General features: G+C 43.2%; 3 protein-coding genes and 1 long non-coding RNA gene across 4 annotated transcripts in view; 2 read left to right on the top strand and 2 right to left on the bottom strand.

Moving 5' to 3' along the window:
* LOC143130294 (inositol 1,4,5-trisphosphate receptor-interacting protein-like) overlaps positions 1–3,573 on the top strand; it is a 3,848-nt gene extending 275 nt beyond the window's left edge. Inside the window, exon 2 of the mRNA XM_076289976.1 lies at positions 733–3,573. Coding sequence (XP_076146091.1) covers positions 747–2,963 — 2,217 coding nt within the window. The 5' untranslated portion in view covers positions 733–746 and the 3' untranslated portion in view covers positions 2,964–3,573. The remainder of the gene's footprint in view (positions 1–732) is intronic.
* A 31,484-nt stretch (positions 3,574–35,057) lies between these two features.
* On the bottom strand, positions 35,058–40,356 carry LOC143104456 (uncharacterized). Its single transcript, XR_012983075.1, has 3 exons — positions 40,236–40,356; positions 36,126–36,402; positions 35,058–35,309 (listed from the first exon to the last, which is right to left on the bottom strand). It is a non-coding gene; the product is annotated as an uncharacterized LOC143104456 (long non-coding RNA).
* Positions 40,357–40,433: 77 nt separating this feature from the next.
* LOC143104374 (inositol 1,4,5-trisphosphate receptor-interacting protein-like) lies at positions 40,434–42,818 on the top strand. The gene has a single exon (XM_076268457.1). The coding sequence runs from the start codon at positions 41,037–41,039 to the stop codon at positions 42,429–42,431; it is 1,395 nt and encodes a 464-aa protein (XP_076124572.1). The 5' UTR covers positions 40,434–41,036; the 3' UTR covers positions 42,432–42,818.
* A 1,125-nt stretch (positions 42,819–43,943) lies between these two features.
* Positions 43,944–46,695, bottom strand: zp3c (zona pellucida glycoprotein 3c). Its single transcript, XM_076280339.1, has 8 exons — positions 46,399–46,695; positions 46,049–46,161; positions 45,851–45,954; positions 45,256–45,430; positions 45,021–45,147; positions 44,829–44,917; positions 44,558–44,634; positions 43,944–44,074 (listed from the first exon to the last, which is right to left on the bottom strand). Exons 1-8 carry the CDS (start codon positions 46,693–46,695, stop codon positions 43,944–43,946), a joined length of 1,113 nt encoding a protein of 370 aa, XP_076136454.1.
* Positions 46,696–70,000: the final 23,305 nt, after the last annotated feature.

Below are 70,000 nucleotides of genomic sequence, written 5' to 3'. Positions count from 1 at the left end.
ACACTGACTGTTCTAATTGTGTATAAACTGTGTATCTGTCTTTGAAGGCCATTCGAGGTGATGCAACTTTTTTTCTCCACCCTCAATTTCAACACAGTTAGATATTGCAAAGGCAAGATTATCAAATATCTCTCCTGTTTTATTGCAACACAGTCCACAGACCTTATTAAACATGGCTGCTTTTAACGAATGTTTCCATGTTGGTTGACATTTGAACAATAATTGTCTGACAGAATACAATTCATTTGGGACTGTAGCTTGCCTATTTCAGTCAAACCACTATTCCTCTTGAATGCACCACACTGCATAGACAGTAGGCTACAGCTGTCTCACTTCAGTGTCTCAGTGAAATGTTTATAATCATCCCGATCGTATAATTATCCTGATTGGGTATTCAAACAGTGGACAGTAATAGTGTCTGGTAAATGACTTGACCTGCTAGACAGCAGAGTTATTAGCTTTTAGCTTTTCATTGTTTTTCATTCTTATTTAGTATTTCAGTTTGGTTTTTGATCTAAGTTTAGTTTCAGTTAGTTTTACAAGTGCAAAAGTTTGAGTTTAGTTTAAGTTTTGCAGAATGCTCTTGTTTCAGTTTAATTTTTATTTTGTTTTATTTAGTAGGCCAGTGTTTCTCAAGAATTCAAACTGAATGGGAGAAAGTTGTATAGCAACCAACCGGTAACTATAATAACCCTGCTATCACCATTACTCTGTGTTCCTCTGTATTTGTAGAAGATCCCACAAGGATGCATTTGCGTCTGTTGGTGCTGGTGGCAGGCTTGATCTTGCAGAAGGATCACACCAACGTTCCTGAGCACGATGATGACATCATCACCAGCATGAGGTTGCGCGAGGGGCAGTTGGAACAGGAAGGCGCCAACCTGGTGGCAGAACCAGGGGCGGTCATCAAGGCCACGACATCGAAGGACCACCGGGAGAGTCGCTCCGTCCTGCAAGCAGGGGACCAGGATTTGGGGCAGATTAAGGGTTCGGAGCCACACCAGCCTGAGTTGCAGGTGGGAGAGTCGTCGCTGAAAGAGAACCGTTTCACGGAGGGCGAGACGGAGACGAAGACGCCTGAGCCACCCCCCAAGGAATATCCCGACGCAGAAGACGCAGTCCAGTCAGAGAATGAAGAGCCGTCAGGTGTCAGCGAGGAGCACTCCCCACAGCAGGAAGTTGTCACTGCACATCAACATCGTGCCCCTCAAGAACCAGAACCAGAGTCAAGAATAGAACCAGAACCAGAGTCAAAGAATAGAACACTGGCAGAGGGTGGGGTAGACGTGCCTGAAGCCATTCTGTCTGAAAATGAGGTGAGCCATGAGGCAGAGGAAGAGGCACACCTGTCTCACTCTGATCTTAGTGACCCTGACGTGAACTCGAAAGCATCTGACGACCAAGTTGCATCTCATAGTGGTGACAAATGGTCAGAAACAGAGAAGCAACCATCTCAGTTTGACCTTAGTGACCCTGGACGTACAGAGAAGCAACTAGATAGCGATGTGGGGATAGGGTCACAGACAAAACCTAGACAAAGTCAAACCTCCACTGATAGCACTGATTACATGTGGTATCTCAACGCATTCTCCGTTATCGCCTTCCTCTACAGTTGCCTGAGAGGCAAGTCACGGGACCAGGAAATGCCCCAAGCGCCAAAAAACCACGACCCCCAGGCCGCCCGCCACGTCTCGGCCGAGATCTCCGTCCCAGATCGGGAGACTCTGACGGGCTTCTACGACCACTACGTCCACGTGCCCCCCCACGAGAGCCAGCGGGTGCGCGAGTTCGTGGAGGGCTTCGTGGACGACCTCCTGGCCGCCATCCGGGAGACGTCGGGTGACCGAGCCGACATGGAGGTGGACGACTTCATCGAGGTGGGCAGCCTCTACGAGGCCTGGTGCACGGGGAGGACCTTGACCTGTGACCTCTGGGTGCCCGTCTCCCCCCGCCAGCCGTACAGCTTCGAAGCCCAGCTGTCGACTGACCAGGACGGACACACCAAGTCCGAGGTGCGCTCGGGATACGGGAGGGTGAAGGTGCGTGAAGGTGGACGAGGCACTGCCAATGGATGCCCATGCGGTCAGACCGGCGAAGACAACGATATGCTGTGCCTTCTTCATACCCATGAGAAAATGGAGGAGAAAAATGGTGAGGTCGCAGATGCCATAGACGCACCCTTGTGCTGTGAGAACAGCCCTTACCTGTCCAGAACCGACGTGGCCAAGTGGTTCCGGTCAGCCGTGCGCAAAGCCTGGGAGCAGATGTCGCACAAGTACGAGCTGGAGCTGACGTTCCAGAGCCGGGAATCGCCGGGGGCTTTGCGCGTCCGGTTCCGTTCGGGGAAGGCGGTCCACTTCAACGTCACGCCCGTGGTGAAGTGCGAGGACACGGACGTGTGTCTGGTCTCCTACGTCGTCGTCCCGAAGAGGAAGGACGGCGCACCGGTGGAGGCCCAGCAGTGGCCGCTGTCGTTCGCCCGCTACGAGAAAAGCCTACTCGGGCACCTCGGCCGGCGCCTCCCGCCCAACGCCTGCCACCTCCGCTGCCTGCGGATCCTGTCCTTCCTCAACAAGAAACAAGCCGGGCTCACCGGCGAGAGCGGCCTCTCCAGCCACCACCTCAAGACGGCCCTGCTGCACCTGCTGCTGGACAAGGCGCCGTCGGAATGGGGCCCGGAGCACCTGGCCGGCCGACTGCGGGACGCGCTGGACCTCCTCAAGAGCCGCCTGCAGAAGAGATGGCTGAGTCACGCTCTCGTCGGCAACCCACTGGTCCCACCGGAGCTCGGGCTCCCCGCAAACATGTGTCAGTCAAAGCCCATTAATGTTTTACAGCCGCTCTTGAGTCAGGGACGGCTGTACACCAGAACTGTCCAGCACTTTGAGGAAATGCTGCGGAATATGCCCGTGCTGATACAGGAGTATATGAACGTTCCAAAGAAGGTGGATTCCAGCTCATAAAAAGTGATTTAGACAAAGACTGGCCAAATTGTGAACTGTGCGTGTTAAGCCCAATGTTGGGTTGACAAGTCAGGCTCCAACTTCAGTGTTGTCAATACATCTCTACAGTGTCATATTTACATGAGTGAGAAGATTAATGTATCAGTGTATGTAAGCTTGGCATCACTCTAAAAACAGTATTTCTAGTTCCAAACAAAATACCATACCCAGTTGTAAAATCTACTTTAAAAATGGTAACCGTTTCATTCATCCTTTATTGATGTGCCTAAACCTTTAAAATGTCATGGCTAGACAAGGACAAGGAAGAATTGGATGTGGCCTTTGTGAAACCAGCAGAAAACCCTGCCCTTATTAAAACCACACTGCATAGACAGCATAGAGAACATTGAAACAAGGTACATTATAAAAACCCATATTGACATCCACTGAATTTGTGATTGTCATTTAATAAAAATAGTTTTTAAACTGACATCAAATTGAAGGCTTTATTTTATTAATAGATGCAATGATTCAAACAAAAAAACCTCAGAACCACTATTACAATGGGGATAAAGTAAACTGTTGTATTCAGCTGTAAATATTTTAAAATAAAGGTTGATGTTAAATTATACTGTTGGATGAAATGGATGATCTAACTATATTATTGCACTTATCCGAAGACCGTTTTGCATTTCTTGCAAAGCATGCACAAACTTAGTGTGTTTGCATGTGCATGCATGTGTGGTGGGGGCCACCTAGAAATGAAGAGTATGATTTGTAGTTTGACGAGCCAGACCCACATTAAAATGTAGGGTCTGGGCACTCACCGTTGGCAGTGCTCAGTCCGAGGGGCGGGATAATTGGTTGTCTTTCAAACTACCTCTGCACGCAATAGGACAGCGCTATGAGTCCCATGCGTTTTCCCACCAGCGGAGCTAGTGGGCTAGTTCAAACTTTTGCCAACTTACAAAAAAGCTTAACTCATGTCACGCTGTTTGCCAACACCAACATCCATCTTCTTTGTTTTCAAGTAGCAGGGAATTCAAGCCAAACAATTGCAACGCGATCTGCCATCAATCATTATGTTAAGCCCGCCTAACGTCGCTATACACGATGTGATTGGCCATATCGAAGTTTAATTTTTCCAGCTCGCAAGCCAACGGAGAGTTGCTAGGGTGCCTCTAGATTTCTAGGCTATATGATTTTGAGTAAGAAATTAAAAAAATTTGATTTCTAATGGAAATAATTGTGTCGTTCAAACTTTGTCCTGGTCAAAGAAACCTCCATTGGCACCATGGAGTAAACACAATGACACCAAAAAGGAGCCTGAACTTGAATGGTAGTGTACAGTGGGCTTGCAAAAGGATAACAGAACTGAGGGGGCAGAATTGGTATGGGAGGCATGGTCACTACAGCTGGGTGGGCTGGTTATTTATGCAAGACAAATGGAGATAAAATATACAGACAAAAATATGAATGTAAAAACATATTTTATTTCAACTTCCACAAGTTGGTCCTTCAGGATATTAACTGCCTCAGTACTTTTCAAATCCATCGACCGAGTAGTCTGCCTCTGTGAGGTCTGGAACAACCGCGGCCTTCTCAATCCGCTGTTCAGATGGCATACCCAACTTCCACGGGTCACTAGAGACCATTTTCCTGGAGTCTGGGGAACAAAAAAAACAACAATGCTAATATGATAATGTTAGCTCAGGCCAAAACAATTTCAACCTTAGTCTCAGCAGGCCAGATTTTGCAAACCATGACAGACTTTATAGAAGCATGTTGAAATCCACAGCTTACAAACTTCCCCTTCAACCTATTCCAACTGCATGTCCAGGTACTTCTAGCCACTATTTCTCTCTATACTTCGTCCCCCTGAAGAACCAGGTAGACTAGGCCTCAAAGAGCAGAGACCCAGACTGGTTTAAAAAATAGCCGTTAACTTCCTGCAGTTCTGAGATGGCGTACTGAACTCTACTCGAGTATGGACCCACTACACTAGTGTAAAAACACACAATTAGCAAACTAACTCCATGACCTTAACTTTCAGAATCACCGCCTGAGAAACAAATGTGAAGCGGTAATGGGTAGAGCTCCGTCCTCAGAGGACCTCCCCATAGCAACAGTATAGGCGTCCCACTCACCTGCCGGCACAGCAGAGGGGCATGTGGCCTCACAGCAGGAGCACACAGAGGCCGTATTATCATAGAGCTCCGTCCACCTGTCAGAGAACGAGATGGACAGAAAGGAGGGAAAGGGAAGAAAGGCAAAAGAAATGGGGGGGGGGGGGGAATAATAAATGTTTAGAGAACGTCCATGAACTCATTGTATACTCCGGTTTATCCCCATGTTATTGGACACCTTTGTTAGTTTGGAAATTCAGCAAGTGAATACTGGAGATGGTGATTAGCCTTACTTTTTAGTGCCCTTGTCATAGGTGCAGGACTTCAGACTAGGGCTGGGGGTCACTGGTCCTTCAATGATTTCACAATGCAGGTAGAGAGCCTGGAATCAGAAGGCACAACATTATAGCTATATATATATATATATATATGAACACAGATTAACAAACCCAAGCCCGTAGGCTACAATTTTCAGAATCTTACCCATCCTCCTGTAGGCAGCACAGCAGAGTCCCTGAAGACAAATGCCCCGATAGAAAATCTTAAAGTGGTCTTATCGGCATGTGGAATGAATTTGGAGCTTGTACTTGCTTTGCTGTCCACCATGCATCTGTACAGGGACGCAAAAGGCCAAGTAAACAGGACATGAAAGATACATTTGAAGGCAGCAAGGAGAATCTTATTGTGGGCAATAATGGATGGGCGAGTTCTGATGGTCATACCCATTGTTGTCAACCACAGTATATCTGGGGTTGGCGTTGGCATCACTGGTGGGAGTGATGAAGCACTGGTTGATGTAGGTCCGCTCGGCGCAGTTGGTTGGTGGCACTTTGACCGCAAAATACATCGGCTTGCCAATGGTAAAGCTGTGACTAGGCTTGAGCGGCTCCCATTTATCTACAAATGAGAAGGCACAGATTAACAGCAAGGAATCAAGTTTGACCACAGAGAGAATATCAATTCCAGCATGTTGCTGAATCAGCCATCCCTTTTTCCAATAATGCACCACCAGGATTCTGATTGTGGGTTAAACATGGACCCTTTCAAATGTGTAAAGTTAATTAAAATGGCCAAGTCAAGTCTTTAAATGAGACTTCTGTTGATTTCACAAAAGATCTGTGTTGTCACTGATTGTCAAAAAAACAAACAAATCGGTTCTACCTAGCTCAGGCTGCTGCAACCAGCAGCTACAGTGCTAAACTCTGGGGGCATGAACGTTGGGGCTCCTGAACATGCCCCCAGAGTGTAGCTGGAATTCTCCTTTAACCACATCTGAAAACAACATTATTATAAAACCTTGTCTGCAAGTAAACCTACCATCATATGGTCTGAGGGTGAACTGTGAATACAGGGATAGCTCAGCAAACACAGTGCCCGCTTTAAGGTCTGGATGATAACCCCGCGCATAGGCATAGAAGTGTCTGCAAGCAATTCACATACAGATGTGTTTGAAAGCCACATAAACCTTGATACACACAATATACACATATTTAAGTGCAAACAATAAATACCCACTTGTAGTATTTGCAACGCACGTTGACAGAAAACGGCAGTTCTCTGAGGATTGGCCCCGTGGAAGGAGGCTTGTAGGTGAGCGTGTTGGAAAACGTCGAGTAGTCCTCCTTCTCCTGTAGTGGCACAGAACATGGTCTGAATTAGCCGTCAGTGCCCTATTGCAGTGGTTTTCAATCTAGTCTCTCCAACCTCCACAGTCCAACCCCAGCATGCCCCACCCTTCACAGCTGTGTATACTTGACCACACTGGTCAATAGCCTCCTTGATTAGGTGAAACCAGATTGTTGCAATTGTATGTACTAGTTGTGTTACATTAATACACAAAATGGAAAGGCAAATCAAACTCGTACCTCATATTTTATGCCACAGCCCTTCAAGTAGTAGAGGAAGTAGTAGTGGTCAGCGGTGTCCTCGTTAACTGCACATGTCCCAATCTTCAGGTACTGCCAGGCGTCCCCCGGCTTGCTGAAGAGCTCCTTCTTGATCCTCACGTACATGCGGTCCAAGTGGCAAAGAGCATCCACGTCGCCATACTGGGGAGGTGGGGCAGCTGTGGCCGCCGGAGGCAGGAATATTTGCTTCACCGGTTCAGGTAGAGCTCTGGTGCCCTCCTCCGGTTTGAACACGCCGCTGCCGATGGGGGACATGACCACGTTGAACACAGGGAGGTTGAGTGGCTTTGGGACCACTGGAACCTGCTCTTCAAATTGCTCAGGGACCACTGGAACCTGCTGTTGAAATAGCTGTTGAAATTGCTGTTGAAATTGCTGTTGAAATTGCTCAGGGACCACTGGAACCTGCTGTTGAGGTTTCACAGTAACCTGCTGTTGAGGCTTCACAGTAACCTGCTGTTGAGGCTTCACAGTAACCTGCTGTTGAGGCTTCACAGTAACCTGCTGTTGAGGCTTCACAGTAACCTGCTGTTGAGGTTTCACAGTAACCTGCTGTTGAGGTTTCACAGTAACCTGCTGTTGAGGTTTCACAGTAACCTGCTGTTGAGGTTTCACAGTAACCTGCTGTTGAAAGGGGTCTGGAAAGACGTCAATCATTTTAGGTTGTTCAGACACCAATGGAACAGTTTGTTGCGTTTGTTGAGGGGGCCATACAACCTGTTGCAATTTATGTGAGAGCCACGGAATCGCTTCTTTGGTCTCAGACAGGCTAGGAACGATAGATACTTCAGAATGCCAGTCTCCCTCAGATGAAGTCTTTAGGAGCGCCTCCAGCTTTTCCCAACCCTCTTCAGGTCCATCCTCATCAAACGCACTGAAGATCACAGGCGAACTCTCCACTCTGTAATTTGTGTATAAAAGAATCAGTAATGGCAGTCCAAATAACATTTTTAGAACACAAACAGATTCTTTCCTAAGAGTGGGGTGACAATTAATCAGCCAGTAGAATTTAAATCTTAGCCAGGAATAGTTCAGGCTACTAAAAAGATTTTTTTTTGCACCATGGAGGCGTGTTTTTGTAAAGGAAATGGTCACTGGTGACACCTGCTGCCAATTACATGAGATGCAGTCCTTTGTATTTTGAGCTAATCAATCAGGGGCTTCTCAGCTGTAACAAGTTAAAATTGAACTTGACAAGGTGAGGCCTATTTTTTTGCCAGTGTGCCAGCCCTCACGGGAGCCATTCCCCAGTAGAATCTTTCCCCCTCTGAGTTGTATCAGCTGCAGGCCATGCATAGCCAAATGGAAGATCAAACCCTGTAATATTCAAAAGAACTACCTTTCTTACTGCCATATACCAACATTCAAGATTAAGAAACAAATGTTCCTGCTGTTGGTCTTGATTCCTTAAGCCTGTAACATGTTTGAGGTTTTCTCAAATCCGACACAACCTTCAATATTGTCAGATCCTGTGATTTGTCAAGACATATCGTAGCTCAAACTTGGATTTAGGTTCACACATGGGCCTATGCGTAATTCCAGCTAATCTAACCAAATGGAACTTGAAACTGGAGTGATCTTTTCATTGACAAGTACAGAGGGACTTCTGCTTTGCTACTGTGCACACCTGTGTGTTCAGTTAAATATGAGCCTATTAAACAGACTATTGCATTACATTACATTACACTTTACATTAAATTACTTTAAAGAGGCATCATTATTGTTTTGCTATTTTCCGTTTATCAGTTAGCCTGGGTTTTCCCATGCTGCCTTGCGCACAATTTTATTCACGCTGCTAGGCAGCTGAGCTCTGTTCTAGAATCTTTGGTACAGACGCATTTGATAGACATTCGTATCGCCCAATAAACGGCTCTGGGCATTCGTAAACCACGTTTCAAATACAAGAAAATGTACATGTAGTTCCCAGACCCCATCTCAATGAGATGAGGTTTGGCGTCAGCCAGGCCAGAGCCAGGCTATTTATCAGTTGCTGTATTGAATGTATCAATAGGCTGTAATAGGATGTAACATGTTTGTGATTGTTGTTGTTTGTCATGATGGTGGATATTGGGGAATTAATTATTTCATATATTAATATATCATAATACTACTAATGGTTTTTGTGCTCAAAAGGTGCCCTTTACCCCCTGCTGGGCAAGTGGAGACACAAGACCACTTGTTTTTTTTTCTGGAATCTTCTGGAAAAATCTATTTGAGGCAAGTATGTTGCCACGGTGACATGATGAAGCACATAAACTTGTGTTGTACACATTCTTTGCCTGCAGATCAACTTATCTCATATTAATCAAAAATCTAAATTTTAGTCTTTAGGCTACTATGTAACTTGGTCACATAAGTTACTATTGGGTCATATAAGAAATCATTTCCTAGAGTGAAATCACCTGCCCGATCCCTGTATGTCTCTGCTTTGTAATGTGGTTGAGATCGAGAGTGAGTTAAACGTCACACACACACACACACACACACACACACACACACACACACTTATAGTGTTGTGGTGGCTGACATTTTGTTCAACCTAGATCCCATGAAACTCCACTGGAGAAGGTTCCTTGGTAGAACCCTTCAAAGCCTTACTGCCTATAGACCCCTTCAAAGCCGTACTGCCTATAGAACCCTTCAAAGCCGTACTGCCTATAGACCCCTTCAAAGCCTTACTGCCTATTACCCTTCAAAGCCGTACTGCCTATAGACCCCTTCAAAGCCTTACTGCCTATAGAACCCTTCAAAGCCTTACTGCCTATAGACCCCTTCAAAGCCTTACTGCCTATAGACCCCTTCAAAGCCTTACTGCCTATAGAACCCTTCAAAGCCTAGACCCCTTCAATGTTTGTAATCATCCAGAGCCTAGGTTTGGTGCGCGCGCAGCATGGGATCATAAAAATGGTGCAGCTAATAGACCGGCATGTTGAGCTGTGAAGGTATGCACATATCATTGTCATCCCATGCAGGACTGCGAATCGTACCTTAATAAATTAGTCTTAAGCTAATGGCGATTGTCTGCCTGATCCTGAGCTGATAACAGAATGGGTAGAAGATGTTAGCAAGTGGCCAGAGATTCATTGGCCTGCCATATATGGCTACCTGGTTGACAAGTCCAGTGTGTATATATGCAAAAAAATAATACAAGTAGGCATTTTTCTTGATGTTTCCTTGAAGTTTCGGTCAATACACACGCACACGCACACACACACACACACACACACAATACATTGGGATGGAAAGCCATGGTAGATAGATATATAAATAGATAGATACTTTATTGATCCCCAAGGGGAAATTCAAGAACCATGGTACAAATACTGCTCATACATCATTCATCTTTAATGATCAATATGCTACTGTTACAGTTTTTCTTTGGCGCATTTCTCAGATCAGAATTGTAATTCTCAAAACAGTTTTTTTTTTCAAAATCCATATCATCTTCACATCACCACTTGTGCACATCATTAAAGCAGCTTCTCCCCATCTTGAACAAATAGCAATGCTTTAATTAGTACATCCATGCAACTGATTTTGTACAAATGACTGCTTTTTTACTATGCTATAGCTACGTATATATAGTCATAACTAGTTGTCATAGTCTGACAAGCATATATACATGTATGTGACCTGACAGACAGGAACGTCAGGATGTATAGAAAGATGTAGGCCTACAGCGGAGCACAGCTCAGACCAAGTGTTCCTACCAGAACACAGAAAGTTGCTAGGTCGATAATCGCCTATAGAGGGACGTTCAGACAATGGCAAAATGATGTTATGAGGTTATGCGCCATCAAAATGATTTTGGAAACGTTATGTTAAGGTAAGGAAACGTTAAAGGGTGCCTTTAAGTGAAAATAAGATTAAAACATATTTTCCTGACTCTTTTGAGGTAAGGAGGTATTTCAAAAGATTCCGTATTTGTAGGCTACAATATACAACCATCCACCAATTTTCTACACATGCACAATAATACTTGTGTCCCTCCTCCTCTACAGAGCGGTAAGCTTTACGGTAAACATTGGAAATGATCCTCAAATTCAGCCGTGGTGTGTGGTGTCAGATAACAAGTGTATCAGCAAGTGGACGGCCTCCTGGTTTGTCAGTATGGTCTTGTGTTCATCATACCTGGTTCTGTTACCTGGACGATTTGCGATGGTCTCCCCTGCCGCGGGGATCCTTATTAAATGTCATCATATATATATATATATATGTATTATGACCGGCGCGCAGCGAAGCAGTCATAATAATCTGTATAATTTGATCTGTAGCCCCCCCGCTGGACTGGACCCCCCGAAAGGAGGGTAGGGCAGACACAGTTTTCTGTGAATATCTCGAGAACCGTAGGGTTTAGGAGGACCATTTTGTTTTTGTATGTTGATCTCAAAGGGCCATGTCAACCCATTCCATAACCACTCATTTCATGTATAGCGCCACCTAGTTAAACACAAAAAAGTAAAAATGAGGTGTTGTAATCACAGGTATCTGTGACCTAACATAGTCAAAACTGCACGAAATTATGTAAACACTCGAAAAACGCCGAAGAGCCCCGTATAAGAGCCCTGGTGTGATAGGCTGGTTGCGGTCATGTGACACACGCAACCAACCACGTCAGCAACGCCAGTAACGTCAACGCTGGCGTCTGGAGCATGTGTACGTAGAGAGACAAAGTGACACGAACGAACGCCGAAGCGCTCAACTCAGAGAGGTTTTGTAATTATAAAAGTAGTATAAAAGTATAATTTTACGCAGGAAAACGGCTGGAAGTAAGTTGATACGTTTTTTTCCATTTGGTTGCATTTTATGTTTTTTGTTTTGGGTGTTTTTTTTATAGTTTCATCAGCCAGGGCTCTTATAATATAGGCCAGGGCTCTTATTGCGCTCGGGGCTCTTACTTTGGGGGACTTTTGCCAGTGACTGCATACACATCTTTGCAATTGCAAAATTCATTCACCTAATATATTAATGTTTTTGTGTTTTTGTTGTTCTTGTTCTTTTGTTGTTTTATAGCTCCATCAGCCAGGGCTCTTATAATATAGGCCAGGGCTCTTATTGCACTTGGGGCTCTTAAATTTAAGTGATTGCATATGTGTTTTTGTTTTTATAGATTCATCAGCCAGGGCTCTTATAATATAGGTTAGGGCTCTTATTAGTTAACACTCTTTTGTAGGTTATGAAGACCTTTGTAATCACACTTGCAGTGATGAGATTTTATTTGTGCATATTATTCAATTTCTAAGGGCTCTATTCTGGGAATTTAGCCAGTGACTGTAGGCTATACAAATCTTTACAATTGCAATTGCAAAGTGCATATTATATATAATATATATAATGGTCAGACCTTATATGACACAGGATTCCACACAACTTATTGTACTGGTGTAATTCACTGTTAATTGACCTACCTGTTTGTGCTCCTATAGGGGCCAGAATAAAATTTAAATTTCAAATTCAGTGGTTCCTCGTTTGTGTCTAAAGATCTGTTTTAAAGATCTAGATCTGGTGTCTAAAGATCTGGTTTAAAGATCGGTTCAGCATACTCTTAAGCATACACTTAATTAATGAAAGGGTTCTTTTTGTCTCTAAATCATAACCATAACTATAATGAATATGATTTTTGTGTGGCTTTTTTTCTGTTCCGCTTCATCTTTAATTAATTTATATTCAGCTCTATCTTTGCAACTATGATGCAGTAAAGAGTAAACAGTAAAGTCTGAGAGCAGCAAGAGAAAAGGACCTGCGTTGAAGAAACCTGTCACTGAAGGAGGACAGCCCACTAGGCGGAGCCCAAGTAGAGAGAGCAGCTTCAAGTATGTTGGAGTACATATAGGCTATTTGAGGACTTGACCTGGGTTAATCACATCCAAGCTCAAGTAAACAATGTATCACTTAAGACTTAGGAGGGAAGGGGGCGGGGTTGTGGTGCAGCATCCATGGCTGTATAGCGTCCATACCAGCTCTTGGGGGGGGGGGGGGGGGTGTTATTGGGCAAGGTGGATGATATGTGCCTGACGACCCTTACATACTGAGTGTGGTTTGTCCTGAATCCAGTTGCATATGCTGGAGCTGTTGCAGGTGCTGAGTCCAACTTCATGTAATTTGCTACAGAGTTTGTTCGGCAAGATTGTATTTAAAGCTGAGCTAAAATCAGCAAAAAAGAAGCCTTGCATGTGTGTTCCTGTGCTCTAGATGTTCTAGCAGAGGGTGTAACACAGTCTATGCCATCCTCTGTCAACCTGTTATTTCTGTAAGCAAAACTGGTATTGGTCTAGTGAAGGTGGTATGGCAGATTTTATCTGTGTGATGACCAGACTCTTAAAGCATTTCGCTGCGATGGGGGTGAGTGCCACAGGCCTGTAATCGTTCAGGCCTGTTACACTTCATTGCTTGGGAAGAGGAACTATTGTCGCTGATTTGAGGAATGCAGGGACCCATGAAGTTGCCAGAGACAGGTTGAAGAAGAAGACTGGTACAGAGTCTGACATCATGGGTGCTCAGGACCGGGCTGGTGTCATTAGAGAGGAGAGGAGGCAACAGAGAGTCTTTGTTATCCCTGGCAAATTAGACATAAAATATGTTTAGCCAGAGACTTTCTAATGAGACACAGCACTCAAATCTCCCATAGATATGAATGGGGTTTCCACAGCTAAAAGTTGACATGTGAATACATCACGCCAATCATGTGGTGTGTTGTGAATACATTGTGCCAATCAGGTGTTGTGAGTAGTTTTTGGAGTAGTTTTTGGCTCAGAGATCAGGGGACAATGGCCTCAGTGAGATGTCTAAGAGGACATCCTTGAACTTTCAGCACAGTCCTTCAGCACCAATCCAGGTATGTTGTCTGGTGGTTTGTAGCAAAAGGTAATTTTCCCTGAATTTCCCTAATGTTTGATTGCTTTGTTTTTTATGGTACAGGATGTTGCGGCGTGAAGTTATTTGGGGTGATGGGCCTCTTTACGACTTCAGCAAAGTCCCTAAGAGGAAGAAGAGGCGAAGTGCCCAAGAGGCAGGAGAAACCAGTGGAGACAACAGGATGGCAACAGGGCCTTGCATTGCAGAAAGCAGACCTGCATTAGAGTCAGAAATTGTATGTATTCGTTCAAAATCACTTGTGCATTGTGTTCTGAATCATCCAGTCTTACGTATGCCTTGCATTACCATTTTAAAGGCAGTCACCCAACCAACAGGGTTATATCATATTTAATTCCCCAGGCTATAATCCACAAGCCCATGTGCAGGGGGACAAGATACATCTTTATAAGATGTCCTGCAGGGCCTGTGGATTGGCACAGGGAAGCCCTGGTGAGGGAAAGGAGGTTCCTCTCATTGCTAGGAACTTTTTGTATGAATGCAAAGGTTGGTATACTAACAGTGGATGCACCCTAAGTCATATTTCTGCAGAATGTCTTAGCTCTTCCATTTGGTCTTGTATTTATATAAGAAATTGCCTGAAATGTGTGTTCATGTGTCTTGTTACAGTGTCTTCCTATGTATGTGTCGAGTGTGGCAGTGTCAGTCCTTATGATGGTATTGAGGACGCCATTCTTAACATGGGGGCATATCTTGTCTCCCATGAAGTGCTAAAGGACTACATGTACCACTTCATGCAGACTGGGTGAGCGTTTTAACTCTGCAGTACATATCTGATCTGAAAGCATATGGCTGGATTTGTTCTGTGACTATGTTTGTTGGAACATAAAAGTGAACATTTCATGTAATACAAAAGTTAAACTTGAATATAGGGTCAGAAAATGATAATATTTTTTAATGGTAATGTACTGGCATGGCTTTAAATCTGAAAGCATCAGTTAAGTAACCATAACCATTTTCTATTGTATTTCAGAATGACAATGTTTGGATTTTATCAAACACTGATAAAACACATGGTGGATGCAGGGTGTGAAAATGCATGCCAGATTTTCGCATACCATAAATTTAAATTATCATGGTATGCCTTCTCTGAGCTGCTAGACATCTCTTTTGATACTGGTTTTGAGTGTCCTCAGTGCGGCCCCACACCTCAGGTAATTATTTGTGACGGCACAGCCCTGAGCTTCCGGCGTGAGCTTCTGCGGGATTTGCTCTTCCGTCCCAACGACACGGAGCGTCCGAGGCAGAAAGGGAGATAAGTACAAAAATAATTAATTACATAAATGGTTCACTGAGTTGCCAAGTAAAAGTAACACCACAATGTAATACATTACCTCATCATTAAAAATGGTGTGAATCTGAAATATGTGTGTGCCTTTGTGATGACCACATTATGTTAAAAAGACCTTGTCTAATTTAGCTTCTTCTTTTTTTTAAATCACCAGTCACAAGGACAGGGTGTTTGTCCCTAAGGCCAGAGGGTGTCAACTGATGAAGGTCTACTCAGACACAGGGCTGACAAGAGAGGAGAGTGTTGAAATTGTGTTGAAATTGTGGCCTGTGTTCCACCCTCTCTGTGGCCAGTTCTCCAACTATGGCCACAGAAATGCCCTGATGCCTTGGAGAAATTAATCAGGGCACTGGCGAAGAACAGTGCAGCATGTGCACTCCTTCACCCTTCACCGGAGCTGCACCATTTTGTGCAGAGGATGGCGGATGGAGCAGATGTAAAGCAGTCTTTTAATGACATGCTGTTTCTGCAACATCAGTGCCCTCTGTTTTTTGACATAATGAAAAACAATGAAGAGAGCCATGTACCGCCATACCTGAGGTCACTCCTCCTGGACCTGCTGGACAGAGCAGAAAGACCATTTGATGCCAGGGAAGAAATGCCTGAGGATCCATGTCCTGAGGATCCAAGCCTGCCACACCCCATGTCCTTTTTCCCTGCCCTGACAAAAGTAAGGGAGAGGGGGCACTATGTGGCAGACAAGCATGGAGTTCAACCTGCCTGCCGTAAAAGCACCAGTGGGCACCCCTCCCTACTTCCTGGAATATTCCTGGTGCATTGTTTGCATGGTTTGTAACTATTTCAGAATACAAGCACTAATTGTTGTCATCTTAAATTACAACTGAAGCATCCTCATTGCTGTCTTTGTCTCACTATCAGGAATATGCTACGGATTTGAGGTCATGGTGAAGTGTGAGTCGCCAGACACTCCATTTACTGTGCTCAGGACACGTTTCAGGGAAAGTAAGTAGAAATATCACAAACAGCATCATTCATTCATTGCACTTCCATGGCAATTGCACACGGATTATCTTCCTTTATGTATATTCCGTTATCTGTACTTACTTGAGTTTTAATCTTTTTGGAAACTTGTGTCTTTTACTCCACTACATTTGAAAGGCAAATACTGTACTTTTGACTCCACTATATTTGAAATATGAGCATGAATTACTCGTTACTTTGCACATTTGAAAAAGTGAACATCGGTCAGATGTTTTCGTTGGATGTAAGGAACTAAAGGTCTATTTAAGTTTTATGACTGACCAACCGTATTAATGACCAGATAAGCATTACATTACAATACATTAAAAATGACAAATACGTGTACTTGTATTGGAGTAATATTTATTGTGTTTATGTATTTATAATTTCACTTAAGTAAAAGAATTGTGTATTTCGTCCACCTCTGCCTTTACCAGTGCCCAAGGTTGTCGTGTATGACAATAGCTGCAATCTACACCAATATGCGTTAAACCGGGACCCAGTGCTCTTTAAGGACACATGGTTCTTGGTTGATCGCCTCCACTGGAGGAACCACACAGGTCAGGAATTAGTGAAGAGCATAAACCACAAAAAGAGCACTCTGAATATGACTATGAATAAATTCTTCAAAAGTTTCACAATAATGATTCTTCATTTGGTATCTTTATTTCCCCTTTTCTATTACAGGTTGTTCTGTGGGGTATAAATTGGCTGCCTATCCTCAATTTGATGGGATAAATTCGCAATTGGTGGAGCAATGCAATGCCTCACTAAAAAACTGAAGGGCCAGTTGTCATACATGTCCCCTGAAAATTTCACTCGCCAGCTAAAATTGTTCCTGTGGCAAAAAAACCAGGACCGGGTTTGAGGCAGGACTCTACCCCCCACCTCCCCCAGAGACAGGACTCTACCCCCACCTCCCCAGAGACAGGACTCTACCCCCCACCTCCCCCAGAGGCAGGACTCTGCCCCCACCTCCCCCAGAGGCAGGACTCTGCCCCCACCTCCCCATGACCTCCCCCAGAGGCAAGACTCTACCCCCCACCTCCCCCAGAGGCAGGACTCTGCCCCCACCTCCCCCAGAGGCAAGACTCTGCCCCCACCTCCCCATGACCTCCCCCAGAGGCAAGACTCTACCCCCCACCTCCCCCAGAGGCAGGACTCTGCCCCCACCTCCCCAGAGGCAGGACTCTACCCCCCACCTCCCCATGACCTCCCCCAGAGGCAGGACTCTGCCCCCACCTCCCCATGACCTCCCCCAGAGGCAGGACTCTGCCCCCACCTCCCCAGAGGCAGGACTCTACCCCCCACCTCCCCATGACCTCCCCCAGAGGCAGGACTCTACCCCCCACCTCCCCCAGAGGCAGGACTCTGCCCCCACCTCCCCATTACCTCCCCCCCAGAGGCAGGACTCTGCCCCCACCTCCCCATGACCTCCCCCAGAGGCAGGACTCTACCCCCCACCTCCCCATTACCTCCCCCCCAGAGGCAGGACTCTGCCCCCACCTCCCCATGACCTCCCCCAGAGGCAGGACTCTACCCCCCCTCCCCCAGAGGCAGGACTCTACCCCCCACCTCCCCATTACCTCCCCCCCAGAGGCAGGACTCTGCCCCCACCTCCCCATGACCTCCCCCAGAGGCAGGACTCTACCCCCCACCTCCCCCAGAGGCAGGACTCTGCCCCCTCTCCTCACCCTCTCCCTTTTACCTTATATGTGTTTATGTGTCTTGTCCTGCGTCTTTATCTGTTCATACTAACTGTATTTGTCTAGTCTTACTAACATCCCACTCGTGGCCTGTACCTTGTCGTGGTGAGTGGGCTTTATACCAAATCAGGCTTCAAGTTGTGTGGGTGTCTTTCTTCTAGACACAATACAATCCTCTGTTCCCACCCTGCTGTCAGGTTTATCTGTTTGAGGACATATACGTCAGACCCTTTTTGTAGATGCCATCAGTGTTGGAATTTCATGATAGTGTATCTTCTAGTATTGTTCCTATATTATTTATACTTCCCTACCACTTCCCCCTCAATAGTCATCTGCATGGATATGGAACATATTAGCAGTAATCAAGACCACCTAAACCGAGGCCAAATCATTACCAAGACCAGAGGGCATGCAGATCGAGACAAGACCAAGACCAAAGCATGGTGAGACCAAGTCAAAACCAACACCAGAAATACACTATTGTTTGAGTCTACATGAAAAGACGTGACTTCCTGTTTTCAATAGGGGGATTCGACTTGATGTAGTCGCCTGCAGCTGTCTTAAGCTGACTGCATAACGTGATTATTTCTGAGATTCTGATACCTTTTCAACCATAACGTGTGCACAACTCCGGGTTGAAAACGTATCAGAATGAAATGATCACGTTATGCAGTCAGCTTAAGACGGCTGCAGGCGGCTTCATCAAGTCGAATCCCCCTATTGTTCCTGTCTGTGTGTAGCCTCTGTCTCCTACAGGTGAGCTGGGTGCAGGTGTTCTGAGATGCGTTAACTACTTTTTGTCACAATCCAGGTTAATGTTTCTTGTGTATCATGTGTATATGTTCCTGTCATGTAGGGATGTCTTTGTATGTCTCCTGTTCTTCTTGAATTAAGACATGTATAACATGTACAATTATTTGTCCATGGGGTAAGTAAATGTATCTGAAATTAAGTGAAATTTACTTACCCCATGGACAAATAATTCTACTTATTTTATGTCTTAATTCCAGAAGATTTTGACTTATTTTAAGTCAAATAATTGTATGAGAAAGCTCAAAGTAAGTATCTTTATAAAGTACAAAGTAAGTATCTTTTTTCCTAACAATACAAACTAGATCTTTTTATCTTAATATAAGATTATTACACTTGGTTAGATATCAGTTTTTGCAGCACATGGTACAGAACACAGGGCACTGTGCCCTGTGTTCTGTACCATGTGCTGCTTTGTTTTCCCTTGTCATGTGCTTTTGTTACTTCCTGTGTTCTGTAATCTAGTTTGAGTCCACTTCCGTTCCACTGATTTGGTGTTTCGGTCCAATCAAAAATGCCTTTTGTTTTGCCTATTTGTCACAGTCGGGCATGATTTATTGTATAAGCTTTGAATGTTGTGTGATGCTTGGTTATGTCGCTTGTTTGGAGTGGGTGTGTAAGTTTCAATTTACTGTCACGTCTGCCCTGATTGGACTGGGGGATTCACGGGTTGATTGCTTATTGAAGCAATTAGGAGGGAAATGCATCCATTGAACTGCCCGTGGCTTCCTCCACTCTTGCACAACGGTGAAATTGTTAATGGGGGGAATTATTTGACTGTCATGCTGATTGCGGAACTGACTCCTCGACATGCGATGTGATGTGTTATCTAATGTGTGGCGTGTTGTGATCTCTACTGTTTGCTGTGATCTCTATTGCTTGCTGTGATCTCTATTGCTTGCTGTGATCTCTATTGGGTGTTGTGACCTTTATTTACTGTGGGGAAACTGATCTCATGTGTGAATACATTGAAAGTGAAGTGGGGGCATTTTTTTTGCATCAGTCATGTACTATCAGTATTTGTAAATGCTGTTTATTATTTATTTATTTTTTGTCTCATCTGGGGGTTGTGCTATCAGTGGTATTCTGTTCAGCCTGGGCCTTGGGAGGAGGGGTAGTTGCCTAGAATGTCGGTTCTGGTTTAGCTACTCTACCAGCCTGCCTGTCCTGTTATTGTGTGTTGTGGACCATGCTGTCTGTACAATAAAATAACATTGCCAATATTTGTGTGGTATTGTGTCTCCGAACCCGTCATTGGTGGAGTTAAGGCTACGACATATTAAATTGCCTATTCATTGTAAAGTTGTCTGTCTTTAATAAATGTAATATATGTTATTGCTACTCCACGTGTGACTTTTTCTTTCCTGTGATCGATCTTGCCCTGAGCCAGGCTATGTAATGCTTTTTGTAAAATGTCCTATGGAAACTCCCCATAGGACTTCTGGTAACCCAAAATGCCTTATTGTGTGGCAACCTCTTGGTGTAGAAGCATAATTCTGGTCTCAAATGAAAGGTAACACACTGAGGTTTCTTGTAGACTATTTGGATTGTATGTCCAGTTCTGATGTAGAATGACTACACAAATAATATATAATGGAATATGGAATAATAACACAAAACACTATTTTTGCATTTTCTTTGTTGGTTCAGATAGATAGATAGATACTTTATTGATCCCCAGGGGAAATTCAATTCAATGGGTGGGTATTAGATGGACTATACATCTGCACAACTAATATTGAATGAATATTCAATTTCTATGGGTTCCTGTGAATATTTCAGTACCCAATATGCTGCATCTACCTATTCCTAAGGATACACACTGCAGCTAAGGTAGGGAAGCACCAAAGGTGGAGGAGAGGGAAGTGTGCATTTTTTATACAAATTAATTAAGACATATAAAGATTAATCTGACAATGTAAAAATGCAGCCCAAACAAAGGCAATATCCTCTGTCTGTGGTAGTTTCAGAGGATGCTGCCTTCAGGAAAGTGCATGAAAGTATTGTAACTCACAAATATGGGTTTGTGTCTGTCAATTGTACCTAGGGTGATGAGAATTAGTCAACATATTAATGTTTTGATGATGAATTCACCTTTGGTGAACTTCCGTGTATACAAAATGCAGCCCAAACAAAGGCAATATCCTCTGTCTGTGGTAGTTTCAGAGGATGCTGCCTTCAGGAAAGTGCATGAAAGTATTGTAACTCACAAATATGGGTTTGTGTCTGTCAAATGTACCTAGGGTAATGAGAATTAGTCAACATATTAATGTTTTGATGATGAATTCACCTTTGGTGAACTTCCGTGTATACAAAATGCAGCCCAAACAAAGGCAATATCCTCTGTCTGTGGTATAGTTTCAGAGGATGCTGCCTTCAGGAAAGTGCATGAAAGTATTGTAACTCACAAATATGGGTTTGTGTCTGTCAATTGTACCTAGGGTGATGAGAATTAGTCAACATATTAATGTTTTGATGATGAATTCACCTTTGGTGAACTTCCGTGTATACAAAATGCAGCCTTTTCTTAGCCAACACCGCGCTCTCCCAATTATTCTCGTTTCTTTGTGGGTGCGTAATCCAGGGAACTCATAGAAAATAACAAATGGTCGCACTCCAAAAAGTATTTTCTTGCTTTTAATTCATTTTAGCACAGGGGTTAATTGACAAACGTTTCGGCCTGATGGCCTTCGTCAGTGTGTTACATCCCTATGGCTACTTCCTAGTTTTAAATAGACAAGTTTATTCAATTAGTAGCACCTGTCCTCATTAGCTCCGTGAATTCAACAGGCGCTCCTACACATCAGGCCTCACCGGCCGTTCATCAGTCGGAGCGCTTGGTGTCTCCAAAATGCAACACAATAATTTACATTTTAACAACGCATCACCACATATCTTATAGTCAGACAATGATAAATACATAAGACAATAACATGTCAGTGACACTCAGAATGACACAATCACAGAAATGACGACAGATCAAAGTCTTCATTCATTCCCTCTGGTGACATAGAACGTAGGCGATACATCCAGAAAGACTCCCTCTGAAGGAGCTTTTTGTCTGTATCTCCTCCTCTTCGAGGTCTTTGTACGTGCTCTATACCAGTGCATTTCAGATCTTCTAAAGTGTGATTTTTTTCTATGAAGTGTCTTGCTACAGGTGAAGTTATATCATTCCTAGGGTTTGGCTGATTTATGTTCACTCAGTCTTGTTCTTAATTGTCGCGATGTTTTCCCAACATATAATAAATGGCAAGGGCATTGCAAAAGATAAATTACGTTTTTCGTAGAACAATTTATTAATGAATCTATTTTGTACAATTCTCCCGTGTGAAAGCAGCTGAACGTATTGGTTTTTAGCATGTGTGGACAAGCAGCACAATTTCTGCAAGGGAAGCACCCCTTGATGAAGGAGGGCTTCCCTGTGCGAATGACGTCCGACCTTACCAATAGATTATTTAGGTTACTCGACCTTTTATGAGTGAAGAGAGGTGGTGCAGCAAATGTGTTATTCAAAGAGGTGTCTGTTGTTAGAATATGCCAATGTGTATTCACAATTGATTTGACAGGTCTTGATAATTTGTTGTATGTGAGTGCGTAGTTCACTGAAAAAGGACGTGTCTGTTTTTTTCCTTTCTTCGATAGTAGTTCTGATCTTTGCGATGATCTTACTTTCTCATAAGCTGGGGTCAACCATTCTTCAGGGTACCCCCGTGATCGAAATCGGTTAAGCAAAGTTACTGACTGTTTTTCAAATTCCTTGTCTGTATCGCAGATACGTCGGACCCGGTATAATTGGCTAAGCGGCAACCCTTGTTTCAGTGGCACTGGATGGTGGCTGTCTGCACTCAACAACGTGTTTTTATCGGTCTCTTTACGAAAAACTGTGGTGGATATCTGATTGTGTTGTTTCAATATTAAAACATCTAAAAAATGTATTGACTCCAAATCCCTCTCTGATGAAAATGTGATAGTCTCTAGTCTTGAGTTCAAAAAATTTGTGAACTCCAATAGCTCGGTCTCATTACCTTTCCAAATCAAAAAACAGTCGTCAATGTATCTTACCCAAAGTTTTATAAGATGTTTAAAAGGATTGTTGTTGTACACAAAATCCAGTTCAAATTTCCCCATGAACAGGTTAGCATAGCTTGGTGCCAATGGGGTGCCCATGGCTGTACCCTGCAGTTGTAGATAATAGTCGTTCTCAAATAGAAAGTAATTGTGGGTGAGGATAAACTCTGTTAAATCCGTGATAAAGTTCGTAGGTATGTCTATTGGGGTTTCAAGTAAGTAGTGATTTAAAGCTTCTAGACCATCTTTGTGAGGGATAGAAGTGTATAGGGAAGACACATCCAATGTCACAAACCAATCATGTTCATCCACATTTTGTATTAGTTGTAATCTATTCAAAAGGTCAGTTGTGTCCTTCAAATAAGATGGTAACTTCCTAACAAAAGGTTGTAAGTGGTAATCAACAAATTCTGACACTTTCTCGGTGAGGGAATTAATCCCTGACACAATAGGACGGTATGGAGGGTTCATCACGGATTTGTGTATTTTAGGTAACGCATACAATAATGGTGTGACTGGATTATTGTTGGTCAGAAACTTAGATTCTTTTTCTGTTAACCATTTCATGGCTAGCCCTTGATTTATCATGCGATCAATTCTATCTTTGTATGAGCATACAGGGTTCAGAGTCAGTTTCTTGTAGCAAGTGACATCACTTAACATGTTCTTTATTTTTTGTACATATGTTGCGGTGTCTTGAATGACTATCCCGCCGCCTTTGTCCGCTTTTTGGATGATGATAGTTGCGTCTTTTTGCAGGTTCTTCAAGGCGTCCCTTTGAGAGATAGTCAGATTGTTCTTTTGTTCCCTTTCAAATGTCTTCTTTTCTTTGAGCAAACAGTCAATGTCGTGTTCAACCAGACGGCAGAACGTGTTCACTGATGGGTTTTGTATCTGGGGTGTGAATGTACTCTTGGGTTTAAATCTTGGTGCTTGTGTTATTGGATTTTGTGGAGCAGAGCCAAAAAAGCCTTTCAGCTTGATGTTTCTTAGAAATTTAAACAGTTCAATCTTAACTAAGAATGGGTTGATCTTTGGAGATGGAACAAATGATAAACCCTTCTTAAGGACGTCTTCTTGTTCAATAGTGAGTGTTTTTTCCGATAGGTTAAACACTAGCTGATCATTCTCTTTATTAGCTTCAATGCACTGAATATGGTTGGAAATCACTTGCCTCTTCCGCTGCCCCCTTGAGCCCCTCCTGGTGGGTCGCGACCGGGTCTTTTGGTCCTTGATTTGCTTCTCATGGATCGTTCGGATTCCAAAAAAGATACCGCAGAAGAGGAGGAGGATGCCATTGAAGAGATGGAAGCTGTGTGTCGCCGGCCATGGTGGCGTGGATCACGCGGAGGTCTTGCTGGTCTGTTGGATAGCCATCTGTAGATGTTGTTGTCTTTGTAATCCATCGTGTCACGACGAAATTTTCGGAGTTTGAATTTCAATAGCTCATCCCGAAAGGTGTCCACTTGTTCTTTTAGTTTCTTTTGCATCCCTTCAAGGTCTTTCTTGCTGTGGCTTTCCTCAATTTCTTTCATGCAGTCTTGGATGGAGCTTTTTGTAGTATGTAGATCTTTGGTTGCCTGCTCTACAACTAAGAGCATGAGGTTCATTGAGCAGTGATTGAGGATCTCGCACCACTTTTCACAAAACTGTGGATCATCTCTGCCGATGGTCGGGGCTTTTTCGATCCTTAAACCTCTTGGAATAAGGTAAGATATGTGGTGATGCGTTGTTAAAATGTAAATTATTGTGTTGCATTTTGGAGACACCAAGCGCTCCGACTGATGAACGGCCGGTGAGGCCTGATGTGTAGGAGCGCCTGTTGAATTCACGGAGCTAATGAGGACAGGTGCTACTAATTGAATAAACTTGTCTATTTAAAACTAGGAAGTAGCCATAGGGATGTAACACACTGACGAAGGCCATCAGGCCGAAACGTTTGTCAATTAACCCCTGTGCTAAAATGAATTAAAAGCAAGAAAATACTTTTTGGAGTGCGACCATTTGTTATTTTCTACAAAATGCAGCCCAAACAAAGGCAATATCCTCTGTCTGTGGTAGTTTCAGAGGATGCTGCCTTCAGGAAAGTGCATGAAAGTATTGTAACTCACAAATATGGGTTTGTGTCTGTCAAATGTACCTAGGGTAATGAGAATTAGTCAACATATTAATGTTTTGATGATGAATTCACCTTTGGTGAACTTCCGTGTATACAAAATGCAGCCCAAACAAAGGCAATATCCTCTGTCTGTGGTAGTTTCAGAGGATGCTGCCTTCAGGAAAGTGCATGAAAGTATTGTAACTCACAAATATGGGTTTGTGTCTGTCAAATGTACCTAGGGTAATGAGAATTAGTCAACATATTAATGTTTTGATGATGAATTCACCTTTGGTGAACTTCCGTGTATACAAAATGCAGCCCAAACAAAGGCAATATCCTCTGTCTGTGGTAGTTTCAGAGGATGCTGCCTTCAGGAAAGTGCATGAAAGTATTGTAACTCACAAATATGGGTTTGTGTCTGTCAATTGTACCTAGGGTAATGAGAATTAGTCAACATATTAATGTTTTGATGATGAATTCACCTTTGGTGAACTTCCGTGTATACAAAATGCAGCCCAAACAAAGGCAATATCCTCTGTCTGTGGTAGTTTCAGAGGATGCTGCCTTCAGGAAAGTGCATGAAAGTATTGTAACTCACAAATATGGGTTTGTGTCTGTCAAATGTACCTAGGGTAATGAGAATTAGTCAACATATTAATGTTTTGATGATGAATTCACCTTTGGTGAACTTCCGTGTATACAAAATGCAGCCCAAACAAAGGCAATATCCTCTGTCTGTGGTATAGTTTCAGAGGATGCTGCCTTCAGGAAAGTGCATGAAAGTATTGTAACTCACAAATATGGGTTTGTGTCTGTCAATTGTACCTAGGGTGATGAGAATTAGTCAACATATTAATGTTTTGATGATGAATTCACCTTTGGTGAACTTCCGTGTATACAAAATGCAGCCCAAACAAAGGCAATATCCTCTGTCTGTGGTATAGTTTCAGAGGATGCTGCCTTCAGGAAAGTGCATGAAAGTATTGTAACTCACAAATATGGGGTTGTGTCTGTCAATTGTACCTAGGGTGATGAGAATTAGTCAACATATTAATGTTTTGATGATGAATTCACCTTTGGTGAACTTCCGTGTATACAAAATGCAGCCCAAACAAAGGCAATATCCTCTGTCTGTGGTAGTTTCAGAGGATGCTGCCTTCAGGAAAGTGCATGAAAGTATTGTAACTCACAAATATGGGTTTGTGTCTGTCAATTGTACCTAGGGTGATGAGAATTAGTCAACATATTAATGTTTTGATGATGAATTCACCTTTGGTGAACTTCTGTGTATACAAAATGCAGCCCAAACAAAGGCAATATCCTCTGTCTGTGGTAGTTTCAGAGGATGCTGCCTTCAGGAAAGTGCATGAAAGTATTGTAACTCACAAATATGGGTTTGTGTCTGTCAATTGTACCTAGGGTGATGAGAATTAGTCAACATATTAATGTTTTGATGATGAATGGGCCTGAAGAAAAACACACAGGAAAGACATTAGCAAAGCTACAGGCAGTGATCTAGATGAGCACTTCAAACAAAAGCAAAAGAGGTACTGCAAAGGACTATAACATAGGTATTCCAACCAACCCCGACTACATGTGCCAACCAACCCCGTGCATGGGGCAGGTTGGCACACGTGCACAACACCACTTTAATCATATACAACTCAAAACAAGGGATAATTTGTTGACATTGAATGTATGCATTTTGTGGCTGAGATCCCAAGTTTTCAGTTAATCACAATTTGACAATTTCAACGCATTGTAAGACGGAGAAATATAGCCGAGAGTGAAAAGTGTTCCAACCAGCCCCGGTCTCCCCTAATGTTTTGATGATGAATTCACCTTGAACTCACAAATATGGGTTTGTCTGTCAATTGTACCGGTGAAGATAATTAGTCAACATATTAATGAATGTAATTTGCTATTAAAAAATGCATATTTGCATATTTAAACATGTAATTTGCATAATCATTTTGAACCAGTTTATAAGATGCTGTTTACAAAGGAACCAACCTTTGAAGCCATAATTAGGCTAGAGGGAATTTAATAACACACACACACACAAGGTAATTGGGTCATATAGTAAGTACCCACATTTTTTTCAGTTTATTTTGATATTTCAAGAGTAATATGTTTGACAGATGAGTGAATTACGTGTAGCCTATACTGTGCATTTTGGAAAAATTACAAAAAATACCCGGAAAAAATACTTTGTAGCCACTTTTGTGATTGTGACCTTGGACTTCATTGTCCATTGCTACAGGTTGCTAGATAGAGCTGAACTTAGATGTCATGATCAAAGACGCTAGCGCTAGCCTACAATGTTTTGGTCATGATATGGATTTTATTTATTAGGCTACCTTTGAAAACGTAACAGTCTAAATTCACCCCCTTTGTCCCTAACTAAAGTACCTTGTTGCCTAGCTTAGTTCGGGTATTCCAGTCTAGTAATTTCATTATGTACTCCGTCTTCTGCTAAATACCATTCTGATTATTGGGCTACAAATATTAGCATGCATTAGCGAATGTAGCTAGATGTGCTTAGGTGACCTCCGAGGCTGGATTTCTAGCCTAGGCTAACTTTAATGCGCATTTTCAGCAAGAATTCCTAAATTGACAGCAAATACATGCAGATATGCATATTGCTTAAAAGGATTTTTCGAAATGTGTACAGGATATGTTAACTAACAGTAGGCAAACCCATCCCTGAGTATATAAAGAGATATTACCAAGAAATGTAAGATATTAATAAAGAGATATTACATCCTAGGATAGGCCTACATTATAAGAGCTATATCACACCAATGAAGTGATGATAATATAAGTGCAATGGTGATCTTCACAATGGATAACAATTTTATTTGCAATTTATTACCATACAGCAGACGAGCTGGCACAATGGGTGATTGTGAAATGCCTTTGGTTGACACTACAAATGTAAGTCGAGATGATGTCATAGCATGGAGCAAATTGGCAATGTAACCCCTTTCTAAAAAAGTTACAACATTGTATAAAATGTAAATAAAGACAGAATGTATATACAGTATATTACAATTACATGTAACATAGGCCTAATTGTTACAACAGAAAAATTGTAGGCTACCTATTTGGGAAATATGTCCATAGTAGGCCTACTGTATTTGTTGGCAATTTCAGCATACCAATTTCTTGGCAAGTTGATGTTGGAGTTATTTTTAAATCCTTTCATTTGTTTCACTGTTTCAACTAGACCAAAAAAAGAACGAGGAATTACTCTCATGAAAAGTCCCAAAAAAAATTAAAAAAGATTTTGTCCAAGGTGGGTGGTCATAATTTTCATATGTACACTATGGTTTTGAATACCTTTACCAGCATTTTTCTATAAAACAACTGTTTCCCTTCTCTGTTTTTATTTGTGCTTTTGTGTTAATGTTAATGTACTTTTGGTGAAAGGTTACCAAGATCGCTGAAGGACCATCATGCCCTTCGTTCATTTACATGTACATGGATAAGAAGTCCATCCATTGTGCTGGTAAGCTTTTGTTAATTCTCAGGTTGCATTTATTTGGGGTGGTTGAATTAGCCTTCCGTTGTAATATAATGCCTTTATTTGTCCCCCAGTGGGGCAATTAGTTTTGCAGCAGTAGGAGCACACGAAGTTACAAAAAATACATACGTACACATAGTATAATAAATAACATGATGCATGATCCTGGTCATTGGTGGGTAAACTACCTTTTCCTCCTGGCGTTTAGAAGGGAGACAGCAGAAGGAACAAAGGAGTGTTTGAATCTATTTATTTTAGCAAATGGGAGTCTGAGCAATGAACCTGGTGGTAGAAACTGAAACTGTTGATGCAGAGGATGAGAACAGTCAGACAAGATGAGTTTGCTTTCTTAAATAGCTGTTTGTTGTAGAGATCCTGTTAAGTTTCTTGTCTAAACCCAATAATAAGGAGGACAAGCTTGATGTTTTAGTTCCAGTGCTATATTTTTCAGCGTCATTATTTCACTATTGAAGGAATGCACATCAAATCTGGAGTAAAATTTGTTTAGCTCTTGTGTCAGAACCACATCTGAGGTGAACCCATCTAGTGAGACCCTTTCCTTCACATTGTCAGTCAGGCCGACCATAGACCTAATACTGTCCCATGCTGAACCCATATTGTTGTTGCTAAGCTTGTCTTCTAGTTTTCTTTTATAGGATAATTTAGCTCTCCAAATTTCCCGTTTGATTTCCTTATGTACACACATTAACTCAGCAGAATTTCCCTGTTTAAAAGCCTGATTCTTTTTATTTTATTTAAGGTATCTGCACACCCAATTACATTAATACACAGGATTAGATGTTAAAATCCCTTGTGCCAAAATCCAAGGTAAAAACACATTCAGAAGCCCCTGCTCAAGTTTAACTTTAAAAAGCACACTACCCACAAATCCGCCAACAAATGGTCACAAGCACAATGCAAATGGCCTATCCAACAGCAGTAGCCTATATAGTATGCGGCATGTCATTGGGGTTATCAAGTGGGCACCCTCATTCACCGATGTTTCGTTAAATTAGGCCCACGACACCTCATGAAGGCTTAACAGTGAAACCAGCGTCCTGGAGACACTCCCCTCCATGCTACCACCATATTACCACATTGAAATATCCAATACTCAAAATACTCTTAACCAGCCCAGGCATGGTCAAAGTTGGCTAGGTCGGTCCGTCCCGTTGATGTGGACTGAACCATAAACCATAAAGAACCTTAGCCAAGTACCATCACCCTAGGCACAGCCCATCACAAACACAAAACAAATTAGCCAGTTAGCTTAGCCCATTATCTTAGGCCCCATCCCAAACACAAAACAAATTAGCCAGCAGTTAGCAGTTAGCTTACGCCCCATGCTGCCCCATATTACCACAACAAGCATCCAAATACCCTTAACCAACCTAGGCATGGTTTAAGTTGGCTAGGTCGGTCCGTCCCGTTGATGTGGACTGAACCATAAACCATAAAGAACCTTAGCCAAGTACCATCAACCTAGGCACAGTCCATCACAAACACAAAACAAATGAGCCAGTTAGCTTACCTTAGCTTGCGCCCCAGGAAGGGTAATTTCTCCTTACCCACCACCAAAACAAATGAGCCAGTTAGCTTACCTTAGCTTGCGCCCCAGGAAGGGTAACTTCTCCTTACCCACGACCAAAACAAATGAGCCAGTTAGCTTACCTTAGCTTGCGCCCCAGGAAGGGTAACTTCTCCTTACCCACAACCATTCGCTTGCCCGTTCTGCTGCTAAGGACATGTTACTAACCACCTGCCTTAGACTTCGACCACAAATGCCCAGTTCAGACAGCAAGCCAATAGCAGATCTGGCCACAAACCCACGTGCACCGATTTCAATAGGCCTTAATCGTGCACTCCAACCTCGCTTAGCTGCCTCCTCTGCTATTTCAGTATATTTAGCTCTCTTCAGCTCATTGGCCACTTCCACTCTGTCTTCCCAAGGAACAGTGAGTTCAATGAAGTAAACTATCTTCTCTGAATCCGACCATAGAATTACGTCAGGACGTAGCTTAGTACTCACTATATGTGGAGGTACCGCCATCTGCTGGCCAAGATCAACCTTCATTTCCCAGCCCGCCCCATTTTTCAACTGGCCGGTTTTACACCTGGCCTTCGCGGAACAAGGTTTATCCCCCTGACGTACAAAGTTAATTTGCCTTACCCCTTTACTAGCTGCTAATGAATTGACTTCTCTTCTTTTATCCTCTATTGCCGCTGCCACACATTTCAATACCTGGTTATGACGCCACGTATACCGCCCCTGGGTGAGACTTACCTTGCATCCTGATAGGATATGGTGGAGACTGCCCACACACGAGCAAAGTATGCATTTATCATCCTCACCAAACCATTGACTTAAATTCTTGGGAGATGGGAGCACATCATATGTAGCACCTAACATAAATCTGATCTTACTAGCTTCCATGCCCCATAGATCTTTCCATTTAATCTGTCTTTTTTCCACCCCTTCCCAGTTCACCCACTGCCCTTGTTTTGCCTGCGACACTGCCTTAGTACATCTTACAGCCTCCTCCTGTCTATGCATTTCCTCCACTACCATTTTCCTCTTTTCTCCTGCAGAAGCCTTACTCCACAAGGGTTTACTTGCACCCACCCCTAGACCCCCCCGCCCGTGCTGCACATGGCCCATTATATCTCTATGCTTCAATGCTGATTGAGCTTGCTTAACTGCCTGCTCTGGGTTCCACTTCCTCCCTGCATTAACTGAGGGTGCAACTTTCCTCACCACTGGGTCCTTGGACTGAGTAAGAGTCAATTCCAATCTAGCCTTAGCACACTTAAATTCCTCTGTCAGACTAGATATTGGCAACTCTACAATACCCTTCCCATACAAGGCTACACTGCTTAAGCAGCGTGGGACTCCGAGCCATTTTCTGACAAAGGAGTTGATCATTTTTTCCAACCTCTCTACCTTTGACAGAGGAACTTCATAAACTGTCAATGGCCACATTAGCCGAGGCAACAAACCAAACTGCAAACACCACAGCTTGAGCTTACCTGGCAGCCCCGACTTGTCAATTTTTGCAATACCTTGCCTAGTGACCTGTCTCAAGTCTTCAACCTGTGATTTATCACTAAGGCTTGCATCATACCACCTTCCCAGGCTCTTCACTGGTTTCTCCAGAACTGTGGGAATCACCTCCTTATTTATAGCAAACTTCTTATCTGTTACCTTCCCTTTAATAATTGAGAGACTCCTAGACTTACTTGGTTTCACCTTCATTCTGGCCCATTGCAGATTACTATTTAACTTACCCAGCAACCTGTTGGTGCATGGAACGGTTGTCGTCAAGGTTGTCATGTCGTCCATGAAAGCCCGAATCGGGGGGAGGCGTGGCCCTCCCTGCAACTTCTCCCCGCCCACTACCCATTTTGAGGCCCTAATAATGACCTCCATTGCCATTGTAAAAGCAAGTGGGGAGATGGTACATCCGGCCATGATTCCTATCTCAAGTTGTTGCCAACCTGTGGTGTAATCAGCTGTAGTAAAACATAATTGAATATCCAGAAAGTATGCTTTTACTAGGCTTTTAATGCTACCTGGGATTCTGAAATAATCAAAGGCCTCCCACAACAGACTATGCGGCACAGACCCAAAAGCATTAGCCAAATCCAAGAACACAACGTGCAGGTCTCTCTTCTCACGCTTTGCTAATTGAATTTGGTGCCAAATCATGCTGGTATGCTCTAAGCACCCGGAGAAGCCAGGAATTCCAGCTTTTTGCACCGTGGTATCAATTAGTTTATTCCTTTCAAGGTAATTTGTCAGTCTCCGTGCCACCACACTAAAGAAAACCTTCCCTTCAACATTCAGTAGACTAATTGGCCTAAATTGATTAATCTCCACTGCGTCCTTTTCTTTGGGAATAAATATTCCCCCAGCCCTCCGCCAAGCCTTGGGAATACTCTGCTTTTTCCAAACTATCTTCATTAATTGCCATAAAAATCTTAAAACATCTGGTGCACTCTTATACAACCGGTAGGGCACTCCATTAGGTCCCGGGGCTGAAGAGGCCCTTGCACGTTTTATTACATCTTGCACCTCTTTCCACCTTGGTGGACTATCGTCGCATTGGCTACTTAATTCACCAATAGGTGGGATATCAGCAGGAAGTACCATCTCCCTGAACCTCTCCCTATCTTTGTGCACTCCCTCTAAATACTCCTCAAGCTTCTGCTTAGGTTCCAAAAGACTACCAACTCTTCTGCATTACGAATAAAGACTTAACAAACTTAAATGGGTCTTTATAGAATGCTAGTCGGGCTCGTGATTTCTTCTTCCTATTTTTCCTAATATTTTCAGCTCTTCTTAGCACTACTAACCGCTCCCTCACATCTGCCTGTAGACAGTCAATACCTTCCTTCTCATCATCTGTAGCTTTTCTCCACTGCTTCTTAAGCTGCCTCCTCTCCTTGATAAGTTTATCTATCTCCTGCTGGCGCCTAGATTTAACTACCTCATGTAGCCGTTTTGTCCTTCTCTCAATAGTCCCAAATCTTTCCTTACCATAGCTATAAATAATGTCTCCCATTTTCTCTAATTTGCTTTCAGCCGTCCCCTTGAGCTGACCCAGGATACTGACCAAATCACTATTAACATCTTCCCACATTCTACATTCTGCTGCGCCTGGCCATCTAACCCCAGGCCTATGACCATTAATCTTCTCCCTCCTTGGCTGACTGGCCTCTCTCTCTGCCTCAGTGCTAGAACTTACCTCAACAACAGGGGTACTGATGTCCTGCGAACTGTGGGTTTCTTCCTGTCGCTGGACTTCAACCGACTGACTTGATGCACTTCTTAAGAAATAGCTATCAATGCGGGGACCCTGTGTTCCCTCTACCAAGCACTTCTTTTTCCCTTGATGAATTTTCAGGCCCTTTAGACTTGTAACCTTCTGCCAACCACACACACACATCTGCAGCTTTTTCTCAGTTTTCTCTGAACTAGTGGCTTCCACAAACATGTTTTCCTTACTCGTAATCAAATTCGTTCCAGGGTCAGTAACCATGTCTATCACAAGTGAGTCATCTTCCGCCCCTGCTCTCGCTGACTCTAGGGGTATTTTTTCATTATGTCGTACTGTAGCTTAGTAGGGTGCAGCCCATAGCTTAGTGAAGCCTGGGCTACTGCCACAATGAGCTGCTCACCCATTGTAGCCCCCGCGGGGTCTATTCCCTCCTGTCAGCCGTCTTTCCGTGCTGTCACAAGGTCTTTCCCTAGTTGCCAGCTGCCCTATTCACAGCAGTCACTAGCCTACGCTAGCTTCAGCATTACATTAATACACAGGATTAGATGTTAAAATCCCTTGTGCCAAAATCCAAGGTAAAAACACATTCAGAAGCCCCTGCTCAAGTTTAACTTTAAAAAGCACACTACCCACAAATCCGCCAACAAATGGTCACAAGCACAATGCAAATGGCCTATCCAACAGCAGTAGCCTATATAGTATGCGGCATGTCATTGGGGTTATCAAGTGGGCACCCTCATTCACCGATGTTTCGTTAAATTAGGCCCACGACACCTCATGAAGGCTTAACAGTGAAACCAGCGTCCTGGAGACACTCCCCTCCATGCTACCACCATAGTACCACATTGAAATATCCAATACTCAAAATACTCTTAACCAGCCCAGGCATGGTCTAAGTTGGCTAGGTCGGTCCCTCCCGTTGATGTGGACTGAACCATAAACCATAAAGAACCTTAGCCAAGTACCATCACCCTAGGCACAGCCCATCACAAACACAAAACAAATTAGCCAGTTAGCTTAGCCCATTATCTTAGGCCCCATCCCAAACACAAAACAAATTAGCCAGCAGTTAGCAGTTAGCTTACGCCCCATGCTGCCCCATATTACCACAACAAGCATCCAAATACCCTAGGTTAAAGGCAGAGGCCAAACTGTTTCTGTCTTGTAGGTCCAGGTCACATGAAACGATTTTTGATGGACCCAACAGTCCTGGCAGCATTCAAAGAGGCCTGTGGCCAACAGCCGACAAACTTGGCACCACGAGGTAAAGAAACCTGTTTGACTTCATGAGATTCATTGGACCATGTTTTTTAAATTGTTTCTGTGATATAGATGCAAGTAGTTTTGAAAACGGCTGAAAAATGTTGTGCAGGACAAACCAGAGAAAATGCAGAGAGTGAGGATGGCACTCTGAATCTACAGGGGATGGATCCTGAGGCCATACCTTACCATGGCCTTAAAAGCATAATTTCCTCACTTGCAAAAGGTAATTTAACTAATTTCCTGATTATGTCATATCTTTTGGCTTACATCCCACACAGCGTTACAATTACAAATAACCCAACATAAATTAAAATTCTAATTAAATTTGTATTCTCATCTGTTACAGGTACAAGGTATTTCTGGAAGGATGAAAACCGCCTGCCCTGGTGGCCAGAAAACTTGCCCTTTATCTCACCTAGCCAAAAACGTAAGAGTATTCAATGTTGAAAAAGTTATGTCTTTTAATTGTGTATTTCAGGTATTATCAATAAAATTACAGTTTTGTTGTTTTGATTGAGTAAAGATAAGTCAAACAACAACACCAAATAACAGTCCTACTGAAATTAATGGAGGGAAAAATCTTCATATATTTTGGCATGTTTTCAAATTTGATTTTAACATATTGCGTTTTATCTTTCCAGATTTGTTTGTTGAGACTGGTTGAGACTGGAGACAAGTTGTCACACCAAGAACTTTTAATAATTATGCGTGCATATCAACAGCATCTCAGCAGTGAACAATAAAAGCCTGTTTGTTCAGTCTATCCTGCTAGCTTCCTGTTTAATAAACATTCCTACAGCAGTACTGAATGTAAGTCAGGTAGTCAATAAGGCAAGATAATGTGGATCTTCTGGAGTTTCTTTTGCAGGGGCTGTGGCAACACTCTCATTAAGGTGACCGTGGGTCTGCTTCAGTGATGACAAAAGTTGACAACCTGGAAAGTCAGAATCAGAAAGAATCAGAAATAATCAGCTGTACAATGCGTTTCTCGAATTACATTATGGGCCTATGTACGCCTTATGATGCACCAAAGTCAGTAGGAAGGTGGGGCATGTCTTAATGTATATTAATTGACATCTAGAGGCTATAGGCTTTAAGAAAATATATGGTTTAGGTGGTCAATTCAGCTGTCCCTTAATAGTATAGCCCAAGATGTGTCAGCTGTACAATGCGTTTCTCGGTCTACGTTATGGGCCTATGTACGCCTTATGATGCACCAAAGTCAGTAGCAAGGTGGGGCATGTCTTAATGTATATTAATTGACATCTAGAGGCTATAGGCTTTAAGAAAATGTATGGTTTAGGTGGTCAATTCAGCTGTCCCTTAATAGTATAGCCCAATATGTGTCAGCTGTACAATGCGTTTCTAGATCTACATTATGGGCCTATGTACGCCTTATGATGCACCAAAGTCAGTAGGAAGGTGGGGCATGTCTTAATGTATATTAATTGACATCTATAGGCTATAGGCTTTAAGAAAATATATGGTTTAGGTGGTCAATTCAGCTGTCCCTTAATAGTATAGCCCAACATGTGTCAGCTGTACAATGCGTTTCTCGGTCTACGTTATGGGCCTATGTACGCCTTATGATGCACCAAAGTCAGTAGCAAGGTGGGGCATGTCTTAATGTATATTAATTGACATCTAGAGGCTATAGGCTTTAAGAAAATTAAAGGGCCTATATTTAGCACAGCGACAACCATATCTAGCAAAATCACAGTAAAAGTAATGTAAAAGTGACGTAAAATACCAGTCAACTGTCCTCTGTATCCACCGCTGCAATAGACCATGATGTGAGGATGCACTCCATAACACAGCTGTTAATGGAAGCAAGGACTGAGTTGTCAAGGCCAGCATGCTTCAGCCTCTTCAGGAAGTAGACAAATGAGTAGCCAAACAAGGACAATCAAGGCCTTGCTTGCATGCTGGCTGTCTTGTAGTTTGACACCACTCTCCTTTCTGTGAGTTTTCTGCTGGAGTCATATAATGAAATACAACCCATACATCAGGATATCAGGAGCAAGGATCTGTGAAAACATAAGTAGAGGGGGGTGGGGGTGGGGGGGGGGCATAAAGATATGTCGAGAAAACATTGCAGGACCATCCCTAAACAACACATCAGGACACCTTTCTTTCCTTTTTCATTTGATCACTACTGCAATTCATAGACATATGTTGTATACAGGTGAGACAAGGGTAAAACTGATGTGGGTATTTATTCTATTATAGAATAGGCTACTAAAATATAACTCCACAACTTCAAGTGTCAACACTGTAGTTTTGGAGGAGTATTTGTAGTTCTTATGCAGGAAAATCAGTATCTACTTTGGACATTAAAAGCTGCATGCACTACGTAGTACACACATGCGTACAATGCATTATTTTGGAGATAGAAATGTTGTTGTACTTCTTTGTTTTGCCTATAACAGAATTTTTTGTCACATGAATTACCCAGACCAAAGAAACCAAGCTTATTACGTGAAACTGACCTGCTTATAATTATGACCGCCGCTAGCGAAGCTAGCGAAGCGGTCATATAGGGATTGTCAAAGTTTTTTTTTTTTTTTTTTTTTTTTTTTTTTTTTTCCCGTCATCTACTTCCTGAAATTTTGGTCAACGATACCCGGGGCACCGAAACACCAGGGCACATGAAATTTGGTGGGTATGTAGCCCCACTAGACTTTTACGGAAAAATTTCGTTTGGTCCCCGGGGGCCACTCCCCCTCCGCGCTGGGCCCCCCGAAACCCAAAAAATGCAGTTTTTCCTCAATAACTACCTGAACCGTGGCACCGAGGATGAAGAAATTTTTATGGTATGTTGGTCTCAAGGGCCCACATCAACTTAGCCCATAATCACTCATTTGTGATTTGCACCCCCCCGGTAAAAAATGAAAATGCAATATCATTCTGCTTTAATCGCCCCTCTCTTCAGTAAAGACGTTCAGAACTGCACCAAATTTTATGTGTATGATTAACCTGACATTCTCTGGGGGTATGCCAAGTTTCGTAGAATTTCATCCATGGGGGGGTCTAAAAAATTAAGTTATGTGTACATTTAGTGACTCTACACTCATTGGCCTGTAGATGGTGGTGCACACATATACACATGCACACACACACACAGGCACCCACATACTATCGGTATTAGAACGGCCGATACATAATTACAAATTCAGTAGGATTAAAAGAAAGCCAAAATAAATATTCATCATCATCATCATGGCTGCATTTCCAGTATTGGCGATAAGTAGTCGTTTGTCCACTAGATGGCGCATCGTTGCAGTGAGACGTAATTTTGTTGGAAGTTAATCTTAAATGGGTTGGAAAGACACTATGCTTCCTACAAGGACAAGACTGTAGGCTACAGTAGTTTACCGCAGAGAACGTCTAAGGGTAGGATGATTTCTGCATGACATGTAATTCCCATTTCCTATTGAAGCCGAAATAAATCTGAGAATGTTTATCGGACATGCTTGTTTTTTACTGCAGGTAGGCTACGTTAATCCTATCAATAGCAGAACGTAGGTAAAATAATGTTACCGTTAGCATGGTTGAGTGATGGAGGCCAATTTGATTATTGATGTATTTGTAGAAAACCATAAATGCGTTTATAAGCTACCAAGCAAATCGATAACAGCACTAATTGTATCTTTCGACTGTCATCTCATTTGCTTATGACCATAACCTAGGCTACTAACAGGAGCTAAGTGAGTTAGCCACAACACGTTCGCTACGTGATGGTTTTTTAATGGAAAATATATAGGCTACCTGAAAGATAACCTGTCTATGATATCATAGATATCCCGTGATGATCTACAATCTCCATTTAAACCAGATGTTTTAGAGCGCACGTTGAGATGTATTCAGGGCAGGGCTGTACCTACACATATTTGTTGCACGTGCTACAAAAATCATTCTTTGCGATGAATGATTTAGTACTAACGTTACAAGGGTCAGATACAGTTTTGCCTATGGCTATTCCGTGAGACTGAGGCGCTTTTTGTTTGTTCGAAGTGCGTGTTTAGGGTGTGAGAGGGGAGTCGATGTGCTTTGATTCCAGCTTGGTAGTTGTAGTCTATGCGATTAAAAAACACGTGTGTGTGAAGTATCCAAACAATGATAACGCTTTCATTATGGCTGCTTTAGCCACAGACCTTGAGCTACTGTACAGTGGGCTGGGTTCCGTTTAGAAGTGTCCACTTCATTCGCCCTTTCCGTGATTCACAGCTACGTGAAATGTATTACTACTGATATGCAAAACTATTAACTTTTTCGCCAAGAGGTGGCAGCTTGATACTGTAAGGTGTAAGCCATTGGTTCCAACGGAGATTTTATTTGGGTCGCCAGCATAGCCTAGCGACAATTTGTGTTGTGTAATAGGCCTAGCATAGGGCCTACCTTATATAGCTTATAGTTTGTTAACAGTCACGGTTTTGTCATAACTCCCTCTATGCATTTTTGCATTTAGAATAGCTCTAAAACCGGGGGGCGAACACGTCGCAGGGGGGGCGCCAGTGCGTGGATATCTCAATCGCAAAATTAAACAATATTTCTATCGGGCGCCTATGGACTAGGCTGGGTGAAAATCAAAAGATTGCGTCAAAAGATTGAGCTTAACCATTGACCTCATGGTTGCAAAATGCAAGGGAACATGAATCAGCATATTATTTGCACAAACAATAACGGAGAGTAGCTCTTCAACTTTGCCCGTTAAAATGTGTATGAACAGTCTCGCAACGCATTTCATGAAGGCCCTTTGGACATGTCAGCTAGTTATTTGCACCACTGGGAAAAACGGCATTTTGTTTTAGACTACTGGTATTTCATTTGTGCATTGACAATAAAGCTGAATATCATTTGAACTAGATGACTAAACTTATGCATATGTAGAAGAAGAAACATTCACAAAAATCCATGACATGACCTCTCTTCTTGATAGCTGTTGAAAACTGCATGGAACTGACAGGGATTGTTTTGTTTAATAATAAATAAATAAATACATTATGCTGCTACCTTCTGCTTTTCCCAAATACAATGTAGCCTACAGGTGTACCTTTCATCAGTCCAGTTGCAATGGATGGACTGTGATGAACTGCCCTACTTGTGATTGTTTAGAGATTTTAAAGGTTTTATAACAATGTTACAGATTTTTTGGCCCAGAAACAAATCTATTCACCTTTGCAGCGCCAGTAGGCTACTTTGTGTGCGGAATGTGTGCAAACACACATTTCAAACAAGCATACACAAAAGTTTCAAGAGTGGGGAATGGAGTAGAAGATGGAGACAAATTCATTAATATGATTTATTTTCGCGGAATGGATGTGCAGGACTGAGCGGCGGTCATATTTTGTACCGCTACGCGGTACATCTAGTTTAATGTCAAACACCATCTCAACTAATTGAAAAGCAGGATTGTATCACCATGGCACTCATTTCGATAATTTAACCATAACGTGTCGTGAACAATGATTTATTTGGCTAATTATTACGTATTTGTCCACGTCTTTTACCATTATAAGACATTGAATTGTACTAAGAAATTGCTAATTTCAATTACCCAGAGCCAAAGAAACAAATAGCTTATTACGTGAAACTGACCTCATTGATTGTATCACCATTGCATTCATTTTGATACTTTAACCATAACGTGTCGTGAACAATGATTTATTTAGCTAATTATCACGTATTTGTCCGTCTTTTACCCTTATAAGACATTGACTAAGAAATTGCACTAATTTCGCGTGATTCTAGTTGTTTTACAGCATGAAGGAGTTTTAGTCAGGATAAGTATCCCTATATTTTGTTCGAAACAACAAAAAAACAACATTATTATTTACTAAATTTACGTAGTTTAACTTACCTTACCCCACACAGCCAGCTCTCGCTCTACGATGCGTTTCCGCTTTCTTGTGGTGGCGTGTGTCACATGACAGCAACCAGCCTATCACACTGGGGCTCTTATACGGGGCTCTTCTGCGTTTTTCGAGCGTTTACATACCTCGGTGGCAGGCTTGATCTTGCAGAAGGATCACACCAACGTTCCTGAGCACGATGATGACATCATCACCAGCATGAGGTTGCGCGAGGGGCAGTTGGAACAGGAAGGCGCCAACCTGGTGGCAGAACCAGGGGCGGTCATCAAGGCCACGACATCGAAGGACCACCGGGAGAGTCGAGAGCCCCCAAGGAATATCCCGACGCAGAAGACGCAGTACAGTCAGAGAATGAAGAGCCGTCAGGTGTCAGCGAGGAGCACTCCCCACAGCAGGAAGTTGTCACTGCACATCAACATCGTGCCCCTCAAGAACCAGAACCAGAGTCAAGAATAGAACCAGAACCAGAGTCAAAGAATAGAACACTGGCAGAGGGTGGGGTAGACGTGCCTGAAGCCATTCTGTCTGAAAATGAGGTGAGCCATGAGGCAGAGGAAGAGGCACACCTGTCTCACTCTGATCTTAGTGACCCTGACGTGAACTCGAAAGCATCTGATGACCAAGTTGCATCTCATAGTGGTGACAAATGGTCAGAAACAGAGAAGCAACCATCTCAGTTTGACCTTAGTGACCCTGGACGTACAGAGAAGCAACTAGATAGCGATGTGGGGATAGGGTCACAGACAAAACCTAGACAAAGTCAAACCTCCACTGATAGCACTGATTACATGTGGTATCTCAACGCATTCTCCGTTATCGCCTTCCTCTACAGTTGCCTGAGAGGCAAGTCACGGGACCAGGAAATGCCCCAAGCGCCAAAAAACCACGACCCCCAGGCCGCCCGCCACGTCTCGGCCGAGATCTCCGTCCCAGATCGGGAGACTCTGACGGGCTTCTACGACCACTACGTCCACGTGCCCCCCCACGAGAGCCAGCGGGTGCGCGAGTTCGTGGAGGGCTTCGTGGACGACCTCCTGGCCGCCATCCGGGAGACGTCGGGTGACCGAGCCGACATGGAGGTGGACGACTTCATCGAGGTGGGCAGCCTCTACGAGGCCTGGTGCACGGGGAGGACCTTGACCTGTGACCTCTGGGTGCCCGTCTCCCCCCGCCAGCCGTACAGCTTCGAAGCCCAGCTGTCGACTGACCAGGACGGACACACCAAGTCCGAGGTGCGCTCGGGATACGGGAGGGTGAAGGTGCGTGAAGGTGGACGAGGCACTGCCAATGGATGCCCATGCGGTCAGACCGGCGAAGACAACGATATGCTGTGCCTTCTTCATACCCATGAGAAAATGGAGGAGAAAAATGGTGAGGTCGCAGATGCCATAGACGCACCCTTGTGCTGTGAGAACAGCCCTTACCTGTCCAGAACCGACGTGGCCAAGTGGTTCCGGTCAGCCGTGCGCAAAGCCTGGGAGCAGATGTCGCACAAGTACGAGCTGGAGCTGACGTTCCAGAGCCGGGAATCGCCGGGGGCTTTGCGCGTCCGGTTCCGTTCGGGGAAGGCGGTCCACTTCAACGTCACGCCCGTGGTGAAGTGCGAGGACACGGACGTGTGTCTGGTCTCCTACGTCGCCGTCCCGAAGAGGAAGGACGGCGCACCGATGGAGGCCCAGCAGTGGCCGCTGTCGTTCGCCCGCTACGAGAAAAGCCTACTCGGGCACCTCGGCCGGCGCCTCCCGCCCAACGCCTGCCACCTCCGCTGCCTGCGAATCCTGTCCTTCCTCAACAAGAAACAAGCCGGGCTCACCGGCGAGAGCGGCCTCTCCAGCCACCACCTCAAGACGGCCCTGCTGCACCTGCTGCTGGACAAGGCGCCGTCGGAATGGGGCCCGGAGCACCTGGCCGGCCGACTGCGGGACGCGCTGGACCTCCTCAAGAGCCGCCTGCAGAAGAGATGGCTGAGTCACGCTCTCGTCGGCAACCCACTGGTCCCACCGGAGCTCGGGCTCCCCGCAAACATGTGTCAGTCAAAGCCCATTAATGTTTTACAGCCGCTCTTGAGTCAGGGACGGCTGTACACCAGAACTGTCCAGCACTTTGAGGAAATGCTGCGGAATATGCCCGTGCTGATACAGGAGTATATGAACGTTCCAAAGAAGGTGGATTCCAGCTCATAAAAAGTGATTTAGACAAAGACTGGCCAAATTGTGAACTGTGCGTGTTAAGCCCAATGTTGGGTTGACAAGTCAGGCTCTAACTTCAGTGTTGTCAATACATCTCTACAGTGTCATATTTACATGAGTGAAGATTAATGTATCAGTGTATGTAAGCTTGGCATCACTCTAAAAACAGTATTTCTAGTTCCAAACAAAATACCATACCCAGTTGTAAAATCTACTTTAAAAATGGTAACCGTTTCATTCATCCTTTATTGATGTGCCTAAACCTTTAAAATGTCATGGCTAGACAAGGACAAGGAAGAATTGGATGTGGCCTTTGTGAAACCAGCAGAAAACCCTGCCCTTATTAAAACCACACTGCATAGACAGCATAGAGAACATTGAAACAAGGAACATTATAAAAACCCATATTGACATCCACTGAATTTGTGATTGTCATTTAATAAAAATAGTTTTTAAACTGACATCAAATTGAAGGCTTTATTTTATTAATAGATGCAATGATTCAAACAAAAAAACCTCAGAACCACTATTACAATGGGGATAAAGTAAACTGTTGTATTCAGCTGTAAATATTTTAAAATAAAGGTTGATGTTAAATTATACTGTTGGATGAAATGGATGATCTAACTATATTATTGCACTTATCCGAAGACCGTTTTGCATTTCTTGCAAAGCATGCACAAACTTAGTGTGTTTGCATGTGCATGCATGTGTGGTGGGGGCCACCTAGAAATGAAGAGTATGATTTGTAGTTTGACGAGCCAGACCCACATTAAAATGTAGGGTCTGGGCACTCACCGTTGGCAGTGCTCAGTCCGAGGGGCGGGATAATTGGTTGTCTTTCAAACTACCTCTGCACGCAATAGGACAGCGCTATGAGTCCCATGCGTTTTCCCACCAGCGGAGCTAGTGGGCTAGTTCAAACTTTTGCCAACTTACAAAAAAGCTTAACTCATGTCACGCTGTTTGCCAACACCAACATCCATCTTCTTTGTTTTCAAGTAGCAGGGAATTCAAGCCAAACAGTTGCAACGCGATCTGCCATCAATCATTATGTTAAGCCCGCCTAACGTCGCTATACACGATGTGATTGGCCATATCGAAGTTTAATTTTTCCAGCTCGCAAGCCAACGGAGAGTTGCTAGGGTGCCTCTAGATTTCTAGGCTATATGATTTTGAGTAAGAAATTAAAAAAAATTGATTTCTATTGGAAATAATTGTGTCGTTCAAACTTTGTCCTGGTCAAAGAAACCTCCATTGGCACCATGGAGTAAACACAATGACACCAAAAAGGAGCCTGAACTTGAATGGTAGTGTACAGTGGGCTTGCAAAAGGATAACAGAACTGAGGGGGCAGAATTGGTATGGGAGGCATGGTCACTACAGCTGGGTGGGCTGGTTATTTATGCAAGACAAATGGAGATAAAATATACAGACAAAAATATGAATGTAAAAACATATTTTATTTCAACTTCCACAAGTTGGTCCTTCAGGATATTAACTGCCTCAGTACTTTTCAAATCCATCGACCGAGTAGTCTGCCTCTGTGAGGTCTGGAACAACCGCGGCCTTCTCAATCCGCTGTTCAGATGGCATACCCAACTTCCACGGGTCACTAGAGACCATTTTCCTGGAGTCTGGGGAACAAAAAAAAAAAACAATGCTAATATGATAATGTTAGCTCAGGCCAAAACAATTTCAACCTTAGTCTCAGCAGGCCAGATTTTGCAAACCATGACAGACTTTATAGAAGCATGTTGAAATCCACAGCTTACAAACTTCCCCTTCAACTTATTCCAACTGCACGTCCAGGTACTTCTAGCCACTATTTCTCTCTATACTTCGTCCGTCCTGAAGAACCAGGTAGACTAGGCCTCAAAGAGCAGAGACCCAGACTGGTTTAAAAAATAGCCGTTAACTTCCTGCAGTTCTGAGATGGCGTACTGAACTCTACTCGAGTATGGACCCACTACACTAGTGTAAAAACACACAAGTAGCAAACTAACTCCATGACCTTAACTTTCAGAATCACCGCCTGAGAAACAAATGTGAAGCGGTAATGGGTAGAGCTCAGTCCTCAGAGGACCTCCCCATAGCAACAGTATAGGCGTCCCACTCACCTGCCGGCACAGCAGAGGGGCATGTGGCCTCACAGCAGGAGCACACAGAGGCCGTATTATCATAGAGCTCCGTCCACCTGTCAGAGAACGAGATGGACAGAAAGGAGGGAAAGGGAAGAAAGGCAAAAGAAATGGGGGGGGGGGGGAATAATAAATGTTTAGAGAACGTCCATGAACTCATTGTATACTCCGGTTTATCCCCATGTTATTGGACACCTTTGTTAGTTTGGAAATTCAGCAAGTGAATACTGGAGATGGTGATTAGCCTTACTTTTTAGTGCCCTTGTCATAGGTGCAGGACTTCAGACTAGGGCTGGGGGTCACTGGTCCTTCAATGATTTCACAATGCAGGTAGAGAGCCTGGAATCAGAAGGCACAACATTATAGCTATATATATATATATATATATATGAACACAGATTAACAAACCCAAGCCCGTAGGCTACAATTTTCAGAATCTTACCCATCCTCCTGTAGGCAGCACAGCAGAGTCCCTGAAGACAAATGCCCCGATAGAAAATCTTAAAGTGGTCTTATCGGCATGTGGAATGAATTTGGAGCTTGTACTTGCTTTGCTGTCCACCATGCATCTGTACAGGGAAAGGCCAAAGTAAACAGGACATGAAAGATACATTTGAAGGCAGCAAGGAGAATCTTATTGTGGGCAATAATGGATGGGCGAGTTCTGATGGTCATACCCATTGTTGTCAACCACAGTATATCTGGGGTTGGCGTTGGCATCACTGGTGGGAGTGATGAAGCACTGGTTGATGTAGGTCCGCTCGGCGCAGTTGGTTGGTGGCACTTTGACCGCAAAATACATCGGCTTGCCAATGGTAAAGCTGTCACTAGGCTTGAGCGGCTCCCATTTATCTACAAATGAGAAGGCACAGATTAACAGCAAGGAATCAAGTTTGACCACAGAGAGAATATCAATTCCAGCATGTTGCTGAATCAGCCATCCTGTTTTCCAATAATGCACCACCAGGATTCTGATTGTGGGTTAAACATGGACCCTTTCAAATGTGTAAAGTTAATTAAAATGGCCAAGTCAAGTCTTTAAATGAGACTTCTGTTGATTTCACAAAAGATCTGTGTTGTCACTGATTGTCAAAAAAACAAACAAATCGGTTCTACCTAGCTCAGGCTGCTGCAACCAGCAGCTACAGTGCTAAACTCTGGGGGCATGAACGTTGGGGCTCCTGAACATGCCCCCAGAGTGTAGCTGGAATTCTCCTTTAACCACATCTGAAAACAACATTATTATAAAACCTTGTCTGCAAGTAAACCTACCATCATATGGTCTGAGGGTGAACTGTGAATACAGGGATAGCTCAGCAAACACAGTGCCCGCTTTAAGGTCTGGATGATAACCCCGCGCATAGGCATAGAAGTGTCTGCAAGCAATTCACATACAGATGTGTTTGAAAGCCACATAAACCTTGATACACACAATATACACATATTTAAGTGCAAACAATAAATACCCACTTGTAGTATTTGCAACGCACGTTGACAGAAAACGGCAGTTCTCTGAGGATTGGCCCCGTGGAAGGAGGCTTGTAGGTGAGCGTGTTGGAAAACGTCGAGTAGTCCTCCTTCTCCTGTAGTGGCACAGAACATGGTCTGAATTAGCCGTCAGTGCCCTATTGCAGTGGTTTTCAATCTAGTCTCTCCAACCTCCACAGTCCAACCCCAGCATGCCCCACCCTTCACAGCTGTGTATACTTGACCACACTGGTCAATAGCCTCCTTGATTAGGTGAAACCAGATTGTTGCAATTGTATGTACTAGTTGTGTTACATTAATACACAAAATGGAAAGGCAAATCAAACTCGTACCTCATATTTTATGCCACAGCCCTTCAAGTAGTAGAGGAAGTAGTAGTGGTCAGCGGTGTCCTCGTTAACTGCACATGTCCCAATCTTCAGGTACTGCCAGGCGTCCCCCGGCTTGCTGAAGAGCTCCTTCTTGATCCTCACGTACATGCGGTCCAAGTGGCAAAGAGCATCCACGTCGCCATACTGGGGAGGTGGGGCAGCTGTGGCCGCCGGAGGCAGGAATATTTGCTTCACCGGTTCAGGTAGAGCTCTGGTGCCCTCCTCCGGTTTGAACACGCCGCTGCCGATGGGGGACATGACCACGTTGAACACAGGGAGGTTGAGTGGCTTTGGGACCACTGGAACCTGCTCTTGAAATTGCTCAGGGACCACTGGAACCTGCTGTTGAAATTGCTCAGGGACCTGTTGAAATTGCTCAGGGACCTGTTGAAATTGCTGTTGAAATTGCTGTTGAAATTGCTGTTGAAATTGCTCAGGGACCACTGGAACCTGCTGTTGAGGTTTCACAGTAACCTGCTGTTGAGGTTTCACAGTAACCTGCTGTTGAGGTTTCACAGTAACCTGCTGTTGAGGTTTCACAGTAACCTGCTGTTGAGGTTTCACAGTAACCTGCTGTTGAGGTTTCACAGTAACCTGCTGTTGAAAGGGGTCTGGAAAGACGTCAATCATTTTAGGTTGTTCAGACACCAATGGAACAGTTTGTTGCGTTTGTTGAGGGGGCCATACAACCTGTTGCAATTTATGTGAGAGCCACGGAATCGTTTCTTTGGTCTCAGACAGGCTAGGAACGATAGATACTTCAGAATGCCAGTCTCCCTCAGATGAAGTCTTTAGGAGCGCCTCCAGCTTTTCCCAACCCTCTTCAGGTCCATCCTCATCAAACGCACTGAAGATCACAGGCGAACTCTCCACTCTGTAATTTGTGTATAAAAGAATCAGTAATGGCAGTCCAAATAACATTTTTAGAACACAAACAGATTCTTTCCTAAGAGTGGGGTGACAATTAATCAGCCAGTAGAATTTAAATCTTAGCCAGGAATAGTTCAGGCTACTAAAAAGATTTTTTTTTTTGCACCATGGAGGCGTGTTTTTGTAAAGGAAATGGTCACTGGTGACACCTGCTGCCAATTACATGAGATGCAGTCCTTTGTATTTTGAGCTAATCAATCAGGGGCTTCTCAGCTGTAACAAGTTAAAATTGAACTTGACAAGGTGAGGCCTATTTTTTTGCCAGTGTGCCAGCCCTCACGGGAGCCATTCCCCAGTAGAATCTTTCCCCCTCTGAGTTGTATCAGCTGCAGGCCATGCATAGCCAAATGGAAGATCAAAACCTGTAATATTCAAAAGAACTACCTTTCTTACTGCCATATACCAACATTCAAGATTAAGAAACAAATGTTCCTGCTGTTGGTCTTGATTCCTTAAGCCTGTAACATGTTTGAGGTTTTCTCAAATCCGACACAACCTTCAATATTGTCAGATCCTGTGATTTGTCAAGACATATCGTAGCTCAAACTTGGATTTAGGTTCACACATGGGCCTATGCGTAATTCCAGCTAATCTAACCAAATGGAACTTGAAACTGGAGTGATCTTTTCATTGACAAGTACAGAGGGACTTCTGCTTTGCTACTGTGCACACCTGTGTGTTCAGTTAAATATGAGCCTATTAAACAGACTATTGCATTACATTACATTACACTTTACATTAAATTACTTTAAAGAGGCATCATTATTGTTTTGCTATTTTCCGTTTATCAGTTAGCCTGGGTTTTCCCATGCTGCCTTGCACACAATTTTATTCACGCTGCTAGGCAGCTGAGCTCTGTTCTAGAATCTTTGGTACAGACGCATTTGATAGACATTCGTATCGCCCAATAAACGGCTCTGGGCATTCGTAAACCACGTTTCAAATACAAGAAAATGTACATGTAGTTCCCAGACCCCATCTCAATGAGATGAGGTTTGGCGTCAGCCAGGCCAGAGCCAGGCTATTTATCAGTTGCTGTATTGAATGTATCAATAGGCTGTAATAGGATGTAACATGTTTGTGATTGTTGTTGTTTGTCATGATGGTGGATATTGGGGAATTAATTATTTCATATATTAATATATCATAATACTACTAATGGTTTTTGTGCTCAAAAGGTGCCCTTTACCCCCTGCTGGGCAAGTGGAGACACAAGACCACTTGTTTTTTTTTCTGGAATCTTCTGGAAAAATCTATTTGAGGCAAGTATGTTGCCACGGTGACATGATGAAGCACATAAACTTGTGTTGTACACATTCTTTGCCTGCAGATCAACTTATCTCATATTAATCAAAAATCTAAATTTTAGTCTTTAGGCTACTATGTAACTTGGTCACATAAGTTACTATTGGGTCATATAAGAAATCATTTCCTAGAGTGAAATCACCTGTCCGATCCCTGTATGTCTCTGCTTTGTAATGTGGCTGAGATCGAGAGTGAGTTAAACGTCACACACACACACACACACACACACACACACACACACACTTATAGTGTTGTGGTGGCTGACATTTTGTTCAACCTAGATCCCATGAAACTCCACTGGAGAAGGTTCCTTGGTAGAACCCTTCAAAGCCTTACTGCCTATAGACCCCTTCAAAGCCGTACTGCCTATAGAACCCTTCAAAGCCGTACTGCCTATAGACCCCTTCAAAGCCTTACTGCCTATTACCCTTCAAAGCCGTACTGCCTATAGACCCCTTCAAAGCCTTACTGCCTATAGAACCCTTCAAAGCCTTACTGCCTATAGACCCCTTCAAAGCCTTACTGCCTATAGACCCCTTCAAAGCCTTACTGCCTATAGAACCCTTCAAAGCCTAGACCCCTTCAATGTTTGTAATCATCCAGAGCCTAGGTTTGGTGCGCGCGCAGCATGGGATCAGAAAAATGGTGCAGCTAATAGACCGGCATGTTGAGCTGTGAAGGTATGCACATATCATTGTCATCCCATGCAGGACTGCGAATCGTACCTTAATAAATTAGTCTTAAGCTAATGGCGATTGTCTGCCTGATCCTGAGCTGATAACAGAATGGGTAGAAGACGTTAGCAAGTGGCCAGAGATTCATTGGCCTGCCATATATGGCTACCTGGTTGACAAGTCCAGTGTGTATATACGCAAAAAAATAATACAAGTAGGCATTTTTCTTGATGTTTCCTTGAAGTTTCGGTCAATACACACGCACACGCACACACACACACACACACACACAATACATTGGGATGGAAAGCCATGGTAGATAGATATATAAATAGATAGATACTTTATTGATCCCCAAGGGGAAATTCAAGAACCATGGTACAAATACTGCTCATACACCTCTTTAATGATCAATATGCTACTGTTATAGTTTTTCTTTGGCGCATTTCTCAGATCAGAATTGTAATTCTCAAAACAGTTTTTTTTTTCAAAATCCATATCATCTTCACATCACCACTTGTGCACATCATTAAAGCAGCTTCTCCCCATCTTGAACAAATAGCAATGCTTTAATTAGTACATCCATGCAACTGATTTTGTACAAATGACTGCTTTTTTACTATGCTATAGCTACGTATATATAGTCATAACTAGTTGTCATAGTCTGACAAGCATATATACATGTATGTGACCTGACAGACAGGAACGTCAGGATGTATAGAAAGATGTAGGCCTACAGCGGAGCACAGCTCAGACCAAGTGTTCCTACCAGAACACAGAAAGTTGCTAGGTCGATAATCGCCTATAGAGGGACGTTCAGACAATGGCAAAATGATGTTATGAGGTTATGCGCCATCAAAATGATTTTGGAAACGTTATGTTAAGGTAAGGAAATGTTAAAGGGTGCCTTTAAGTGAAAATAAGATTAAAACATATTTTCCTGACTCTTTTGAGGTAAGGAGGTATTTCAAAAGATTCCGTATTTGTAGGCTACAATACACAACCATCCACCAATTTTCTACACATGCACAATAATACTTGTGTCCCTCCTCCTCTACAGAGCGGTAAGCTTTACGGTAAACATTGGAAATGATCCTCAAATTCAGCCGTGGTGTGTGGTGTCAGATAACAAGTGTATCAGCAAGTGGACGGCCTCCTGGTTTGTCAGTATGGTCTTGTGTTCATCATACCTGGTTCTGTTACCTGGATGATTTGCGATGGTCTCCCCTGCCGCGGGGATCCTTATTAAATGTCATCATATATATATATATATATTTATTATGACCGGCGCGCAGCGAAGCCGTCATAATAATCTGTATAATTTGATCTGTAGCCCCCCCGCTGGACTGGACCCCCCGAAAGGAGGGTAGGGCAGACACAGTTTTCTGTGAATATCTCGAGAACCGTAGGGTTTAGGAGGACCATTTTGTTTTTGTATGTTGATCTCAAAGGGCCATGTCAACCCATTCCATAACCACTCATTTCATGTATAGCGCCACCTAGTTAAACACAAAAAAGTAAAAATGAGGTGTTGTAATCACAGGAATCTGTGACCTAACATAGTCAAAACTGCACGAAATTGGAAGTGTAGGATCATTATGACACCCTCTGAAGGCACGCCAAGTTTCGTGGAATTCCGTTCATGGGGGGCCACACAATAAATTAATTTATGTGTACATTTAGTGACCGTACACCAACAAGGATTCCCGGGACACTGAAAGACTGGGGTACACGAAACTTGGTGGGCATGTACCCCCACATGGATAGCATGGAACCATCGTTTTTCTTTTTGATCTGTAGCCCCCCCGCTGGACTGGAACCCCCGAAAGGAGGGTAGGGCAGACACAGTTTTCTGTGAATATCTAGAGAACCGTAGGGCCTAGGATGACCAATTTTTTGCGTTTGTTTGCCTACAGGGGTCATGTAAACCCATTCCATATGCACACATGTGCATAAACAGATACACACGCACACACATACATTCACAGTAATCCTACGTATGACACATACTCACACAGTAGACATGCATGTATGCACATGCACACGCACAGGCACATAAACAGGCAAACACACAAGCACACACACCCACACACACATATACATAAACATGTACATGCACACATGCACACAATTCAAGAATTTCTCAGAATTATGAACAGGCAAGATGGGGGCGGGGTTGTATAAAATGTATATTACATATGAAATCGATGAACTAATCATGTTTTTGTACTTGTTGTCTAGCAGATACCAGTGAGAATTGAGTGTGCATAATGCAATTCAGTGAGACAGTTAGAATCATATATGCCTTTCAGCGTGACTTATTTTTGTGAAAAACATGTGCTGGACTGGGCGGCGGTCATATTTTGTACCGCTCTGCGGTACATCTAGTTTATTTATTTTTTTAAATCCACAGTGATTCACCAACAAAGCACTTTCAGCCTCGCATGAGTAACTGATGCCTCTCGTCTCCCAGAGGGATATTAAACGTAAGAGCAGGTGCTTTAGTCAAAACCCCCTTAGGGGTCTCCACAAGAAAGGAAAAAAAAAGGACAAATATGATTCATGGCTGTCTGTTAGGCATCTGGAGGTATTTTCACCATATGTCGTTTTACCAAAGTAAACCCAAGCTGCCTCTGAACATACAAAGTAGCCTATGCAAAATTAGCATTTTGCTTAACACAGATTTGTGGTTAGCGCATCAATCAAACATTGTTATCTAACGTGTTTATCTTAAAGTATTTTTTTAAGATGTATCATTATGCCTTTCAGTGGCAGAAGCCATGACTGATGACACAATATCACTGGCTTTTCTTTAAGACTGATCTAGCGTTCATGGGCTTCGTAAAAAACTTTTTCCCAGTGAAAACATCATCATTCCGCATCATTCACGTAGGCCTAATGTGTGAGTCAGAGGTCGGAAGCTGGGGCTAGATTTTGCTAACAGAGTTGCCCAGTTAGGGGCTCGTCATCACTTTTGTCGTCACGTTGCAGTTCGTTTGTAGTCCATGTGGCCTTTCATGTCCAACAGTTTTAATGTGAACTTGGGAATTTGCCGTTTTTGCCACTTGAAAGCTGCATATCTTTCTTTCACGAGCGTCTTACACTATATTTTAAGCAAATACAGTTGTTTATTTAGGATTGGTGTGTATGTTATAACCTTTGTTGTGGCATCCGTGTTTGTCACACATTCCGACGGCAAAGCACATAAAACTTAACCTGACAATAGCCAGATGAATTTCGCTCCGCCTAGCTCCACTCATCCATCTGGAACCGATCCATTGAAGTGTTGCTTCAGAAGGCTGGGCCTAATCAAAAAATGCTTGCATATGATTGAATAAGCCACTTGTCCGTCATCTATTGACGTGCTACTTCAACCACTCACATCGAAGCCAACCCGTGACGCTGATAACAGTCTCACAGTCGCTTCTACGCTATGTCACATCTATGAAACTCCCGCCCTGCGTCCTGATTGGCTGAACCATAAAGTGGGTTGCAGAAATCACTCTCAATGGAAGAGGTCCCAGATGGATGTGAGTGAAGCTAGGCGGAGCTAAGCGGAACGACATTCATCTGGCTATAGACCTCTGAAGTTCGCCTACAAAAAAGATCCAAAACGGCCATCTTTGCCCATATAAGGAGATCCGGTTGTTAACTGAAGCTAACTACCTATGGCAAATTGCATTGCAAGTTAGCTCTGGAGTAGCAAACATCTAAGTGTGCCGCCTTCACTTACCGGAGATCACAGTATCCACTCGAAGGCAGAGGACAAAAGTGTGTTCAGGAAAACGTCTGCATTTCAGACTTTTTCATCCCCACGAGACTTTAACAGGTGCGATTATTCAAAATCCCCATGTTATTTTCCCATAGGAAAAATCGCCAGATACCGGATGTCAAAGATGGCAGCTTTTTTGTAGGCGAACTTCAGAGGTCTATTGTCAGGTAACATAAAACTTGCTGTGGGAAAAACAAAGTAGCCACGGGGGCGGTCCTTGTCATTCCGAAGTTCCATGAATGCACCATGATATCTAATAATCACTGTATGTTTTGGAAAGCATGGCAAGCATGCTATAGTGAGCGATGCTTTCATTTCAATTTTATAGTGCTGGAACTGCAAACGCCAAGAGAGTGTTTCCATTCTGATTACAAGAGGAAGGTGTGATGATGAGTTGAATGCTTTATGGCCAGGAGCTTGGCTTTGATCTCACGGAGGGGAGTTAGTGACATGTGTGCTGCAATTTCAATGGAAACCCTCAAAAGCTGCCACCCAGAACCAGAATATACAGTAAACTGTGACCAGAGGTGCAAAAGTCCAGCTTCAGAAAGTAAAAATCCTGCCACATTTTTGTTCCAACCATTCACTTAATCAGCTGATTCTAATTAGCAGAACTCTGTATGTCAGGTAGATCAGGTAATTAGTTAAATTGCCTGTGTTAGGCGCAGAGGTAGAACCAATACATGGCAGGACTTTTACTGAAGCCGGACTCTTACATCTCTGGCTGTGACTGACGGCTGAATGGCTATTGAATGGCTTATCAGAACATTTGTCAATGACCCTGTCTGGAAAGAAAATGTTACATAGAAGTGGTTTAGACATGTTGAGGCATTATGCATGACACTTGAAGAAATGTAGTTCTAACGACTTCAATCTAAATCCCTTCAATCAAAATTCCATTGCAAAGATGAATATGAGGCAAAGTAGAAAAATGTCCTGTAGTAGACCAATCAAAATGTGTCATTCTTTTCAGAAATCATGCACTCTGCATCCTCTTGGCTAAGAGGAGGGGGGGATCATCCAACATGTTATTATGCACAGATCAAAAGCCAGCATCTATGATGGTATGGGAGAGTGTTAAAGCGCACCAAAGCACTTTTCCTCTGTCGCATGCAGAAGCAAGTCAATTTGTAGTTTCTTATCTCTCATTCCTTCGAATTACAGATCCGCTACCCGATCTGGCAAACTTACATAGTGCGGTTATAGCCGATAGAGGGCCGCGAAGCGAATGCAGACGTGCCTTTCAACCTGTTACGAGTTGATGAACCACTGAAACAATTTTGGAAACATTATTTTAAGGTACAAAAAACTCTTTGGTGTTGCTTTAAGCATGACGGACACTGGCGCCACCTCCGCCGGTGTGTACGGGGGTTGTATTGAGAACAATGTTGTCAAAGTAATCGAATGTCGAAAGCGGAGTGCACCGCACTCATGCCGCAGCCTGCGCATTTGGAGCCACAGTCGCCTCAGAACGATGCTAACTCTGCTACGGTATAGGGGAGGCTGAACGATGCTAACTCTGCTACGGTATAGGGGAGGCTGAACGATGCTAACTCTGCTACGGTATAGGGGAGGCTGAACGATGCTAACTCTGCTACGGTATATGGGGAGTCCGGGGGCACTTATTTTTGAAAAATAACCCCTTAAATAATGACTTCTGGCAAGTTTTGTGGAAAGAAAAGAAATGGGCAGATTGAGTCTTACAATATGACACAACCATCAACAGATTCAAGGCATCTTGCTGTGAAAAAAGATGACAATTACACCCGCATTCAGATATCAGGGGAAATAACATAACCCATGGTTATCATGGTAGATGATTGAGGGAACCTATTAAGACATCACATACAGTAACATAACCCGTTGCCTGAGGGGTCCCATTCAGATATCGGGGTGGAGAACACAGTATGTCACACAGACGCTTGGGCTTCAGGGACCCTGAATCATTGGGCGCCTGGGCCTGGGCCCGATAGGCCCGCTCAGTAATCCATCCCTGACTAATGTTAAATAAGGAGGTGAAGCAACACAGTGGTAAACATGTCTCCGTCCCAACCTTTTTTTGATATGTGTTGCTGCCATCAAAGTGAAAATGAACATATATTCTCCACATGATTCTCAAATCATAACAATCATAGCACTTTCATTTGCCTTTTACACAGCGTCTCTATTTTCTTGGTCACGGGGTTGTACTGCCTCAGGGATCGTTTTCTTAGCACCATCACATGGTCCCTGTGCATGTCTTTTCTCATCCATACATTTTTTCTGCGAGCTCACTAAGATGTTTGACAGTTTGTTCTCACTGCAGGTAAGCAACTGAGTACACTGGCCGTGAGCAGTGTCTGTTGATCCAGCTGGCATTCTTGAGCGTGGTGCCCAGAGTGATGCCAATGCTGCCAGAACCCCCTCCCAGTGGCATTGGTGAGCGTTAGGTAAACAAGTCTTTTTAATGGATGGGGCTGTGTCCTCACTCGACAACACAACACACACATCCCTCTCTCTCTGTCTGTTTGTCTGTCTTTCTCTCTCTCTCTCACTCTCTCACACACACAAACACACACCTGCTCACTCACACTCCCCCACACTCTCACACATATTTCACTGACACACACACACACATTCCATTTCAAATTTGAAATTGCTTTATGGCCATTGAGATAGAGGCCTGTCATTTGTATGATACACTATGTGCAATGCAATGTGTTAATACTGAGACACACAATCTAATGCTAATTCAATGAACTGGGCTAATTTAATACCACACAACACCACTCTGCATGCAAACACCAGTGGGTCAATGCACAGGCAAGAGACAAGGAAGTTCTCAGTACGTACAAAGTAACGTTTGTACGTACGTGCTAAAGTAACAGTTTGCATGAAAATGACAAACTTTTAGCTAAAGTCAACCTCCTCATGTTTCTCTGGATGTTAGATAAAACGTTACAAATTACTCAACTGATACACACACACACACACACACACACACACTCGCACACACAGGCACAGAGGCACACACACACATTCTCTCACTCACCCTAATCTCTCACGCTCTCCCTAACCCATAACCATTACATCTTACCCTGCCATGCACATGTTTTTGTTTTGCAGCACTCATTCTTTCTCAGTCTCACTGGCACCTCAAGGGACGCTGGCCTAATGTCAGAAAGCGTGCCCTGTAGCTGTGAATGCCATCTCGATGCTCCAAGATCCTGCCGTGGGACATGAGAGTGGTTGAGACATGCCGTGCTTTCCATTGGCATGCGCTGTTAAGAGCTCTATGACAGACTACTGTTTATGTGTGTTATCAAAAAAGAAAGTGTGCTTTAGAAAAATATGCATTAAATGTCCAAATAGTCATTGTTAATGTATCTAGTGTAATCTCTGTAATCTTGTGTTGGGCCATATAACATGCTGAATTATAATAGCCTCTTGGTGTCTCCTCCACTGTACATGCAATTATGATGTTTTTCGTCCATCCTCAGATTTGTGTTTTGTATGTGACTAATATTCTGAAGGGCTTGAGTGTTTCAATCTGTTTTTGTCTATGGGGTGGGTGGGTGGGGTTGTGTGGGGGTCAAATCTTTTGACTTGCCAACTATATATATCATTTTTTTCTTATCTTTTTTTAGGGGGTTCATAAGCCCATCTTGCCTTAACTTGTGTAACATTTAAGTGTAATATTTCAAGCCACTGGCTATGGGCGTATACATTTCTTACTTTTTCATATCTCTCAGTCTTTTCGCAGTCTTTTCGCAGTCTTTCTCGAGTTGCGCCTCATGAAGAGCCAGTACTGGGACTCGGCACTGGAAGAACTCTGGTACCAGAACCACTGGATCTAAGGGAACTAGCGAATACATAAAGTACAGAACTACTGGACAAAGATGCGTTGCTATTTGATCTCAACAGCCGTAAATAAACACTCCTCTCTCTTCAATGTTCTAGAGCATTCTTCCTTCACTGCCCTGTACTCTAGAGCATTCTTCCTTCACTGCACCAACAACCCCTGTGACTGTTTGGCTGGGAGCTAGTGTTTTGGGTGTGGGGTGAACTCTACTGTTTGTCTCTCATTGACAGCGCCAGGGCTGTGTACAAACACCAGATTTGTTTTCCTTCAGAAGACACACAGAATAGACAGCTAACAAATTGAGAGGACATGCTGGATGTGACACACAAAAGAAGTGTATTGGCTGAGGATGATGCCACATTCAAAGTATTTCACAGTCTTCACAGACCAACTCTATGCACATCTGTGTTCAGAGCATTTGGCTTGGAGACTTATTTATGAGAAAGGAATGTGGAAAATCGAAAGACTGTGCTGTCCAGCAAACCAGTGAAATATCACTGACCCTTAAGACACAATCCTCGCCGTGTTCAACAATTCAATTCAACAACAAGCTGTAGTGTGTTGGGGAAACAGCTGTGTGCATGACAGGACAGTGACAGGAATTTACCTCATAGGTCATCTCTCTAGACCTTTGTGTGTGTGTGTGTGTGTATATGTGTGTGTGTGTGAGTGTGTATGTGTGTGTATGTGTGTGTATGTGTGTTGAGCGTGCCTGTTCTTGTACATTTTAGAGAAGAACATCACACCATGCAGGTCTTAATCCTTGTCCATACCATCTTTCATCAAGATGCAGTTCACAATTTGGTTTTGATTCTGCAAAAAAAAAAAAAAAAAAAGTTGTTGATATTTGAGGTCAACAGCTAATCAAATGACACCTCTCCCCTCTGTGCTCTTTAAGCACTGTGTGGACGGGCTGGGATTGCTTATGTCTCCATGCACTATGTGTCTCCTATTCACAAGGTCAGAGATGTGTGTGGGAACACTGGAGTTTTATTGTATTTTTATTTTAAGTGCACATATTGAACAGAGAGCTCGAGAACAATAAGGAGCTTTATTTTAAGTGCACATATTTAACAGGCACCTAAAGAATAGTGCCAAAAAAGTCTGGCAAAAAAAGTACACGGGATTTAAATCACAGGGATTAGAATCTCTTCATTGCCTGTGGGTCCTGTGTGTTGTAAATGTCCCCCAAAAATCCCAACTCAATGTCAATCACATGAGTCACATGTTTGGCTGCTTTGGGGCTTGGAGCAGGGTGCATCCTGGGAAGTCCGCAGCTTCACTTTCAGTGGGCGGTGGGCCTGTATGGACACAGTCCTGTCCCCGGCTCTCCATCCCCAAGGCCACATCTGTACAGATCACATACCAGGAGTGTGGGCGAGGCAGAGGCGCTGCAGAGGGTGGAGGTGGAGGTGGGAGTGGAGGTGGGGTGGGGGTGGAGGTGGGAGTGGAGGTGGGGTGGGGGTGGGAGTGCAGGTGGGGGAGGAGGTGGAGATGGAGGTGGAGATGGGGTGGGGGTGGAGGTGGGAGTGGAGGACTGGGGGATGGAGATGGGGTATGTGTGTGTGTAAAAAGTAGGTTATCTACTTGCAACAAGCATGTTAACTTTTTGTTTGGTATAAACAAAATAAAAAGAAGTGTTTAAAATTGACTACACAGATGTTTTTCATAAAAGATGTTGAATTTGTGCACATTTTTTATATGGATGTCCTGTTTTGAAGTTGCTCATGGTGCTCATTAGCGGTGTAAAGATTAACCGATACGTATCGGTATCCATTTTTAACGTGTAAGATAAGGCTACATCGATACGTGAAGCCCCGTATCGGAATAAAACTGAAATGAACCGGTCGTTAAATAATAATTTGGCCCTTGCTAAAACGATGCACAAATTATTAGCCAATTATTTTGTTTATATTAACTCAGACTTGTGGCATTATAGGTTTCTGCATTAGGTCTACCGTTGGAACAAAATAAACCCAGAGAGTTCATTGATATGTAGGCCTATTTTATTCTTGTAGGCTATATGAGAAAAGGCCAAGAGTGTCTTAAGCACTGTTTTATTTTATTTCGGTATTGTCTTACCTCAACAAGGCTACAGCTCCATGAAAACAATCAGATATAACTCTATAAAATCTATAAAGTCTATAAAAAATATGTTGTATTTGACTGCTGTGTTTGACTGAAATGTAGACTATTCTTTTTTCATTTCAATACAGTATATGAAACAAACCTGTTTAGATAATCATATTCACACATTTTTTGCCTAATAGATAGATAGATAGATAGATAGATAGATACTTTATTGATCCCCAGGGGAAATTCAAGGTCTCAGCAGCATACATACAACACAAACACATTCTTTGACAGCAGAAAGAGTAATTAAAGTATATAATATAAAAACACAACTAAGCAATAAGGACAGTAGAAGATAAAGAATATGCTAAATATACTAAAATACAAATTATACTAACTAACACTTAATACAATATATAAAAATATACTAAAATACAAATTACAAAAATACAAATTATACTAACTAACACTTAATCTAAATCAATTCTAAAAACAGTATCCACATAGTGGTGATTAATCAATCAGAGGCGCTTGCAATGACTGAGGCAGGGACTGAGCCTGTGATTCTCTGTGCATAGTAAGGTATGGTAAGGTGCTCTAAGGTGCTCTGTGTGAATGAGTGTCATGGTGGTAGTGCAATGGTGATAGTGGTCATGGTGATAGTGCAAATTAATAAGTCCAACAGTGCAACAATGCAGAAATAAAGTAAAGTAAAGTCTATATATCTATATATTTAACTATTTAAGAAATGTATAAGTGTGGCCACAGTTCGGCTGTGGCATGGAGGGGGGGGGGGGGTTATGCATATGTGCTAATGTGCTAATATAGCACGCAAACAGTGAGGCATAAAGACAATGGTACAAGTGGCTAGTGGACAGACAGTACCAAACATGGAGGGGGTGAAGAGGCAGACAGACTATGCAGATAAGTCTATCTCTCCTCTTCCCTTAAGTGAGGCATTGAACAGAACATTGAACAGTCTGTCAGTTGTGCAAGGCAGTGAGCGAAGTCTCCAGCTGATCAGGCTCTTCTGCTTAACAATGGTGCTGTGGAGTGGGTGACACTCATTGTCCAAGATGTTGATCAGTTTGTTCAGGGTCCTTTTGTCAGATAGTGAAGTGATGCACTCCAGTTCAGCTCCCACTACAGAGCCAGCTTTCCTTACCAGCCTGTCAATTCGCCCCGCATCCTTCTTCCTTGTGCTTCCTCCCCAACATACTACTGCATAGAAGAGGACGCTGGCAACAACAGACTGGTAGAACATCCTGAGGAGCTTACTGCACACATTGAAGGACCGCAGCCTCCTCAGGAAGTACAGCCTGCTCTGCCCTTTCTTGTAGAGTGCATCAGTGTTGGCTGGCCAGTCCAGTTTATTGTCCAGGTGGAGACCCAGATACTTGTAGGTGCTAACCACCTCCACATTGACCCCATCAATGTGGACTGGTAGCAGAGTGGGCTTAGACCTGCGGAAATCCACCACCATCTCATTGGTCTTTGAAGTGTTAAGTTGAAGATGATTGCGTTTGCACCATTGCACAAAGTCCTCCACCAGGCTCCTGTACTCCTCCTCCTGCCTGTTCCTGATACACCCCACAATTGCAGTATCATCAGAAAACTTCTGCATGTGGCATGACTCGGTGTTGTAGCAGAAGTCAGATGTGTACAGGGTGAACAGGACTGGAGAGAGCACAGTTCCCTGTGGCGCTCCGGTGCTGCAGATCACAGTGTCAGAGAGACAGTTCTTCAGTCTGACGAACTGTGGTCGCTCGGTCAGGTAATCTGTAATCCAGGTTACCAGGTGAGCGTCCACACCCATCTGCAAGAGCTTGTCTCCCAATCTGAGGGGCTGGATGGTGTTAAAAGCACTTGAGAAATCAAAGAACATGATTCTCACAGCACTTTTCCCCTTGTCTAATTGACAACCATGACCATGATAACTGATAATATAAAATTAATGTGCACCTTGAGCAAATGATAAAAAATCTTTCAGAATGCTTTCCATTCTTGAACTGCATCGAATTACATCGAATCGCATCGAATCGTACTGAATCGTTTTTTATGAACATCTTTTCTTGTATCGAATCGTGCCCATGTATCTAGATGTGAATCGTATCGTCTTTTACATGAGAGATTCACACCCCTAGCGCTCATGGTGTGTGTGTTTGTGTGTGTGTATTCATGTGTGTGTCGCTTGTCTGTGGTCATTGAAGGACATACCTTTGGTTTGTTGTCTGAGTGTGAAGAATGCCTCTGTCTGCAGACTTCCTTTAGTTGGTGTGTGGGGGTGTTTCCTGCCAGAAAAAGACTCTTGAAGGGCCAGTGAGGAATTTGAAAGGATGCTACCATTTCCATATACCGGCAGCTGGAAATCGAATGAAGTCATGTCAACAGCACAGTGGCTTTGAGTAACCAAATGGTCTGAGAGAGAGATGGGAGTTTTTGCCCTGTTCATGAATATGTTAGCGGTCATTTTAATGCCCACTGCTCTCCAACCCACCATGCACACAGAAACACTAGTGCAAGTGAGCACACATACACCTGTTTAGCTTGTTCTTACGGCAGAACCTGAGAGGAAGGGCCTACATTCTAGAGTTTTAAGATTTCAGAACCTTTTTACCTAGCAGGTAGGTTCATGCTCAGGTATTTTCTCTTTCTCTCTCTCTCTCTCTCTCTCTCTCTCTCTCACACACACACCCACACACACACACACATCATGCAAAGAACTTCAGAACTTTTTTATTTGCTGTGAGGCATTCTTTGATGGTGCCTAAATTATGTCAGTACAGAAGGAATGTTCCAAATAATGTAGGCCAACTTTTCAAATGCCTTAGTATTTGCAGAAGTGACAGTAAAACTGATGGTTCAGAGACCAGATACTACAAATAGGCCTACAAAGGATGGCAATGGCATATTTGTATACATAACCTACAACATAATCAATGACAAAAAAACTGACATTACAAAGTTCTGATGCTCAATCATGATGTTAATTTGTTGTATTTAAAAAAAAAAAACAGAAGCTCAATATCACACCCAACGAATTGATGATTTCAATGAGATCAACTGATAAACCTATACTTACTTTCCGTCAGACTCCCGTTTGTTTTTGTCGTTTACGTTTGAATTCTATTGCCCCAGGCTTTCTTCTAAGACGAATGTCTGTCACATAGTTACTATCCCCTCTCCCCCTGCTTTGTCAAAACTTGTTATCCATTAAAATAGTCAGTAACATGAAATGCATCACACGTTCTTGGGACTCACATCGCTGCAGGAGAATTAGTCATCGCTGCGTATGGACTCACAGAATTAAAGTATTGAACACGATAACGGATAAATATCAGGATATTTAAACCGCCTGCTCATCATTTCTAAAAGCGGCAAAGCAAGGTAAGAGCTCTGCAATTTTTAGCCTTCTTAGCAAAAACTCCCGCAGGTTTTTAACGCGTAGTGTGTAGCTGGAGTTTATAGGGCTAACTGTTCAGCAATCTGTAAATCTTTACATCAAGGAAGCCTTTTACGTTTTGAAACTTAAGAACATACTTGACGCATACAGCATTTTGAAAGAACAGGCGCATAGCCTACTTGATTAATCATGGTGCTAGGCCTAATGTATGGATGCTGTATGTTGGACAGGTGTATCTACAGAGAAAAACCACAGAGAACAATGTAACTGCTCACCTGTGCTTTCATGTATGAGTCACCATAACAGTACGTGTACGCAATACTGTCTTTTCTAATTACAATCCATTTGAGAAGTTAGTTATGGTCTACCCAACAGAAAGAATACTATGTCAGCAGGTTGAGCCACTGGAAAGGATGACCTCCTATAAAGAAATGGCAGTAAACATACAGGAATCACTTGTCATGTAGGCTACATGAAAATCTGTGATAAAGAGCTTGTATTTCATACTAATATGGCATAATGCCTTTCAACATGATAGCCTAAGTCAAACCTAAAACAGTTGTTGTGGTTAGTCTACAAGAAAGGGGGGCATAAACATGTGTGTTGATACAGGTTTATCATTTAAAGATGAACATAGGAATTCTACAGACTTCCCATATGGACTGCGTTTAGATTTCTAGGCTACATATAGACTGCAGTTATGTATAAAAATCTATAATTTTCTTACGTTGTCTGACCACAAATTCACCAGGGTCCTTCACCAAAGCTAAACCTAGGAGTGTAGGCCTCAACAGTCTGTGGTGGGAAAATAATCCGAATATATTTATGGCCTGCATTTATGGATAGTGAAGCGTGTAAGAATGGGCACCCGTGGATCACAACCTGAGAATATTACTTATACTATTTAGGTCCACTAGTATTAAACATTGTATTGGTCTTTCTTTTACTTTTTCAGTCTATCACTTATTGAAAGTATCTATTCGAGATTATTGTCTTGAAGCATCTTATACTAATTAGTTAATTGGATGGTTGTATTAATCACGTCATGTCTGGCTGATGCATCAGTTTTACTGGATTCCTTGCCGAGGGCTGGTTGATGGACATGTTGGAACTGTACATTGTCTGGGATTCATACACATAATTATGACTGAATTTACATTTCAACGAGCTCTGAGCTATAGCTAGCTTGCCTCAATAGGACCAGGTTCCAGCTTGTTCATGGCGTTGCTTTGGACTAGGTCTATTGCACCTGACAGTATTACTGTGACCACACCTCCAGATTAATGTTCATTCCTAAGGGATGAAAGAAATGTGACAGATTCCTGGCCAGTATATATATGCTCATGGACTATCGCTTCAAGCTCTTTGAGAGATCTCATTCAGGTCAGGTCATGCAGGTGGTTATATCTCCAGTCAAGAGCTGTTCCTCTTACTTAACCTCTGTGGACATTCTTACCATATCAATCCCAGTTGTCTGTATTCAGAAAGAAAGATAGAATTGGATTATGAAGGACTTCTTTGCAAAGGTAAAACAATGTTTACCAAGTGGTTTATGCAAGCTAGAAATTTGGGTGGGCACAAAAAACAGTGACGCAGTCCTCTTACACTCTTAAATAAAGACTGGCACTGTGCGACTGTTGGGTTTTGGTAAAGCAACTCTGTTGAGTGTTGGTACCTGTCATGAAGTAGGACATACAGTATAATATGTTATGGTACCTCAACAACCTCTGCATATTTGTGTCTAAATGTTTGCTTTGGTGAGATTGACAGTAGTTCTGTTTTTTTTCCCTACTGCCCTTCATTCCTCAAATAGTGTGCACGTTATGTTTTAATGCATACATGTTTTGTCTTGAAATAGTTAACATGGAATGGACAATTTAACATCAACTAAGATTATCAACACAGACAGAAGCTTGGGAGGGTCTGCCAAAGGTGAGTTCTGATGTTACGGAAAAATGTTCCAACAGGTTGAAGCGAAAGGGTATTTTTAGTGTTTTATGATGTGTATCATGCCGTTTAGGGTGTTAAGGGTACAACCAGATGAATTTGAGTCCTCCTCTCTTTCTGGGATCTCTCTCTACTTTCTTCCTCTCTCTGTCTGTCTGTCCGTCTCTCTGTCTGTCTGTCTGTCTGTCTCTCTCTCTCTCTGTCTGTCTGTCTGTCTCTCTCTCTGTCTCTCTCTCTCTCTGTCTGTCTGTCTGTCTCTCTCTCTGTCTGTCTGTCTGTCTGTCTGTCTGTCTCTCTCTCTGTCTGTCTGTCTGTCTCTCTCTCTCTCTGTCTGTCTCTCTGTATTTCTATATTGCTTACCCCTCAATCACACAGTAACACACTGTGTTCAAAGTGAAGATTAGCAATTACATTGTTGTACCTGGGTCGCGGGTAGACGCAAAATCCGCCAGCCAACAGTCAGTTTTAGAGTAATTAGGCACCCCCTTAGTTCTTACTGGGTGTCCAGCAAGTTGAAATTGATGACAAGGGGAATTCCTACACAGTGTTACTTTACAGTAAAGAAGTATTATTTTTTTTTTACCTGAAAATGACGGCTTCAAAGAAGACTAATTTTTACGGTACACTGACCTACAATAGAGAGAATGGCATCCGTGTTGTTGCCACTGCGCGCCCAGAACACTGTGTAACTTTGGTGTACCGTGCAGGAATATACGGAGCCCCCGAAGGGCCAGTGGTGGGAGTGATTTGTTAGAATAACTAAAATAGAGAACGCAAAACTATTGCAACGGAACCCAGTAGGAGCTCAGAATTTTTTTTTTAAAATCCCATCTCAATAACAATGGACTCTCATTATGTCCCTTTGGGGGCTCCATAGTAATAGGACCCTTTTTGTCCCATCTTGACACACTGGCTGGCACTTAAGGCATGAATACAGATCCTTACATTGTGTTGCTTTAACTCATTTCGCATGTATTGACTTGAATTAACTTAATTTGTATTGTAACTTAACTTATTTGTATTTTAATTTGTATTGTAACTTAACTTTAATTGTTATTGTAACCTCTTTTGTGTTTCAGTCATTACTGAGACAGTAACCACTTCAACCAGGCTGACATCATTACCTCCAAGTGAGTTTTGATTTTCATTTTCAATGAGATTTCTCAGAGACACTCAGAGAACTGAGATTATTAAATGATAATACTATGATGAATTGCGGGGTAATAGTAAAAATACACTCCGTTGAAAAGTTTGGGATCACTTAGAAATGTCCTTCTTTGTGAAATTATTTTAGATAAGAAATGTCACAAAATAATTAAGACATTTACAAGCGTAAGCATATGTATTTCTAATTGAAGTAAAACTCTTGAAGGGTAGTATAACATCTTAATAGTTTACCAGAATTACAGGGGAATACGAGGCATTTTAGAAATATATTTCGGTGAAGTCACAATCACAGTTTTTCTCTGTAAGCACATTTCTCGAAATAATTTGTGGAAACTGCACCACACAGTTAGCCTAGGAAGTGACTAGCAGCTGATGTGGAGGTTGAACTATACTGCTCAAAATACACTGGATCGGTACTCTGACCCTGTTTGGTTTTGAGCACAAGTAAAACTTTTGAGGCGAGTGTTTTATTTTGCAAGAACTGTCAGACATTCTGTGAATGTAGTTTGAGAATGGCGAAAAGGGTGGAAGGTTTTCAAAAAATTGTTTTTTGGCCCCGGCTGTGGCGCAACTGCCTGGGGCACCTGCACCGTACGTTGGCGACCCGGGTTCGATTACCGCCCCGTGGTCCTTTCTGGGTCCCACCCCGACTCTCTCTCCCACTCGCTTCCTGTCATTCTCCACTATCCTGTCGCATTAAAGGCATAAAAGCCCCACCCCAAAAAAAATAAATAAATATATATATAAAAAATGTGTCTTAACAATTGTGGAAAACTGTAAGTGTTCCCTTAATTTTTTTGAGCAGTATAGTAGTTTTGAGAATTTCAATTCTCAATGAGAATTGAAAGAGAAATGCACCAAAGCGACTGATAAAAAACCCTGTAAATACACACACACACACGCACACACACACACACACACACACACACACACACACACACACACACACACACACATACAGTACACACACTGGCAGAGACAATCATGCATGTTCCCTTCACAAGCCTTTGTGTAAGCGCTTGTTGCTTGTTGTAATTGTATGCCTTCTCCACCAGAGGGCGCCAGTAGTGTTCGGGTGGTCTCCTCCAGCAGCTCCTCAGGCGGAGGAGGGACAGCAGTGGAGAGGAGAGTCGTCACTCAGAGCAGCGGAGCCAGCTATGCCAGCTCCTCCTGTAAGAAAACAAATAGACGCCGGATCAAGAAAGTCATATAACAACACACACAAACAGACTAGCCAGCAGCACAGCTCAGAACACTGCTATATGGACAGATTCTGTTAATCATAAGTAATAATAGTAACCATAATAATAACCATAATTAATAATCATTACCATAATAATAACCATAATTCATCATTATAACCAAAAGTAATGATAGTAACCATACTAATAACCATAACTGATGATAATAGTTTTGATTATTTCCCTTAAAAACAGAGCCATCTCTCAGTCTTTAACAGTCTTTTCGTCCCTCTCTGCCCCGTCCTAGTGTCCAGTGGTCTCTCAATAGAGAGTGAGGAGGGGTTCGAGGGGGCCACAGGTGGGGGTTTCACCTCCACCTCCAGCTCCACGGTGAGTGGCAGTGCAGACTCCACCACCACCACCACCCGAATCATCTCCACAGGCGTCTCTTCTCCATTCTCATCCTCATCGGCCCTGCTGGAAGGGCTCGGCGCAGGAGCAAGCAGCACCTCCCGTTACCTGTCAGCGGCAGGTGAAGGAGGAGGAGGAGGAGGAGGAGGAGGAGGAGTTGAGTCGGCGATGTCTTCAGGAGCCGGAGGGTCCAGCTCGGTCACCGTCACCAAGTACAGCAGCCCGTCCACCCAGGGGTCTGCATTGTCCGCGTCCATCGGCGGTGGAGGAGGAGGAGAGAGTTCGAGCTCCACCGCCGTCACCAAATACAGCTCCTCTTCAGGAGGTTCTTCGTCTTTCAGTGCAGGAGGAGGAGGAGGGTCTAGTTCCACCACCGTCACCAAATACACCTCCTCTTCAGGAGGTTCTTCATCTTTGAATGTAGGAGGAGGAGGAGGAGGAGGGTCTAGTTCCACCACCGTCACCAAATACACCTCTTCGGGAGGTTCTTCATCAGGAGGAGGAGAAGGAGGAGGGTCCAGTTCTACCACCGTCACCAAGTACAGCTCCAGCTCAGGTTCTTCATCAGCCATGTCTTCCTCAGGAGGAGGAGGAGGAGGAGGAGAGGTGACATCCAGCACCAGGCTCACCAAGTACAGCTCGTCCGGCGGAGGGTCGTCCAGCCTCACCAAGTACAGCTCGGCCGTCGGGAGCTCCCTGGGGGTCGGAGGAGGGTCCAGCGTCGTGGCGGTCACCAAGTACAGCGCCTCCTCCATGGGCATGGGCGGAGGGGTCAGTGGGAGGAAAGGCTCGGCGTCCTCCGCCGCCACATACTCACCACCCCCCGTGGAGAAGAAGATGATGCTCACCGCGCGCTCGGGAAGCTACGAAGGTGAGCGGAGACTCGTCTGTGTTCTTGACCTGTTGGCCTTTCAAGTTTTGGTTTTTAATCTAGAGGTCAATGTTAGTAGTTTGGGAATACCCATACCACCTTTCGGCAAATACAATCGCTAATCCGGCATGGACGTACTTCTTCGGAATTGAATAAACAGCTGCATTTAGAACCTTCATTTACAAGTTTGCTACACTTTTGAAATGTTTTGGTAAGAGTTTACCAATTTAAGTACCAATTTAATGTACCAATTTAAGTTTCATTTCACTGCTAGTTACGCTAGTTGTAAGTCGTAAGTCAATGAACCTTTTCCAGACCCACTCCCAATTGTACAGTTGTGAAGGTCTGGGTGTTCCCAGGCTACAGTGGTAGAGAAGCCATGCATGGTGGTGGGCCTTTAACATTTTGATGTTGGATTAGATAGATAGATAAATAGATAGATAGATAGATAGATAGATACTTTATTGATCCCCAAGGGGAAATTCAAGGGTCTCAGTAGCATACAGACATCACAGACAACATGCACTTACAGCAGAAATGGTAAACATAAGTATAAGTATAAACATATAACTTAACTCCACTGTACAATAAAGACAGTAGAAGATAAGAAAGAAAGAAAACTAACAAAACTAAATACTAAATACACTATATAAATTAAATAAAGAAAGTCCAATGTGCTTGAGGGTGATCAAGCATAAGACGCTTGTAGTGACAGGGCCGGGACTGATGAGGTGCTAAAGGGAGTGAGTGTCATGGTGAAGGTGCAAACAGTAGTCCAACCATAGTCCTTAGTTATGTGTGCATGGCAAGGTGCTCAAGAGAGCGAGTGTCATGGTGAAGGTGCAAAAAGTAGTCCAACAGTGCAACAGTGCAAGAGTAAGGTCTAGAGACCAGCATAAATAATATGGACAAATAGGAGAGTAAAGTATAATGTAGACAAGGTAAAATAAAAAACTATTTCAGTGCAAGAACAGGTTGAGGTAATAGGGTTATAGCCATTCATTCATTCATTCAGTATTGTAGCAGAAGCCTGACCAAAACAGTAGTAAGCAGTAGTTGGCAGTCAGTACTCAAACATGGACATGGAGAGGGTGGAGAGGCAGACAGACTAAGCAGAGAAGTCTATCTCTCCTCTTCCCTTTAGTGAGGCATTGAACAGTTCAATGGCCCTAGGAACAAATGACTTCCTCAGCCTTTCAGTTGTGCATGGCAGTGAGCGAAGTCTCCAGCTGATCAAGCTCTTTTGGTTTCTTGATTGTGCTGTAGAGGGGATGACATTCATTGTCCAAGATGTTTTTAATAGTATAATACCAGGCATTTAGCATTAGAAAGGAAGAGATACTTGCCTCCCACTCCAGCTTTCTCTTCAGTGTCCTTGAGTTTGATTGGTTACGTGACAAATATCCACTCACTTCTGTAATAAGTGTCTTTTACTATGTTCCCTTCACTTTGTGGTTTATTATGCCATTCATGTCAAGTGTCAATTATGGGAGAGAAATACATGAGGCACATTTAGTGAGGCCCAAACTGCATTTATATGTTTTAGAAAATCTTTGTTTTTTCATAGTTAGAGATAGATAACACACCTAATGAGCTGTAAGCTGCATAAAAACGTATGAGATTGAATCAGCATAGATCCAAGGTTCTTTCCAGTGCACCAATGCTTCAAGGCCATGCACTGATGAGGAAAAGCCTGCGTTGACCCCTTTAGACAGACAGGCCTTCTGTTGTCCCTGTTGATTGGCTGAGGAGGAAGCCATTTCAGGGTGTCCCCGTATGTCCAGTCACCCTGGCCAGATAAGAGGAAGATAGTGTCAGCACTCAGCTGAGCATGCAGACATGTGGATTTCCCTTTGCTGTTTTTTTGGGGGAGTTTTTTTCAAGTTTTTTTTTTTTTTGTCTTTTCCCATCGCTCATCCTTTACAGGAAGTTCCAGTCCGAACTCGTCCCCCGAGTACACAAGGAAAGAGTATGGTGAGCTTCACTTC

The sequence above is a fragment of the Alosa pseudoharengus genome, unplaced genomic scaffold (genome assembly GCF_046254945.1).
Source record: "Alosa pseudoharengus isolate Yale_2024_CS ecotype anadromous, Long Island Sound unplaced genomic scaffold, YU_APseudo_1.1 YU_APseudo_1.1_scf_1, whole genome shotgun sequence".
In the NCBI taxonomy this organism is placed as follows: domain Eukaryota; kingdom Metazoa; phylum Chordata; class Actinopteri; order Clupeiformes; family Clupeidae; genus Alosa; species Alosa pseudoharengus.
This window is presented reverse-complemented; position numbering and strand designations above follow the sequence as displayed.

Coding starts and splice junctions, on each gene's coding strand:
- LOC143104374 (XM_076268457.1), top strand. CDS start 41,037: ATGTGGTATCTCAACGCATTCTCCGTTATCGCCTTCCTCTACAGTTGC.
- zp3c (XM_076280339.1), bottom strand. CDS start 46,695: ATGTCCCCCATCGGCAGCGGCGTGTTCAAACCGGAGGAGGGCACCAGA. Junction 45,431..45,850: donor CACCCTCAGACCATATGATG/GTAGGTTTACTT, acceptor TCTCATTTGTAG/ATAAATGGGAGCCGCTCAAG. Junction 44,635..44,828: donor TATGACAAGGGCACTAAAAA/GTAAGGCTAATC, acceptor GTTCTCTGACAG/GTGGACGGAGCTCTATGATA.